This window comes from Pinus tabuliformis, chromosome J (genome assembly GCF_031772625.1).
Source record: "Pinus tabuliformis cultivar Carrire ecotype Pingquan chromosome J, CPIR1, whole genome shotgun sequence".
In the NCBI taxonomy this organism is placed as follows: Eukaryota; Viridiplantae; Streptophyta; class Pinopsida; order Pinales; family Pinaceae; genus Pinus; species Pinus tabuliformis.
In genome coordinates, this window is record NC_142295.1 from 1,578,212,752 (window position 1) to 1,578,284,840 (window position 72,089).

Here is a 72,089-nt window from a genome sequence, read left to right on the forward strand (position 1 = left end):
AATCATCAGAGGGACTTAATTGCTCCTTCCAGACCATACTGCCCGTGACTGTTTGCTCGGGAAAAACGGAAGGTTGATCAAGCCTTCTCCTTTTCCTAGAGCGCTTAATAACAGCTTTATGCTTCGGGCTATAGAAAATATCCAAAGGAGGAATTTCTTCCACCTGGAGAAAAACCTGATCGGAAGGTTCCTTATCAATAACTTCAACATCCTGTGAAATGGGTGGGCCGCTGGTTCCTTCTAGAACCTGAGAGGAAGTCGTATCAGGTGTAGTGCTCATTTTAGAGGTATCTGTATTTCAAGAGCCTTCCCTACCACTGATAATGGAATCGAACTGATTCCATTGTTTAATCAATTCTGGATTGGTAGGGGTTTGTTTGTTTTGCTCTGTTTGAGCCTTGCTTTGCTCTTTCTCTTGTTGTAACCTTTGTAGTCCTTCTTCTCTTCGCTGCTGTTCTTCTTGAGCTTTTCTTTTCTGTTCTTCTTCTTCCTTCTGTGTCTTTTGCTGCCTTTCCAACTGCTCCTTTTTCTGCCTTTCTGCCTGTAGCTTCTTCTGCCTTTCCTCCTGTTGTTGACTTTGTTCCTTAGTCGTCACAGGAGGTGGAGGTATCTGTTGCCGACCAGGCTCGCTTGAGGAAGACGCTGCCGTTGTGGATAATAAGTTTAGAGGCAGAGTTTGCAACCTCTGCTCTCTAAGCTTATTAAACTCAGCTAATGTCTCATCATTATACCTCATCCGAGCAATTTCTTTGACATGGCCGATTGTATTAGCCGCAACGAACAGGTCATCAAACATATCCTCTTGGTGCTCAATTCTTGTCAATTTTGCCTGTTCGAGGGCATTATAAGCCTTTTTTGATGGATCATAGAATCTACTAGGGATGGTGGCCAGGGATAAAGCTTGGTATTTGGCTGCTTCCTTCTCTGCATGCTTGAAATTAAGCAAAGTAAAAACCCCAATTCTTAGAGGAAAAGCGGGCCAAACTCGCTTCTTTTCTTCTTTGAGAATTTGAGTGACACCTTCAGACATGATTTGGTAGCAGATTTCCCGGGCTAACAGTTTGTCTGGGATATACAGAGGGAGAACATGTGGTGTGGCTTTGCTTCCGAAAACCCTAATATAAGTAAAATGCTCCTCCCCAAACCAGCTTGCAACGGCAGTTATGTCAAAGGAAGCTTCATAGGAAATTCTGGGAATAGGCCTATCATAGATAGAATAGTGAATAGGTACCATAAAACTATTGCAAATTTGGTACAAATGGTCTTTGTAAGCAGACTTCCACAATTGCCTATGATATAAATGAATGGGTGTTGGATCTTGGGTGGTCCATCTCCAACCGAGGACAGGAAACTCAGAATTATAACACAGGGTATCCATAATATAAGCAGTATAATAGAAGGGTGGGATTTTCCTTTCGGAAACCTTGGCATTGGTTCTAAACTCACGAATAGCTGTGACCAATTTATCAGAAAGAATAGTAGCCCAATCCATAATTATAGCATTGACAGCCGCTTCCATTAAGGGAATCATATCAGTTTCAATATTAGTGGAGTCATGTAATCCCCACAACCTACACATCATAATTCCCGCATAGCAATAGGGAGAAGCCAGAGAAGCGTTGGAGTACTTACCCGAACTCTCATGCTTGTGTTTGGCTGGATTCTGCCTCCAGTCTCGGAGGGGTTCGGATGGCAATTCATTTTCCTTGGCGAATTTCTCCACAAAGGCTTTGTTATAGGCTAGTTCTGGTTCAGGCAAATGGTACATTTGCCTCAAGTCGTCCAGCTTGAAAGATCCAAAAATCCTTCCATCCCTTGTATGAAACGTTCTGTCAATGATGGGGATCTCTTCGATTGCCCAGCGCACCACATCTGTATAAGGAAGGACTTGTTCTCTGGCCGCTATTCTGTGTAAGAAGGAGTCGGCCAATTCTTTCAAAGTACAATCGGACTTCTTCTGTACATCGACAGTAACCACTGTCACTGTCTTCGTTGGTTGCTCGGCCTCCAGGAGATTATATGTACCTTGCCATGTGGTCCGAGCAAGACCAGCGCACGTAGTATCTGAGATTAGGCCCTTCTTAGAAGCTGTAACAACTTGGCCTGCAACCGGTGCTGCAGTAGAACCAGTATTCTTCTTATGTCTCTTCCCCATCATGTTCAAGCCTTTACCAGCAAACGAACTCTACACAAATGCCAGAGAATTCGTAACACAAAAGATAATGAAGATGAAGCGTAAATGGAAAAGATATATATCAATTGAAGCATGGCGAGATTAATTTCCAAAGGTGGCTGCGGATTTGATCACAGGTAGGGAATCGTACATACATTAATGGTGTTTAAAAGCCGGCTACTCATTAAATGATCTAGACACTGTTTAAACAGTTGAATGGCCATCTAACGCATGCAACAGATTATAAAATATTTTGGTCGCAATTATTCGTTGATCGAAGGGGCAAAGATATTAATTGCGCATGCATTACCTTATCCCCGCATTTAACGACATTTCGAAATTTGTGCTTTTACCAATCCGATTTAAATATGACTTCGAAACTTACAGCAATCACCTTTTTAAAGTGCTTAATCATCGTAGAATGATGTCGCATCGCATCGGAACATGGATGATATTACCGTTTGAAAACGATCACAGCGAACGCCGATTGCGATATCGCATCGGGAAAAACCTGAGAGCCTTATGAGAGTGTATGTGGTTTCGCCGATGACCGATAGCGATATCGCATCGGGTCGGGGCTTTTACGTTGAAATGCTCTTTCAAAGGGGCAGCTCTGATAGCCGATCGCTGATATCGCGTCGCATCGGGGTGGAAGATATGCGTTCTTTTGAATGTACATTGGATACTGCCGATTGCCGATAGCGATATCGCGTCAGCAAAAACCAAGGTGTCCCTTAAATATGGTTCTCTTGCCATTGCGAAATGCGATCCTGCGATGAGCTTATCGCAATAACCGAAAATTGTTTAAGTATTGGGAAATTATTATTCTAAAAGGCTTCAACTCATACATTCGTTTGTTTATCATGCCTTTGTCTAACCAAAGCATTAATGCCAATAAAATTTTAAAAGGGACCCATTTCATATGTTAATAATTTGTGAATAAAAATGATATGGATATGGGGGGTTGTTGTAGGGCACAACACTAGGGTATATTACAACTACGATTATAATAAAATGATTATTATGTAAAACCTTTATTATATAATCATTAATGTGTAATAATTATAAGTCATGTTTTTTTTTCCAAAGGCATTACCTATCACGCAACATGTGTATTTATACATGTCTATTAAACTTAATGAATCATGAAATAGACATATATATATTCTTATAATAAACAATTTTTATTTAATATTATTTATTTTATGTATTCATGATGTTCTCATGTAGTATCAAGTTCTATTGGTATGAGAATGATTGTTCTACTAACCCATAGAAAATCTATTTTGCTAGTAGCAATACCATACCAGTGATCTGTCTTTTAAGGAATTATTGGGTAAGGAATCACTCTAAAAATAAATGACGCAAACCCCATTTATAAAAAAAGGAATAGACAAAGTAGCTACATATGCATTAGATGGCTCACACTCTGCACTTTTCGTGACGGTTATGGTTTTAGCCTAGTTAGCCCTATGTTGCATGGATCTTCCTGCACATGTCTGTTGAATGACAACTTCCTAGGAACCCATGGTGACATCAATCTCTCTTGATGGAATGGTGGTTGGATATCCAATTACTCCTGAAGAAATGGAAACTAGTTTAATAACTCTTCTTCTCAGGATGCTCAAGCCAAGGTTTTTTTTATAGTGTCATGTTGAAAGCCAAATATGTTCTCTCGATAGTTCAAGAAGCTCATGTTGTTTATGTTCCCATGGGGGATGAAGCCTTCAGCTATGCAAAATATTTTTCAAATCAAGGTTTGACCTATAGGTTTAATGGGTTTTGGTCATGGTTGGATGCTCTCCATAAGTGGATTTCTTATTCATGGGAACTTCTATTGTCCGATGATCTTAATATTTACCCTTTGGCTTAAGATTTTTTTGTTGTTGTCTTTGATAATCTTAAGGATAAGAATACTATTTGGGATTTTGGGCCCTATTTTTGGGGTAGTGTTGGTCTCTCCATGCAGATCCCTTCCCCTTCTTTTAATCTAGTTATGAAGTCAATCTCCTTAACTCTAGTTTGGTTAAGGGTCCCAAACCTTCCCTTGCATATTTGGAATCTCCCTTTGTTAAATTCTATTAGAAATGCAATAGGGAAGTGTTACTGAAGTAGATTAGAAATTGACCATTTCTTCAAGACATGTAAGCTCGAAAATGTGTGGAGATTGATTTAAATAAAGGCTTTCATGCTAGATAAACATGATGGCTCCAGATTATGTATGTGTTTATAATCTTAACTATGAAAATGTTTCATTATGATGTCGAGCGTGTTATAAAGTAGTAAATGTAATCAATAATTTCCCCAAGCAGTTTTAGAATAATAGATTCCAAAAAAATAGTCGGAGGCCCAAATGGTGGGAAGGTGCTAAAAAGAGCACTATACTATATACAAGGAAGAAGAGACCCAGAACAAGGAAGAAGCAAAAGAAAATAAGGAATAAGTGCATCTCAAAGAGGAATCACAAAAGGAAGCACAAGGTTATTAGGAAGAAACACGTGTCATAGAAGATCCACTGAATTTAGAAACAGAGGAGGACCAATGCCAACAAACCCTTGTAAATTATGGATCCTACACTCATCTCTTAGGAAACAAGACTGCAAATGAAATTTCTTAGGCTTATAAGGTATATCGAAAAAGTGATAAGTATATCAAAGACCACTCTCAGAACAGAAACTTGGATCCACCAAAATCCATGGGATGGATTCAAGTTGGGGAAAAGAGAAAAAATGTCTCACCAAATAAAACAAGTTAATGAAATTCAAATCGATAAGAATTAATAAATGGAAAGCAAATGTATTTGGATCTTCGGAGTATTTTGGAAAATATATAGTTGGAAAGGGAATGATTTTTTTGTATTATGGAGTTCTTTCTTAAGGGTTTGGATTGAGTCACCATACTCAATACCAAACCCACAAAGGATATTGACAACTCATAAGAAATGTAATAGTTCTAGGCGAGATCCCAACCTTGTTTTTTAATAAAAACTCTCATATTGGTCTCATTAAAAAAAAAAAAGAGGAGAAAAATAAGAAAAGGAATTTTTCTACAAATTTAAAAAGTACATGTGAAAAAGTATAAGTCAAAGTGAATATTCTGTAGTCGGAAAAAGTAAAGTTAATCACCACATGTAAGGAAGTTTCCAAGTGTCTTTTTAAGTACAGAAAAAAATAAAAATAAAATTGTGTTCTCAAACAAATATTCCATCATTGACAAGTAAAGTGAATTCCCACGTATAAAGTAAAAAGAGAAGGGACAATTAAAAAAAAAAAATCCAGGTACTTTAAATTGCATGTGAAGAAATATAAATCTCTCTTAATGTAAAGGATGAATTTTATCTCTTTATGTGAAGTAATTTTTGCATCGAGGGGTGAAAAAAGGAAATATAAATATTTATTTTGTGAAGGATAAGTTTTATAAGTATTCACCTAAAATTGAATAACATGAAAGGAAAAGTTAAAGGTATTAACGTAAATAAAGTGTGAAAATATTAAATTCTTACTAGTCATTCTTAAGTAGGTCAAATATTATTATCAAACATAACATGTTGTTTCTCAAATTTCAACTAAAGGGTGATAAATTAATCCCTTAGTTCCAATTAAAAAACAACAATCAAAGAAAGAAACCTAGTGTGTAGATAAAATTTAAGATATCGAGGAAATATATTTCACAATTGAAGATGACAAAGCTCTATGAAACAAATGGACTTATTTTATAAAGCTTGGGTCCATGTCCATCGTAAATAAATAAGGAAACCCAATACATCAACTGAAATAGTTAAATTCAAAATAGAGGAGTTGAAGAGAGCATATAAATCAGAAAAAGATCTTCTGATTTATCCTGGGGCTTTTCATTGTTTTATATCTTTAACAGAGATTGAATTAATAATTAGGAACTAAAAAATATTCCCACAATCTCCATGTTAGTGGAAAAGGTGATGGGGATAGGGACGTGCATTTATCCAATGAAGTGAAATAACTAGTTTGGTTCCATCTAGAAGCTTCAAAAAAAATGATGTCTAAATAAGTAAATTATCTGAACAAAACCAATCCCTCAATTGAGGTACATACCCTATGATTAAAATTAGAAGAGGAGGTTAGCGAGACAAATAAATAAAAATAAAAATATCAGGTAGCATTTAAACAAATTTGTGACCTGAAATAGAAGGTTTAAATGCCAAATTATTAAGGTGTTGCAGTCCATTGTGAGGGGTCATCATATCAAAGTTATGATGATTTAGAAGCAAAAATTAGACATTTGAACAAAATCCTAATCAACAAAGACAAAGAAATTATGCAAACCCAAAGGAAATTGGGGTGCTAAGATATATAATTTTTCAAATATTAATAATAGATAATATAACTACTACAACAAAATAAAAAAACACAAAAAATGCTCAAAAAGAGAGGTTGAAGATATTAATACAAAACTATCAACGCAAGATGATGAAATTATAATTTGAGAAATCATAATAAAACTCTATGAACTCAATTGAATAAGTTGAAAACTGAGAAGAAGGTGCAATAAATTCCAAAAACATGGATAATAGTACTAACACCAACGATAATCAATGTGGGAAAATATAATGATGTTATATATGAAGTTAAATAAATGGAAGAGCCTCTAAAAGTTGAAAATGAAGTGAAAGTGACTTCAATATAAGGTATCAAAACTAATGATCAAATTGACATTACTAATGAAGTCTTATTTTAAAAGAACTTCCAAAAACTAAGTTCAAGAAACAATTCAGAGATAAAGCAACATCCATAGATTTAGTGAATGTTGACATACCATATATTGCTATTGATGAATTCATATTTGAATGATGTTGTCACAAAAAGAAATATAAAATCACTTTATATCATCATGATGATTGAAGTCAATAAAGGCAAGATTAAAACATAGATTAAAAAGGATTAGTGTATTAGGGCAATATATTGACACTGAAATCATAACGTAGTACACAAGAATCAACATACTAATATTCTATGGTACCTAACCAGACTTAATGATATTCTAACATATTGAAGCATCCAAATATATATTTACCTTGAATTCAACAACAAAGAAGATCAAATTCTAAATTTATCATCAAAGAATACAAAAAAGATTCCATCTTGGATGGATTGATCATTTTCAATGCAACAAGATTTTTAAGGCTTCGAAGGTATCATCACCTCATGTCCTAAACCTTATCAAGTAGGTGAAATCTACAAGAATATGGCCCATTTTTTTTGGAAGTTTCTTTCATTTCCTGTGCTGTGAGAACAAATCATTGTTAAAGGGGGAAGACTTGTAAGATAACTAGCATTATAATATAGTGAATATTATATAATAAATAATGACCATGTATTAATAGTCATTATACTATTATTATGTAATATTTAATGTGTAGTATAATGATGTCATGGAATTTTAAAAGACTTGACCTAACATCCAACATGTGTATTTATACATATCCATTGTAATTAGTGAATCGTTACTTGGATTATATATATTATTATCCTAAATAATTGTTATTTGATATGGATTACTTTATGTATTCACGATGTTCTCATGAAGTGAACTACCAAGTTCACATTCATGTAATGAACCATCAATCCAAAACCTTGAAGCGTTAGCGAAATTCACACACCAATATCATAACATACCACCATGTTCCATAGTCTTACACTAGGCCAATAGACCACCTTGTCAATCACTCTAATAGTCATACCTCATTATTAAACCTAGGTTGACAATCCTCGATGGGGGTGAGGAACAAAGAGGAGGATGTTCCCGAGGGAACGCGTGGGCACCTATGGTAAGCACGTCGTTATAGGATGGTGGGCTCACCTCATGACCACTCCCCCCCCAATATTACTTGAGTATGATAAATAGTAAATACCAGCATGGGAAACCTCAAGTCACATTGCATCTTGTGGAGGGTGGTGAGTGCATTAAATTTATGGAGGGTGACAAGGTTGTTCAATGGTCATTCTCAAGTGGAGAAATTTTTGGAGCCTGTATGTGGAGTGCTTGGAGAAGAGGAGGGTGTTGCAGAGGTGCTTCGGGCCAGACAAAGGGTCGACATTGTCGTAGAAGGTTCTGCCCCTGCTGGTGGGTGTGGGTAGTTGTCAATTTCCGAATTGGGCTTAGCAAGAGAAAGTATGAAAGGAACGTGGTGTATGTGCATCTGACGAGGGTGGTTTGTTGTGGATTTTGGTTTGTTTGGTGTGGTTTCAGTCCATGCTAGTTGCAAATTTTCCTTTGGTGGAGCGGGATCCTGGGCTGCGAGGTGGTGCCATTAGAGAGCCTATCATGGTTTCTGGTTTTCTGGAATTGTGAGGGGTCGCTTCAAGGGGGTGTATGTTGCTCGTTCAAGGTGGGGAATATATTTGTAAGTTTTAGGTGCCTGACACTGGAGGGAGAGGAGGTTCAGCCAAAGTTGGTGGTCTTGAACCCTACGTGGATTGTTTTGGATCTCTTGGAAGGGTGGTCTTTGTATCACTTAGGTGGTTTCATGGTTTCAAGCATGCGGTTGGTTCCTCGCTCAATGCGGTCCTCAGCCTAGGTGCCACCTAATTCATGTAGGCCAGGTGTGGCTATGTCCTGGCCTCAGCTTGAGCTAATGTCTGGTAGTGGTGGAGGGAGTCTGGAAGGTCTAAGTGTAGAGGGTCTGAGTCGCGCAGCTTCAGGAGGCAGAGGTGGTGGTTAGTTGTGGCGTTCTAAATAGGGAGGGTCAACAGCTCAAGGTGGTAGATGTGGGGGCTAAGCTGGGAGTCAGGGCGACCTCTCTCTTCCCATTCTACATCGAAGGGGTTTGATTCATCATGGTGGTTTTTGGCGTCATGTGTTGATGCGTTAGGGTGGTCATAGTAAGTGACAAGGCTGTTGCATGGAGCATTGTTGAGATGTGGTTCATTCAATGCTGGATCGTCTGGATAATTCAGAGCGAGTTAGACAGGAGGAGCACATCAAATTGACAGTAACTCTAAACAAAATGCATTATTTCCAATGTCATACCTGGGAGCGTGTTGTGGTGATCTGGTGTGACCAGAATTTTCTATCAAAGAAGGTCGAGAAACTGGAGACCTGGATGGCCCATTTCAAGGAGCATGTCCAATGCTCCTTTCATCCTCCTCCACCTCCTGGTATAGCTTCAAACAACCTAGCCTCCATTACCTCTGAAGACTAACATGGATACAATTGTTTTATACGTTATGTCTGTTTATTAGGGCCTATGGCCTTTGAAATTATGGAATGTGTCTTTCTTTAGATTTTTGTTTCATTGTCATATGCTTTCGATGGTAGTCTACAAAGCTAGTGGAGGTGAGACTACATGTGTTTTTCCTCTTATATATCTCCATTTGAAACTATGCATAGAAATTTGACTTACAAAAATAAAAAACCTAGGTTGACAAGCCTTCTTGACACTCATTTTTGAGTTAGAAAAACTCCCTATCACCTATATCGTGACTTGAACCTAAGTGGTTACTCTGATACAATATGTAATGAACAATTACTAAAACACCTCAAGGTATTGGTGAAATCAACACATCAAGATCATAACAAAACATGAAAGTGCCAACTACTTCAATTAATGCAAGGGTAGTAACTAGTGATCAAAGCTATAGACCTTGGTTGTACTTCTTTCCAAATTACACAAATTATCCATTTTTTGTATGACAATATATTTTTAAGACTCCTTTCCATTCATATCTTAGATAACCCATTTGACATATAATGCATGGGCTTAAATAGTACATATTTTGATGATTCGTAGTCCACCTATATTCTTGGAATCCAACACAATATTAGCTTTGTGAAATCCATTGTTCCCAAAATCATTGGCCCATAAAAATTTATTACGAACCTTCTCCAACATTTATTCGTGGGGCTTCACTCAATGAACCTCTGACATATAACGTGTGTTTGTGGAATACTAAACAATATCCCTAATTTGACCATATATTGGAAAATGCATCTAAAAATCACATTATTTAACCCCCTATCAATATGAACCCAATACACCTTCCCAATTTAAAATACCCCTACTTTCACTAGATATTGTAGGTATCCATTTTTTCATTAACATTTTTATCCTCCTTTATATTTTTTCATTAACTTACAGCTCCATTTTTCATAACTTCCATTATAAAAATTATTTACCCCCTAGTATATGTTCAATATATTATGTCATGTTTTCCTCAATATATATCCCCCAATATGAACGTACCTGGTATGGTATTTCTCCCCAAGTGAAGCTCTCGTGCCTTCACTAAGCCCTTCATGGAAGGAACCTAACAATATGTATGGTAGATGTGGTTAGCAACCAACACCTTAATGCAAAAATAAAACTTGGTTGTTAATGAAAGAGGCTTTGTTATCCATTTATTTATATTTTCTCAACCTTATTCACCACCAATTCCTAAATATCCATAGGAGGAGCATCGAAAGCAAAGAATTCCTAGGAATTTGATAACATCATCAAGATAAACCATAACTAGTGTTGGTCTACTAGCTAGCTAAGGATTGGGGGTCAGCGTTATTGATAGTATTGTGTTTTTATCCATTGGATGTTAGAACCATAGGTTGTATAAAAGGTATCAAAAGAGTACATTTTATTTTTCCATGAGGATTGGACTTCTAGAATTTCAAAGAAAAAATCATTTGCAAAATGTTATTCATTAGTTTCCCTACATCATGGTCCGAAAGGAATTATAAATAAACATTTAACTACTTTTATTTTAACAGGAATTCAAATATATTTGTATTAACTTTTAACGCATTAACTAATTCAATGAAAGAAAAAATGAAACACATAAAAAGCCTTGAATGGGATTTTGACGATGTAACAATAAACTAAGACAATTAGGGGTATACTAGGAAAGTGTAAGTAAGCATTGAAAAGTGGAAATAGATAGAAGTATAGATATATTATATTCAATTTCCCATGAGACTTAATTCTAATTTGAGAAAACATAGTTTATTTTTTATGCAGTGTTTTCTAGCATAGTAAATCAAGAGACTATGGTAACTAGAGATGGAAATGTAATGGTAGGACCCAAATCACGGGCTTAGTGTACTCTATCGAATGTGATCTTTTTTCTCCCCATAAAGTGTTAGTTTCCTCATTGATTCTACTGTCAACTATTTGCTTCTTGTCCACATCGTTTCCTTAACCAACCTTGGTATACCTCTCATCAAATCTCCTTGAAAATTTGATCTCCAATATGGTAGGAAAATTTGAACTCTCTCATATTTGTGAATATGTTGCACAACTAGGAGAAAGTGTTTCATAGTTACTACCTTCCCATTTCTAGATATTTGACATAAGCTTTCTACCCACACCTCCTTGGTTTGCTCCAATCTCAAATTATGTGAAAAGGTTCTTAATTGTGCTATTATTTGCTTGGCATGCCATGGGATGTTAAGCTTCAATTAGTATTATGTTTTTCTCTCCTTGTATGTTGAAGTTATTTTTATAGCATGTTCTAAAGTGTTCTTTATCCATTTTCCCTTCATCTAGCACTAAGATGAACATGATATTTTAGATATTTTTTATCCAATGGGTATCTTTTATTCTATATTCTCTTTTCAAACCATTTTTTCATCGTTGGTTCCATGTTTTGTTACTCCTTTTCAACTCATCTTGACTAATTTTAACTAGAGCCATGTCTATGTCCATGGTTTTCATTCTCTATATGTATGAAATCAATAACTATAATCATATTTGAAATAAGAGAATTTCATAAGGTGTGTTATTTTTAATTCCTAGGAACCTTGTTATTAGGAAAAATTTCTTTCACTCACATCAATTCCATTTGTTTTCTAGAACATAATTTAGTCCTCATATTTCACATCCATAAAGGAGTACTGGGTTACAAGCTTTTGAAAGAAAAAGGATGACATTTGCCAATCGTAAACCTATATTATTATGAACATATTATTATGAATATATTTTATATTATGGAGATTGATTTCCACTCTCCTTAAAGTATTTTCCTCCTCCTATCTTAGTTGCTTATTTAATCTAGTACCAAATGTTTATATTGTTTGGTTAATATCTCTAGTGATTTCCCTAAAAAGCTTATTTAACTATTGAAATTCATTTTGTTAATGAAAATAATACTATGATAGTTTTGTATATATTGATGCTTATTGATGTTAAACACAAAAGGAACAAGGTTGCATAGCTAGTGTTCCCTATCGCTTAGTCTAGTTATTGAAATTTGAAAAATATGAATTCATTGTCACATTTGAACAAGGGCTACATTGTAGATATTCTTGCTTAATTTAAACATAGTTCAATTACAATAAAAATAATAATAAATACATACATGAATAAACAAACAATGTGTTTTTCAGTAGCCATATAGTATTGTTAATAGAAATGGACTTATAGTATGTGGGCTTTGGAATCAAAATGCTAGAATCATACTTCCAAACCAAAAAATGTTTCTACTTTATTACAGCAAGAGAATATTGAAAAAATGGTAAACAAATATTGTCTCGTCAACATATGCCTTATAAAAAATATGCAATTTGTTTATGCTATGGTTTCTCTACAAAGTAATACCTAAGCTATCATTTGTTTATCATTTTCATATTATATGTGGCATGGCATAATTGACTAATAATTTTTTGTTTTATATCGGGTGGATGTGTTGTAAAAGTTAATAAAGGGTTGTAAAACTTGTGTTAATTGTTGATTGTGGTGGCGTAGACTTGACTTTGAACTTCTTGTATGATGGACTTGAATTTTTGTTCAAGAAATAAAATATTTTTGTTTGATTTTGTGGCAATTTGTGGTAATGGTCAAATGCAGTCTTTATTGGATTTTTCAAAGGGGTTGAAGTCAAGTCTTTAGGGAATTGGGCCAAACTATGACTGAAGGGTGACACTATAAAAGGGTTTTAAAAGGAAAAATAATGGTTTATTATCACAAAAATGACTCAAAGTAGAGGTTCAATAGTATGTAGCTATTAGAAGTAGACATTATCAATGGCCCCTATACTTGCAATATTTGTCACAGTGGTAAGCACCAAATAGCTAGTCAATTTGATATGTTTTTAATCTAGTAATCTATGCTAGAAAATGGTCTATATTAGAATCATCTATTCTCCCATTTATGGGTTCCAACCATTGGTCGATTACGCTGAAGACAAATCTAAAGAAATCCCCAAGGAATAAGCCTTTTAGATTCAAAAGATTTTGGTTTACTTATGCTACCTTTCTGGGGAAAATAAAATAGTAGTGGTAGGAAATGGACACTCTAAGTCCCTCCCCTATGCTAAATTTCCAGTAGAAACTAAAACAACTTAAAGGTCTCATAAAAAATTGGAATTGGGAGGAGTTCAAAAACATTTTAGAAGGTAACCAACAATTGGAGGCTGAAATGAAGTCTATTCATTAAAAAATAATCATTGAAACATGCACGAAGGGTCTAACTAATAAAGAAGGTGAAGTACTTATAAATTTGGAAGACATAAGAGAGTAGGAGGAGAATTTGCAGTGACATAAATCTAGAACCTCCTGGTTGAAGGATGGTGAAAAGAATTATTGCTTCTTCCACAAATCGTTGTTGCAAGATAGGAACCACAACCACATATTCTCAATCACCAAATCTGTTGCAAAACTCCTCTTGGATCATAAGGATATTGAAAAGGATTTGACCTCATGCTATGGAAATCTTCTTAAGGAACCATCCCCTAATATATTGCAAGAAGTAGGTAAAATAATGGTGCACACCCCCAATTTGGTCACTGAAGATTAGAACATTGCTTTGATGCAAGAAATAACCCTTCAAGACGTCGGAGAATCAGCGATGAGTCTCCCCAGCAGTCCATCCTTCCTGCGTTGAACACCATGTTCTTCAATCTGTCTCTTAAATCATCTCAGGCCACATATCCAAATGACTTCATACCAATAACACTCTATAGCGTGGTTTATAAGATCCTCTTGAAGATTATCGCTAATAGATTAAAACCCCTGCTACCTTCTGTCATCTCTAAAAAATAATTTAGTTATGTGGAGGGATGAAAAAAATTGCATGGCATTATGGTGGGACATGAACTCATTCACACCTTGAAAAAGTATCAAAATGTAGGTATTTTTATTAAAATGGATCTGTAGGGTCTTATAATTATATTTCAATCAGACAAGAAAATTTTATGTGCAATTTATCAAATTAAATGTCTGTGCATACTTGATTTTTCCATTTAATGTCAATCCCTAGCTGACCTCACTTCAACTCCTCTACTTTCGATACCAAATTGACTAATTCCTCCTTGCGTATTTGGGATCAACCTCTTTGGTTCCTAGACTTATCAAATTCTTCTAGCTCGTATGCCCAAAACTCCAAGAACAGTGCTCAAGTTTCCAAATTTTCTGATGAATCTCAAGCCCCAGGCTCATTCCTTATATTTTCTCTAGTGGTCAGTGCTCTTCTACGTCACTTCTCTATATTTTCTTCACCTCCCATTTGATCAGGTGCTCAAAATTATGCTCAAAAATCAAAGTCATCGAAATGGTGTGGAACCTGAACAACCACATAGTGCTTATCATCATGAATCTAGCACAACTCATTTCGTGCAAAACAGACTCTGTATGACTCCATAAATGAGTTTTGTCCACTTTGTCAAATAACGAATTTTTAAAAAAATGGACAGCCCAGTCAGCAGTCTGTATTGCTGACATGGCACTAGCCGGGAAGGGTATGTGGCAATTTGACTTGGTCAAAGTCCCCTTAGTGAATGGGGTGCTGACAAGTGGCATTGTAATATTGGTTGAAATTTTCACATTTTTTATTGGTTGGTGAAGTGACCAACCATAGGATGACATGTGGCCCAGCGAGAGGCTACCACATGGCAGTCCAGGAGGCCACCAAAAGTTTTTTATAGATTGGGCGAAGGCAGTGGAGCTCGAACCTGCGACCTCCCAACACACAACGAAGTCCAATGCCAATAAACCATACGAACGGAACTTAACCTTATTATTCGTGCCCACTACTTAAATGTTTATGCCGCAATGGTTGGGGGTTGGGCAGACTTAACCACCCCCCATGTGAATGCCCGTGGGACCGCCAGGCTTAACCGCCACCACTGATCATCATCGTCTGACCTCTAATGCCTAACTGTCGAGGTCTCCGCCATGTAAACGCCTTCGCCAATAGTTTATGTAACCGTCGGAGGGAGGGGGCTAGCGCCTAAGTGCATGGCCCCCCATATGACCATTATTTTTCTTTTTAGGCCTCGATGGCTAAATTAACTGTCTGACAAATCCGCCAAGATTTCAGTGGATTTGGTGGCCGTTAACGAAAATGGGGTGAAATTGTAGGATGATGCCGAATTTTGGGCAATTTGTGGAGCGAATAGTGGAGAAACTAGGATAGGTCATAGCTTCTCTAGTTTTCGACCAAATCGGGGCATAAAGAGGCTAGGTAGTCATTTTTGGACATTTTGGAATCACTGGAGTAGGTTTTAGAAGAATTTGAGCATTGTAATCACATATTTTTACACATTTGAGCATAATAAAGAGGTTCAAGCCATTGGAAGTTGGACAAAGGAAACATAGCCAAGGAGGGGTGAACTCCTTCATCATGTTCCTGTTTTGATGTGTTTTTGATGATGTTTTCTACATTTTTATGTTGCAGTTCAGTCTCTTATTTATGTTAAAATTGCTCATAAATTAACATAAAAACTCATTTTTCACTTGCAAAACTCATGAATCCTTAAGCACATGAATAGAATTTTGTTTCTAATTGGAGGAGGATATTAGCACAACAAAATAATATTCTTAATCATATCATTTTGGTATCATAGAACTAGCTTTGATTTGTGCAAGAAGGATTTAACTCTTTGCAAGTTTATGTCGTGCTTACAAGGTTAAAACTCAAAAGAGGAGAAGGCAAGATGGTTGGAAGCCCTAAAGTTAGGTCAAGGGGAAGGAGGGAAACGTTTTCATAATCTCTAACACCATTTCATCCTCAAGATGTAGTTGAGAATCCAAAGAACATGTCTCATGAAGGATAACCTACAAACATGACAGAAGATAAGAAGGTCTTCAGGAAGGCTTTCTTTGATATGAGAGAGATGGTGAAGGTCCTCTATGAACAGAGGAATACTAGGATGCAAGGTCAAAGCTCCAAACCTCACAAAGGAGAAGGTTTTTCAAGAGGAGGTAATGGAAATGGAGATAAACCTCCACCCTGTCCACCATCTTCTTCATCTTCTTCTTCATAGGCATCTTCACCCTCTTCCACTAACACAACCCTTACTAAAACTTGATGTTAAATTTGAGCTGCCCATGTATAATGGTGAAGTGAATGCAAAGAATCTTGATAATTGGATTTTTAAGTTGGAGGTCTATTGTAAGATTCAAAATATTCAAGAGGATGATATAAAGATTCAATTAGCTTCCTTGAGAATGGAGGGTGAAACACTAGTATGGTGGGAATAAAAGACACGAGAGGAGATAAAAAACACGATAAGATTGCAATTTCTTGGTTTGATTTCATTGTTGAAATTAAAATAAAATTCTACCCTCTAGCTTATATGCATAAAACCATCATGAATTCACAGAATTTTAGACAACTTAAAGGTCAAAATGTGCAATATTACACCCAAGAATTCATAAAAAGGTCTCTAATGTTAGGTGTAGATTTGCAATCACAAGACACGTCGTTGAAGTACATAGGGGGTTTGCATAGTTACCTTAGGCATACTATATTAATTTTTAATCCCCATAATATAGATGATGTGTGTGCACAAACCACTCACCTTGAGGAAAGATAGAAAAATGATCCAAAAGAAGGTAGTAAAAATCCATTTAAGAGTAAAGGAAAAGAAAAGGGTTTTAAAGGGAAGGGAAAGAAAATGCATCAATCAAGAAGGAAGCAGAGAAATTAACATGCAAACATTGTTCCAAATAGGGTCGTAATGAAGCTCATTGTTGGAAGCTTCATCCTGAAATGAAACCAAAAAAATTCAAAAACAAGGGAAAACAAAAGACTTCTGCAACCACTCAACAAGATTTGGGATCCGATTCGAGCGATGAAACTAAAATTACAGCCATGGATATAAAAGGAAAATAATCCATTGATAGCACTAGTACTTCAAATTCACAAAAAGAAACTCCAAATGAAAAGAAGAGGATAGAACATTTTCACATAAGGGTGATCTCAAAACATAGTAAGATTGATAGACTTTTAGATAGTAGATATCAAGCCACTCTTATCTTTGAAAATAATGTCAAAAGTTTAAACTTGGAAACCATTCCAAATCATAAACCATATCCACTTGGATGGGTGTGTGACAATGCACAATTGTAGGTTACTAGAAAGAGTAAACTGAAATTCACCATTACTGCAAATTTCATAGATGAAGTGGAGCTGGATGTTGTGTCATTAGACATATGTGGCATAGTTTTGGGCAGCTCGGATCTCTATTACAGAAACACTATCTTCCATAGACATGAAATAAAATACCATTTGTTCAAAGACGGAGTACAATATATTGTGAGAGATCATAGCAATAAGCTAAATCTTTCACTTGTTAATGTAGGGCAGATAAAAAGACTAGTGAATTCAAGCAAGAATTTTGTGCTTCTAATCATCAAACCAAAGAACGATGTTGATAATGAAGCTTTTAAAGGTTGTGATTCAAAAATGAAATCTGAACTGCTTGATGTAGTTAACCAATATGATGATATGTTTCAGGAACCAAAAGGATTACCTCCCAAGAGAGGAATCCAACATGAGATACAGTTGCAGCAATATTTTCCTCTTCCTAACATTGGCATGTACAAGATGTCAGTGATGGAAAGTGCAGAAATTAAGAAGAAAATTCAAGATTTGTTGGATAAAGGGATCATCAGGCCATCTTCTTCGCCATGTGGTTCACCTATTGTCTTGGTGCCAAAGAAGGATGGAACATGGCGCATGTGTGTGGAATTCTGTGCATTGAAAAAAATTATGGTAAAGAACCGTTACCCACTTCCTAGAATAGATGATTTACTTGATCAATTGAAATATGCAAAGTATTTTACTAAGTTGGACTTAAGGAGTGGCTACCATCAAATTAGAATAGTTGAAGGAGACATTTGGAAGAAAACATTCAAAACAAAACAAGGTTTGTTTGAATGGCTAGTTTTTCCTTTTGGTTTACGTAATGCTCCTCCTACATTCATGTGTGTGATGAATGATGTGTTGAGGCCATTTCTTGATGAGTTTGTTATAGTATACTTAGATGACATCTTAATTTTCAGTAAATATTGTGATGAACATGTCATGCATGTAAGAAAAGTACTTGATGTATTGAAGAAATAACAGGTGTATCTTAAGATGTCAAAGTGTGAGTTTGGAAAAACTTCTTTAGTTTACTTGGTTCATATTGTTGGATGAGGTGAGTTGAAAATATATCCCTCCAAGGTTGATGTCATTTTTAATTGGCCAAGGCCCAAGACATTCACTGAGGTAAGAATTTTTTTGGGAGCAGCCCAATATTGGAGGAATTTCATTGCTAACTTTTCTTCTATAGCAGCTCCTTTGCATGCATTTACAAGTGTGAAAAAGGTTTTTCAGTGGAGATGCAAACAACAAAATGCCTTTGATGCATTGAAGGGAAAGATCAGTTCAGGTCTAGTACTTTCACTTCCAGACTTGATACAGTCATTTGAGATTCAGACTGATGCTAGTGACTATGCCATGGGTGTAGTCCTCATGCAACATGGTAAGCCTATATGTTTTCATTCAGAAACTTTTAATGGTGAAGTGATTAACTTTCCTACATATGACACAAAATTGTATGCATTGGTGAAAAGTGTGAAAAACTAGAAACAATACTTGATGATTAAGGAAACAATCATTCACATTGATCATAAACCATTGCAATACTTGCAATCTCGATCAAAGTTGCAGCAGTCAAGGCACTTCTGATGGATGGGTTTTCTTCAACAATTGCACTTGGTAATCAGGTATAAGAATGGTATCTACAATAAATTTGTTGATATAATTTCTAGGCCTATTGTTAGTGCAGTTACTTTACTCAAGCATAATTCCATTTTTCATGAAAGTTATATGAATCAATATGCATTAGACAATGAATTTCAAGATGTTTATGCAAGCTTTAGTGAAGGTAACTAAGTAGAGGAATTGGATTATCATTTGCATGATAACTTGTTGTACCATCTTGGCAAGCTTTGTATTCCACAGGGAGAAAGATTTAACATCATAAGAGAGGAAAATACTTCTCTTATTGTTGGTCATTTCAATGTAAGTAAGACGGTGTCACATATACAGAGGTATTTTTATTGGCCTCGTATGCTTGAAAGTGTGTCATATTTTATTAAAGGATGTTCATCATGTGCAGTCAGTAAGCCTAGCAATAGGAAGTTAGGATTGTACACACCGATTTCGGTTCCTTCATTGTCATGGGAGAGTGTTTCTATGGATTTTGTAGGAGATCTTCCATTGTTAAAAATATGTCATGATTATTTGTATGTAGTTGTGGATATGTTCAACAAAATGTGTATTTTGATGCCATGTAAAAAGAAAGTTACAGTTGAACAGACTGCTCAGTTATTCTTTCAGAATGTATGGGTTCATATTGGATTTCCCACATCCATTGGTAGTGATCGAGATTCTTGCTTTGTTGGGAATGTTTGGTAGAGCTTGTGGGGATTCATGGACACCAAATTGAAAAAGAGTACAACTTTTCATCCATAAACAAATGGTAAAACATAGGTGGTGAACAGAATAGTGATACATCTTCTTTGTGGGTATTACAACAAGCATCCTAAGTGGTGGGATGAAAATTTACACTATATTCAGCATGCTTACAACCGGGCCAAGCACTCTTCAACTCAAACATCGCCATTTGAGGCACGTTTACGATACTTCCCTAAATCTCCTTTGGATTTAATTTTTGGCAAAGATGTTTCTATTGATGGTCATAGTGACATAGAAAAAGAAAGAAAGTTCATTGAACAAATCCAAACGGTACACCAAAGAATTCAAGAACAGCTTGAAAAGAGCCAATGCAAGTACAAAGCAAGGCACGACAAGAATCGTGTAGATCACAAGTTCCAAGTTGGTGATGAAGTTTGGCTTCACATTAGCAAAGAGAGGCTCCAAGGAAAAGGTAAAAAGCTAAAACTAATTAGATATGGTCCATTTAGAATTTTGGAAAAGATTGGTAACAATGTCTTCAAGTTGGATTTTCCTTCATATATGCAAATTTATGTTGTTGTTAATGTTGATAACTTAAGGTTGTTTGAGCCTCCTTTGATTGAAGATCAATGAGAGAATAACCAAATTCCATCTATTGAAGACTTTTCTCCTGAATTCCTTGATGAGCTTCAGCAAGACACTATACTTGACAAAAGAACAAGGACATCGAAAAGAGGAAGTGTCGACTATCTTCGAGTGGGACTCAAGGGAACAAATCCTTCAAAATCCAAATGGATAGAGATTGGAAAAGTGAGGGAACTGTACTCTCACCTGCTAGACAATTGAAAGTTATCTTTTGGGGTCCAAAAGGATTCTAGTGTGGAGGAATGATGAGGTCCGCAGAATTATGCTAAAAAATCAAAGTCGCCAGAATGGCATGGAACCTGAATGACCACATAATACTCATCATCCTAAATCCAGTGCAACTTGTTTTGTGCGAAACAGACTTCATATGACTACAGAAATGAGTTTTGTCCACTTTGTCAAATAGGGGAATTTTAAGTCCGTACTACTGACATGGCACTGACGGGGCAGAGTATGTGGTAGTTTGACTTGGTCAAAGTCCCCTTGGTGAATGGGGTGCTAACAAGTAACATTGTAATATTGGTTGACATTTTCGCATTTTTTATTGGTTGGTGAAGTGGCCAGCCACGAGCTAACACATGGCCCAGCCGGAGGCCACCACGTGGTAGCCCAGGAGGCCACCAAAAGTTTATTATAGACCGGGTGGAGGCAGCAGGGGTCAAACTCACGACCTCCCAACACACAACGGAGTCCAATACCAATACACAATATGAGCGGAACTTAACCTTATTGTCTGTTCCCACTACTTAAACGTTTATGCCGCAATGGTTGGGGGTTGGGCGGACTTAACCACCCCCCATGTGAATGTCTACATGACCACCAACCACTGTCACCTGATTACCAATGCCTAACCGTCAAGGTCTCCACCATGTGAATGCCTCTGTCAACAGTTAATGTGACCACCGGAGGGAGAGGGCCTATGTCGGGGGCTAGCCCCTGGGCGCATGGCCCCCCATATGACCATTCTTTTGGTTTTTAGGCCTCGATGGGTAAATTAACTATCTAGAAAATCGCCTGGATTTCCGCGGATTTGGTGACCTGCTAGCAGAAAATGGGGCGAAATTGTAGGATGATGCTAGATTTTGGGAAATTTGTGGAGCGAATAGTGGAGAAACTAGGAGAGGTCATAACTTCTCCAATTTTCGACCAAATTGGGTGCAAAAAGAGGCTAGGTAGCCATTTTTGGACATTCTAGACTCATTGGAGTAGGTTTCAGAAGCATTTGAGCATTGTAAACACATATTTTTACACATTTGAGCATAATAGAGAGGCCCAAGCCATTGGAAGCTGGACCAAGGAGACGTAGCCCAGGAGGGGTGAACTCCTTCATCATGTTCCTATTGTGATGTTTTTTTGGTGATGTTCTATACATTTTTATGTTGTTGTTCAGTCTCTTATTTATGTTAAAATTGCTCATAAAATTAACATAAAAAATCATTTTTCACTTGCAAAACTCATGAATCCTTAAGCACATGAATAACATTTTGTTTCTAATCTGAGGAGGATCTTAGCACAAAAAAATAATATTCTTAATCAGATAACCATTCCTCAGAAAAGAACCTCCAACACACCCCGAAAAGCCTCCCCCGATTTCTGTTACGCACGAGATAAAACCATTCTCCCCCACCACCTTTGCGTAAAAAAAAATCTTGTAATTCCCTTGTTGGATGATTGTCACCTAACATTGGCCTTTATGTCCTTAGGTGGTCGTCGTCTTTTCTATTTTCTTTAAATATAAATATTAATTGACTTGTATGTCTTCAAGGCGGTCATCGACTCTAATTATTATATAAAAATAATTATAACCGAATCATATTTGAGTTTGTTCCCTAGTTTGAAACGGTTTTCTTAATTAGAGTATGTTTTTTTTTGTTTTTTAAAGGGTTTACTTAATGGGCTTATTTCATTAATGATTTAAATGAATTTATTAATTAATGGTTTTAGTCAATTTATTTATACTGTTATTTTAGGATATTCATTAAATTTATTAATTAATTTTAGACTTAATACATTCCTTGATAGTTGGGTATCTAATTAGTATTTATAATTAATAATTCATTTATCTTATACTTAAGTATTCTTCATAATCAATTAGTGTGTGTACTAGTGAAGTGCAGGCAATGCATGCATATGTAGTTATCATGTGCATGCCTCGTATGGATGCTAATACTCTTATTATGTCCATAATTAGAGATGGGTCATTGCATACAACCCTCCTTCAGAAAACTTTGTCTTGAAGCTAGAGTTTATATAGTATATCAATAATTATTTTAGCAATTAATATAATCATGTAAGGATTTTGTTTCATGATTGAATTCTCATTTGTAATGTGAGGGAACTTCAAAAAAAAATATTTGAAAATTTATTGGTTTACAACTTTAGTATTCATGCCCTATCCCAGCAGGGTTCCCAAGTTATTCTAGAATTGCCCTATCCTTCCTAATCTCTTATGCTCCCATCTTATCCATCCTCTAATAGAATATTCCATGGCACTAATTATATTGACATAAACATCCATACAACCCCAAGGGTGGTAGTGTCAACTATATCTACCCAACTTCTATAATAGGCATCTAGAAGTCATCATCATTAGTGGTTGTCACTTATGTCAACCCAAGAAGCACAAGGGGCTACCCCAATCTTGAATGGGAATTTTGACTTGACAACTTACTCTATTCTGAGTCAAGGATATTCTATATGGATTCCACTCGTCGGGATGTTTCTGTTGATATATGGCACGCCACGTAATTCTTCACGATTTTAGAGATATTCATGTTTAAAGTTAGTAACCCCAGCTAGTGGGCTAAAACCCTATGGGGTTGTGGCATGGCACTCATAATTGGTTGTGGTAATTGAAAATTCAATAATTAATAATGTTGTTTTCTCCTAAAATCCCTCCAATGTTCACTTTTGAGGACCCTCCCAACTCAAGACATTCATATAAATAATGACCCTCATATCCTCCTCTAGAAGGTTATTTGTGGCTTCAAACAAGTCATTGTGGAATTTTTGCTATAACACATTTTCAGAGAAGTTTCGGAAGCTGAAATTAACACCTATTTGAGCCAACATTTGGGTGAACCTCATGACTGAATTTTAGATCTTGGTTCACTACATTTTCAGATATACGATCTGAGGAAGTTAGGGTTTTTGCAAGATCTTGAATTCCATGAAAAACAGGTGATGTTGGGAAAATAATCATAACTTTCTCTTTGAGAATTGGATTCAAATTTCATAAATAGGGACAGAAAAAAGGATGAAATTTAGTTTTTTTGGTATCATTTTGAGGGCCGAAGTTTGCAACAGTGACAAGTGGAACTTCATACAAGTTCGCTCTATTGAACTAGACTATAATCAGGTCATTGTGGACGATTGGGCATAACTCTTTATTGAAGAATACAATCTTTATCACACCTGTGGGTTTGTAAAGAGAACTCAAAAGGCTACCACAGGACAAAATTTTAGACCCTAGAGATCTAAAATTACATAGATACAATAGATTCAATATGGATCACCTAAAAGGAAAGAAAAAGCATGCATTCAAGGATCACTGCAGTAAGGACCACACATCAAAAGTCAAGGGTAAGTCTCCTACAGCAAGGTATGTATGATTAGTGTTTATATTTTAATTTTGAGTATCATATCTGAAATATGTTTTTGCAGGACAACGTAAGTATATACAGTGTCTCGGTTATATCTCTATGTCTCTATATGTCACAGTTAGTTTTTCGGATGTCCTATTCTTGATAATACACATTTGATGCTACATATTCTTGATGCTACACCAAGTCTATTAAATCTATATGATGTTGTATGTCCATGTTAGTTGTCTTGTCATAGTTGATAAAATGGTCTCTGTTGTTGTACTTAGAACTTGGTCCATCATAAGTCTAGGGTCTGTTATAAGTTTTTATTGTATATATCTTTAGGTCAGTTTTGTATATAGTCTTGCATAGATTCCAGGCCTATATCAAGATTTGGAGTCTTTGTGTACTGTAGCAACAAGGCAACAACAAAATTGACAAGCACACTTCAGGTACGCATTGTAATTTTAATTTGTATTTATTCGTTATTATGCACTTATATGTGTTTTGTAGGAAGAGGTAAGCTGAAGGGTATTTGTTTTGTTTTGGGATTGGTTTCGCAGGGCAAATTTTGCATGAAGGTATAAGAAGATTCAAGTACAACATCAAGCAAGAATTCAAGAGTAGAAGTATCAAATCAAAGGAAGCATTGCAATGGGACATCCTTAAGGACATGACAACCATCTAGATATCATGAAATATTGTTAAGCCCAAGAATCATCATTGTAAAGCTGTAAAAGAGTCATCTTTGTAAAAGAGTCATTTGTAAAAGAGTCATCATTGTAAAGTTGTAAAAGAGTCATTTGTAAAAGAGTCATCATTGTAAAGTTGTAAAAGAGTCATTTGTGAAAGTGTCATTCTACATAGAGTCCAAGAGGATGTGTTGGGAGGTATAGGAGTCATTGTTGGGATGATGTCATGGTTGGGTTGCAGGTCATAAAGTGATTGGGTATTTGGTCAAGTACAAAAATATTGTACATCTTATTGTATCTTGGATTGTTTTCCCTAGTTTGGGAATCCACAGCCTTGTCTTATTTCAGTCATTATAAGGTGGCAGGGAGGTGCTAGGAAGGTGTATGAAATCGCCTATAGGTTGGGGCTTGCGAACACTTCAGGGTGGTAGGGTGGTGCTAGGGCAAGTTATGGCTCACTAGGGTGTTGGGGCATCCATTCAGTTGATTACTGAAGAAACCAGGGCATTGGGGTGTCCTTCCAGTGGGAGCTGGAGAAGAATGCTTTTCTAGAATTCTAGGAAGTTTTTGCTTTCATTTTAGTTGTGGATGAAGATTAAAGAATTTATTAGAAAATCGTTTGATGGTTTTTGACCTGGAGGGGGTTTTCCACCTAAAATTCTTGTGCCTACTGTGTTCTTTTATTTGCTGTTATTACTTCATAAACGTTAATAATAATTGAAGATTAACTAATTCTCTAAAAATATTTAAAAGAGCTAATTGCTAAGGAATATTGATTCACCCCCCTTTCAGTATTTCCAACAATCATCACATTCTAAAGGAGTGGAACTTGCACAATCCTCCCATGACTCTATTTTTTGGAGGATAAATGGTGGGAAGCACCTCCAACCCTCCTAGTTGGACTAGGGTCAACACCCTATCTTGGAATCACAATGAGCCTAAATTTTTCTTGGATTTTTTTCATCATGTGGTCAGTTTGATAACAATAATATCTACGATATAAACACTTGTTTATGCATTATAACATATGCATTAATACATTCAAAACCAAAATAAGGATATCATCTGCAATATAAATATTTGTTTATAAAATATAACATATGCATCAATATATTCAAAACCAAAATAATGATATCATTTGGAATATAAATACATGTATATACATTATAACATATAAATCAATAAATTCAAAACCCAAACGAATTCAAATAATGTATTTGCAACATTCATATTTTTTTACCTTTGTGTTATTGATCTTTGAGTTCATATAACATATTTGGCTATGTCTAGCCAATATACCTGTAGTTAGATTTTACATCAAGTAGTCAAGTGTGGTCACTATAATTATATCCATCTCATCAATAATAAGAAATATGTGGTCTTTAACATACTCACACATGCTTGATAAGTAAAACATAATATGTACATTTCATTCATAACATAATTCACATTCGTATCCATGTACCAACAACATGCATATTTAATTAAGCATAAATGAAAAAACATAATTATTTGAAATAACATATTCACCTGTAACTCCTCATAGTTGTAGATAAGTTCAAAATGATAGTCTTATGTATCTGGCTAAACAAAGTAAGGATATACAAAATAAAGCTTTAATTTCTTCAAAATCAAAGCAAGTTGGGATACTTCTGGCATATGGTTTCTATATCTTCCCAGGTAGTGGGCCTAGGACTATACTTGTCCCATTGGACCTTAACTTGGTCCACCAGGAGGTTCCTGAGTTGTTGAACCCTACATTACAGGATACATTATGGTTCAACTAAAATGGTTCCCTCATCTGATATCTGCATTTCATTCCTTTGAAGGTTGTGATATTTGTCATCTATGTAGTTTCCTAGTACATCTACATGAAAAAAATTATGAATTTTATGCAAATGGGGTGGCAGCGCAAGACGGTAGGCGATAAGTATAATTATTTCTATAATTTTAAATGGTCCAATAAACTGGGGTGACAACTTTCTTCCCTTTCTAAACCAAATTGTGCTTTTGTTTGGCCTGATACAGATAAAAAACCTAATCCCCTACTTTATAATTTTTATCCATACTGTGAGCATCAGCGTAGCTTTTCTGTATATCTTGTGCTTCTTTTAACCATTACCTAATTTTTTTACCTGTTCTTCCATCTCTTGAATTAGTTTTGGTCCCACTATCACCTGGTCCTCTAATCTGTCCCAACTTAACGGTGTCTTGCATGGTCTTCCATATAATGCTTCAAATGGAGGCATTCTGATTGAACTATGGTAATTGTTATTTTATGCAAATTCAACTAAGGGAAATTACCTTTCGCAATGTGTTTTTTGGTCCATAGCATACATCCTCAACATATCTTCCATTATTTGGTTCCCCCCCTTTATCTATCCATTAGTCTCAGGGTGATAACTCGTACTTAAATTAACTTGGGTTCTGAAAGAAAACTGCATATAAGTCCAGAACCTTGAAGTGACTCATGAATCCCTATCTTATTAGATCTTATTAGGAACTCCATGGAACCTAATAAATTCATTTATAAATACCCAAGTTATGTCAACAACTTCATAAGTATCTTTTACAGGAAAAAAGTGAGTACTTTTCGTTAGTTTATCTACTATGACCAAATGACATTGTGCTTTTATGGGGTAAGAGGTATCCCTACAACCAAATCCATAGAAATCACCTGCCACTTAGTCATTGGAATGTCATGTGGTTGTAGGAGACCCACTAGGTAACGATGGTTGACCTTCACCTACTGACATTCAAGACATTTTGCAAAGAATTGGACAATATCACACTTCATGCCTCCCCAAAAGAATAGTTTCCTCTTGTCGACATAGATTTTATTTACACCAGGAATCACACAATAAAGTGCTTTGTGGGCTTCCTTTCATATGGTGTTGTAGATATCTCCAATATCAGGGATATACATCCTTCATTAGAATCATAATAGTCCATCATTCTCTAGCTCATATCCTTCAAACATAGGTTCTCTTGGATTTTAACTTTGAATCCCATATTTTATTTTTAAATACCAATTATCCTCTAAGATATGTTCTAACACTCGCTCCCTCAATTTACCCTAATGGGTATAAAGGAAAAGATCCTTGGCCTTCTACTTAGGGCATTTGCCACTAAATTTTCCTTCCCTTTGATGTATGAAATTCCAAAGTCATATTCACTTAAGAACTCACTCCATAATCTTTGCCTAGGATTTAATTCCCTTTGGTTAAACAAGTATTTTAGGCTTTTATGATTTCTTTTGAGCACAAAAATTCTCCCTATAAGGTAGTGTCTCTATATTTTTAAAGCTAGCGCTACAACAACCAAATCTAAATCATGTGTGGGGTAGAGTTCCTCATGAGGATTTAACTTCCTAGAGGCATATGCTATTACTTATTTTTCTTGCATTAATACTACACCTAATCCCTACTTGGATGCATTGGTACATACAATAAAGTCCTTGTCCATGTCAGGTGCTCACAATATTGGTGCATTGATCAACAATATTTTAATCTCAATGAATGCAATGTCACATTCCTTAGTCCATTCATATATTTGTGTTGGAGGGTTGTGAAAGGATTTGCAATTTTTGAGAACTCGTCTACAAACTGTCGATAGTATCCTGATAAACCAATAAAACTACGAACTTCATGCACATTTTTTGGTATTGGGAAATCCATGATTTCTTTTACCTTCTTAGGACCTATGGAGATCACTTCACTAGATATGATGTGACTAGGCTAGATAATGAATCTCCTTCTGAAAGAAAGAACACTTTGACAACTTTCCATATAACTAGTGCTCCCTTAGGCATGATAGTACTATTCGTAAGTGTTCTTCAAGCTCCTTATCATGGAATAGATGAGAATATCATCCAGGAAGACTTTTACAAAGCAATCAAGATACTTATGGAAAACATAATTCATAAGGTTCATGAATACTGTGGGTGCACTGGTCGACCCGAATGGCACCACTATGAACTCATAATTCCTAAAGCGTGTTTGAACTGTAGTCTTAGGAACATCGTTATCCTTAATTATTGATTGATGATAAACAGACTATAAATAATTTTTTGAAAATATAGAATCCATTTTCATTTAGTCGAAGAGATCATCAATTTGAGTCATTTGATACCTATTCTTTTATATAGCTTGATTTAAGTCTCAATAGTATATATAGAGCTGCAAGGAACCATCTGTATTCATGACAAAAATTACATGTGAACCCAATGGTGAGATACTAGGCCAAATGAGTCCTAATTCTAATAACTCCTTCAGTTTTATTTTCCATTCTTAAATATTTGGAGCCGTCATTCTATAGGGAGTCTTCGAGATTGGTTATGTTCTAGGCTTTAAACCTATTTTAATATCAAGCTCCCTTTTAGGAGGTAGTCCTGGTATTTCCTTTGGAAAAACATCCAGAAATTTGGGCAACACATGATATTACTCTAGTGATGGTCCCTTTTCCTTGCTTATTTCCTTTATTGCATATACTTGACAATTTTTTATTAGGAAACGATTCATTTGCATTATTGAGATGAAGCGTAAATATACCTTCTTTTTAATACCTTGGATTTGGATTAACTCTCCCTCATCATTTATCCAGATAATTCTCTTCCCATAATAGCCCACCCAAGCTTCTTGATTTTCCAACCAATCCATCCCTATGATGAGGTCATAAGTTCCTAAGGTAGTGACATATACTTTTGACTTAGTTGAACAAACTCCTAAATCAACCACACATTCCTCAACACTTTACTCTACTAACTGTAGTTCCCCTGAAGCCATATTTACCTATCTAAAATATTTTTTCTTGTGTTCTTCCAACCTACATTTATCTAATGCATATGAAGAAATTAAAATAACAATAATGCCATAATAATATAAGATTTTGAGTTTTATATTTTTAATTGTACCTGATGACTCCACTACATTGGATTGATATTCTACCTGGTTATTGTTGGTTGTTGAATGGATTCTATGATTGGTTTGGAAAATGAGGACTCTTTTCCTTCCTATACACAAAACTTGATAAATCCATTAGGAAATCATGCCAGAAATGAGGTTCTCCACATCCCCAATAATCAACCTATGGTGATCCCCTTGTGTTGTTCTATGAGTTTCTTGAAAAAGAGTTCCTTCCCCACATGCTTCTTCCTCTATTGAAATTTCCTCGATAGTTCCATTGTCTCATGTTAGAATGTTATGAAACTGTAGATACCACATTAGCTTCCATTGGAGTCCTTTCTCCTACTCCCCTTAGAGTAAACTTATTACCATAAGGAGGTGACCTCGAATTACCTCCCCTAAAGAAGTTTTGGGGGGGTTTCCCTAGAAATCCTAGCTGTGGGGATCTCGTTGGCTTGATGTACCTTTTAATCAATATATTCTCCTCTACATAACAGACACATTCAACTACCTCCACTACTAAAGATGGCCTCAACATTCTGACCATGACCCTATTTCAAGGGTTTAATCCACACACAAAACACTGAGCTTATCTTTCATCGACATTTAGATAGGGGACATATTTTACAAGTTCCATAAACCTCATCTCATATTCATCCATTATTTTGTTACCTTGGACTAATGCATGAAAGGCTTTGCCCTGTTACTCTTGAAAGTAGGGTGGAAAGTATTTTGAGCGAAATTTTTCCTCAAATAATTCCCATGGAAAGTTTTCTAATGTGAGATGCAACTATTTTTCTAGATTCACCCACCAAATTAAAGCACTTCCTCTTAGTTGACATATAGTGATCTTTGTCTTGGAGGTAGAGGCATATTCCTTTAGTGCAAAACATCTTGTCATTCCTTCCAACCATGCTTTAGCACATTCTCTGGGTCGCCTCCTTGAAAATTATGGGAGCTTAATCCTTTGGAGCTCCCTATAAATGTACTCATGAGGTTGTCTATGATATGATCCCTTATATCCCTATGGGTTTCCTTCCTCAAATAAGGTCACTCCTCCTTGGTAGTGGTTGTCGGCATCCATTTTAGTGTTTCCATGATTGCTTCCAATGAGCACATTATAATGAATAGCTCAGGTGTCGAAGAAATTAATGATTATGGTGTTTTTGGTTGTAGCGACAGTGGTGGCACCAGTGGTGATTTTGTTGCTAGTCTGCCTTGTCGTCAACATGTCTCTACCATCGCAGCTTGCTCTGGTCACATAAAAATTATTATGAGTACTTGAGGTGCAAACTTATTTCAGGAAATATAACATCATAAACTCAAGCTCGTATAAGGGCATACGTTTTCTACTATTATTACCTGCAGGTAGGTGTTACTTGTTAGCACTCTGTAAACTCCTTAATTTTGAGGGAAGGTATCCCACAGGTAACCACTAACCACTCTGGGTTGGAAACTAGTCCTTTCCAATTGGAGGGGACTCTCTCACTTAAGAAGAACAAATATTTTTAGACTATGAAGCACACAGAGACCAGATTTGAAGGGGTTTATAATATCTGTTGGAAATTGATGAAGGTTTCTAGGATATGGGTACTTGTGATCAGAAAATTACTAGCTTGTGATGCCTATGCATATACCAACCAATCTCATGCACAGAGGCCTGTTTCGGCACATACTTCGAAATAGACAATAAATTGTAGTATAGTGGGAGATAAATAAAGAGATACTCATTCACTTGCGACAGAAACAGGTAAACATCTGTTATTGTATATTCATGATCAAGTATTAAGAGGAACACACAAAGAATAAAGGTGTAACATATTTCATTTGCAACTGAAACATTTAAACACAACCAAATTAGAGCAATGTAAGTTGAATTCTAATACGACTTATTTATTACACCCATAAAAGATTGCAAAAGAAAATGAAAAGGATGACAAATACACTAGAGAAGAACAATTTCGAAGCATCATACCACAAGTATCTCTACAATGCTAATTGGAATAACTTCAGCATTAAGCATTATCATTAATAAAAGATCACAACACAAATATGTCTGAAACAGTTCACAATAATATCCAACCCTTTCTAACTTTTATCACTAGGCATTATATAGCCTTACATCTTCAAAAATCTCATGTCTAGATACAACACATCTTTGATCCATGAGGTGGATCGAATTGATCACAAAAGCAGTAATATTAACATATGGACAGTCTTTTTCTTCTAATGTAAAAAAAAAAAAAACAAAAAAAATCACTAAACCTTATCACACTATCCTATTCAAAAAACTATCCAAATCCATAAAATCATCTTGATCATTGAACCATGTTTTTTGACACAAAAAACAAGAAACAATACTGATTTTCCAAATCTATGCACAACAACTGAGTAGTATGCCCTGTTGGCATGAATTTCCATGCAAAGGAATACACCTAGATGATTACTCGGTGATTACACAGATCCTGACTCAACAACACACTCATCCACCCCCCTTCTGACAAATGGCTGCCTCAAAATATTTATGAATTTCCACAATCTCAAACCAAATTCCAAAATTTTTATAATTTTTCTAACAAAAACTACAAAAATAGGCCTCGAAGAAACACCTCTAGCTCCCAAATGGTAGAGCTTGTGTAAAACCTGAAGGCGTTTATTGTAGATGAACTTGTCCTGGAGATAAACCTCTCTCATTTTCTTCAAATTCTTCCCCATCTCCTTAGAAATAGCTCTACAAAACCATGACTAAAACAGGGGAATAGACAGTCCGAAAAATATGCCTTAAAGATGCATTCAAAACTCCTAGTCTATGATACCTGTACATAAACTGGAAGAGGCTATTGTTCTTTGACCCGTTCTTGAGAAAAAACTCTCTCTATTTTTCTAAATTTGGCTCCACTTGGTTATAAAGCTATTTTGAAAAGGATGACCAAAACAGTCATATTTAGAGGAAATTATGTAGCAAAGTGTAGTAGACCTCCATGCTTGGCATGGTTTCTGATGGTTTTTAACAAAACTAAGCAGATGGGTGTACTTTACATGATGGTTTGTTGGTGTAGAATCCTTTAATTGTTCATTTCCCCACTTATAGACTTCCAAACTGACTAATCCTAGTTTGTGCAGCGACTATGTGACTTGGAATTTTGTGCAGCAAGTGTGTAGCAACCTTCTCCCACTTGAAAAACCAGCCTTCAAACCTATGCCAAGATACTTTTGGCCCTGAGATATATGACTATCATCCTCCCTTAGTGAAGAGTGCTAATTGCAAATTGGAGAGAGAAATGAGGGTGCTATGAGATATTTTGGAAGTGCACCTTTTTGCTTTGTTTTGATCATGAGTATGAACTGAAGAGGGTAATTATGGTCATGTAAGGAAAATCGTAGTCATGAGTTGTGAGGGTGTCATACAAATAATGATAATGATGAGAGGTGAGTTTATGAATGTAGGTGGTAATGATGAGAAGTGGAATTAGGAGGGAGTGTGTATATGGATATGATATTAAATATAAATGTATATGTAGGGGAGTGGTGTATGGAAGGAATTTTAGGTAATAATATATGGAAAGGATATATGAATGAAAAATGTATAATAGGGTTATATGAAGGGGGAAACATGAGTTATAAATGGTGGAATGGGCTAATGAACCATACTCAATAGCAAACTCAACAAAACCTTAAAAATGATCCAAGATTTAATTGTTTGTTCAAGATTCTGACTAGTGATCAATGATACATAACCTTTTGAACCCTATAAGAATTTATATGAGCATATGACTCCGTGACCTTCTCCTTGAGTCAGACTCTCTTCAAGTTTTTCTTTATCTTTATGGATCCATTGTGAAATACTTGCAAGGATGTAAACAATGACTTTTAGACTATGGCAACAATAGTAGCTCATAGGCTAAATTGTTGTTCAGAAACTAAAAATGAATGAATAAAGACAAATACATTTGATCTCTAAAACCTTGGACCCTAACATTACTGATATTGAGGTCAAGGAGGGTGGTATTATTACCTTCTTGTCCTAAATTGAAGGGTAATTTATTTTAATATGTAACAATGTGTAACAATACTTATCATATTGTGTAGGTCTTTATATTTCATCAAGATTTGTTTATTAATAGTTTTAGCTCGATGTTTATAATATTTAACAAATGTTGTTCAATGATCTTTCTTTAATAATGCTACCATGTTGCACTCTATCCACATGATTCCTCTATGAATTCCTCCTTATGATGTTTAGTTATCTCAACATGTCTTATTATGTACAAAGACTATTGTGCATATATAATCATGTTGTAGAACTTAAATTCTCATATTATATATATATATATATATATAGAGAGAGAGAGAGAGAGAGAGAGAGAGAGAGAGAGAGAGAGAGAGAGATATGCTTGAAATGTAGCCTAATGAAAAATGTATGTGAATAAGGATATAATCTCGAGTCAACCTATAGACATATGCATGTATCAAATTTTGTATTTATATGTGGATAATACAAACGCAGGTATATGAAAATACATTATATAATATTGAGATTTATCCTTATGGTTTAGAATATATATATAATTCAAAATAAATAGTGTTTGTAACATTTTTTTTTTCTCAGTAAATACAAATTCTATTAAAAAAGGTGAAAAAATATGTACAATGAGGTCAAGACCTCAGAGGAGGCCAAGGCCATTCCTCAACCAAAAATTCAGGGACTTTACAGTTTAAACTGTCAACCAGATTTACAATACAGACCTCAGAGATTTGATTTCGATCCCCTACAGATTGACAAAAATTACCGAGACTACAATTGACATGACCTTCAGTGACCTCCAAAATGCTGTAGCAACTAGCATGGCTATCTTTAAAACAAAAATTGAAATCTTTGTTGTCTGAAGTTGCTACCTGAAGCATGAGAATGAAACAGACAAGAACATTTAACTGCAAAAACAGAGACACAGGACCAAAATTACATAGCATGTGAACCAGAGGGCGAACCGACAGAACGGAGCAGAGATTAATCCGCATGACTTGAGGTAGCTGGCAGGTCCTTCTTTGCCTGGCTTGGTGAAGCGACCCAGGTCACGAGCCCTTCTTCGTCCAGAACCGACACTCCATCAGAATCAGTAACCAAATGTAAAAGACCAGCTGCTCTTTGAGATGGCTCGCAAATTGTGTCATTTTCCTGAGCTAGGACAGGCTGCTGAGGCGCAGCCGAGACAGGGGCGTCCTCCTGCATGCGATCAGCATGAAACACCAACCCAGTCATATCCCCAAGAAGAATTCTGTCATCCTGAGAAGGTGTGGAAGCGGGTGGGGTTGAACTGAGCTGGTTGCTTTCCTCCTCTGAGACAAAAACTGTAAAATTCACCGTCACCACAGGCCTATTGAGCCGACTCTGGAATATGAATTTGGAGGTCTGGTAAGAGTTATTAGGGATAATCCTATCTTGGTCTGAAGGCGGAGATGACGGAGGGACTAATGCAATGGGGGAAACCTGCTGAGGAGCTGGTGGAGAGCAACCCCTGATTCCTGACCGACCTCCACGACGCGGAATGCCTCGACTGCGAGGCATTGTAACAGCAGCAAGAGACCTGAGCAAACGAGAGAGACAGAGTGAACCTGAGATGGTGGGAGAACTGATAAAATCCTGCCTATTCCAGAGCCGGGCAATTAAGCGGACAGGAAAGACCAGACAAGAGCATTGAGGCGGCATCGCTTCATAAAGAGCGGAGGCATTAACTGCAGCAGCGGTGTTGAGCCATTCCACGTTAATGAGCCGAATTGTGAGCAGAGTAGCCATGCTCGCATTGAAGTCGAGCTCGCTTCGAGACTGAACGGACATTAATTCACTTGCCCTGAACCTGAAATAACCTCCTACGCCTCGTACCTTGTAGACCTTCCGCCTGCCATCCGTCAGGCCAGGTGTCTGCTTGGTATGATCTGTCATTGAATGCGGTTGTGATCACCCGCATCCGGGTGCGTATCCTTCATCTGAGATTTGTCCTGAGTGACAATTTCCTGGACTTTGGCGATTTGGTCCCCGGGAACTAAGCTGGTGATAGTTCCTTCAAAGTAGCCATCCTTAGCATCCACTCCAATATTGGCCAGAAGATCAGCGAGCTTATTTCCTTCCCTTCTGGTGTGTTTGAAAGTGATTGCTTGGTGCTGAGAAAGCCAGTGATTGATTAGCTCAAGCCTCTGGGCCATTCTCCAGCTATTGCTTACTTTGTGAATGGGTGAGCCGTGCTGAAGCTTTATGATCATTCTGATTATGATTTGCGAATCACCTTCTATAATGAGAGGAAACAAATCCCTTTCATGAGCTAATTTGAGACCTCTCCATAATCCCTCCAATTCTGCTGAGTTGTTGGTGTCCCATCCTATCGAGCCCATGAAGACGCATTGAGGATTACCATTATGATCTCTGAATGCTCCCCCGTATCCTGCTTTCCCTGGATTTCCTTTAGAAGCTCCATCGAAGTTGAGCTGGAGCATGTCTTTGGGCGGCGGAGTCCAATTGCTTGATTCCTGACTCTGCATATTGGGGTTCTTTTTATTGATTGAGTTTTGGTTTATCTGAAGCCCCCAATTATCCCATACTGTTTTCTCCTGAGGTAAAGTGGGAAGATCCTCGGAGTACCATTCTCTGATTGATAGAGTCTCCAGGATATTCTGATGAAATTTATTCCAAATTTGTTCTAGAGACATAGTTTGATCTTTGAATATCCTTCTGTTACGCTCTTTCCATATGTTCCACATCAGTAATCCAGGTATAAGATGCCATAAGGTGTTCAGGAGATTACTTTGGAATGGATTTTGACTCCAATTGCGTATGGTGGCTTTGAGATCTCCTTGCACTCTGCCCTCTTTTTGACAGCGGAAAGCAACTTTCTCCCAAAGTTTCCTCCCAGTTTGACATGTTTGCATAAGATGAAGGGTTGTTTCCTCCTCTTGCCTGCAAATGTGACATATAGATGGGCCTGAGAAGCTTCTCTTCCTTAGATTATCCCACGTTAAGATTCTATTATGACCAAGGAGCCATAGAAATGTAGAGACCTTCGGCCAATTGGAAGTGTGCCAAATTCTTTCCCATAAAATATCTTTGTTTAGCTGCTCTTGGATTATTATGTTGTATGCTTCCTTTGTGGTGAAAATTCCTTTCTCTTCATATCCCCATCGTAAAATGTCCATTTCTTCTGAGACAATGATTTGCCTTTTTTGTAATTCTGTGTTGAGAAGTTGCTGAGTTTGTTCAGAGCTATTCGGTATAATTTGATTTGCATTTTTCCATTGTCTGTGTTCTTGAGCTGTAGCTGAGTTCCAAAATTGATTAACTTTGGCAGAATGATTTATCTCCTGCTCTGCAATTGGGTGGTTTTGGAGAATGTCTCTTATTTTTGGTAACTGCTGCCATGAGTCCTCCCAAAATCGAGCAGTTGTTCCACTTTTAATTTCCCAAAAGCTGTGTTCTTGTATGAGACTTCTGTGTTGTATAGCCGAATTCCAGATTGCCGAACCTGTGCTTATCTCTGTCATCCGTATTCTTTCTTCCATGGGGCAGTTGCTTGCATATTTGGCTGTCCAAAGGGAAGCCCATGGAGTGTTAGGCTGGGCAAGCCATCTCCACCAAATTTTTGCACCCATTGCTTTATTGTTGTTCTCAGGATCTCGTAGACCTATACCTCCTGCTTTCTTAGGAAGACAAACTTTATCCCATTTGATTAAAGCCCATTTACGATTTTGGCCTGAGCTTCCCCACAGGAAGTTGCGCTGGAGGTTCTTGATTTCCTTGAGAACCCATTTGGGGGCAGCCAGGATGGAGAAAAGATAGAGGGGCATGGAGTGAAGGACTGCTTTAATAAGGACGATTCTGCTTGCCATATTCAGAGCCCGATTGGTCCACAGGGATAGTCGAGTCTCAAGTTTTTCCAACAATTGCTTCCAGGAAGAATGTTTGAGAGCTGAGGCCATTAGAGGGGCACTGAGGTACTTGGAGGGAAGGGAGGCACTGGTGAAACCCAGAATTCGACCAATAGCTTTTTGGGTAGGAACAGGGGTATTAAAGAAAAAGATTTGGGATTTGACTTTATTGATAAGGGCCCCAGAAGCTTCAGAGAAAGTTGTCAGGATTGAATTGAGGAGGCGGGCTTCCTGCACCGAAGGATGACCAAAAAGCATATTATCATCTACAAATTGCTGGTGGGAGTAGGCAGGGGAATTGTTAAAAGAAAGGCCTCTTAAGTGCTGATCGGTCCTGGCCGCGGTGATGCTTCTGCCCAATCCCTCAGCCATTATTACAAAGAGGAAGGGAGACAAGGGGTCTCCTTGCCTTATTCCTCTGGAGGGCCGGTAAGTAGCCGAAGGAATACCATTAATTAACACAGAGAAGAAAGCTGAAGATAATAGGTTAAAAATCCATCTGACCCAAGAGTGTGCAAAGCCAAAGGCAATAAGAATTTTGTGAATATAGACCCAACTGAGACTATCAAATGCTTTAGATAGGTCTAGCTTAAGCAGCATACCTGGCTTCTTGGTTTGCTTTAGGGAGTGGATAATCTCATGAGTTAAGATGATCCCGTCCATTATTTGTCGTCCTTCGACATAACCTGATTGCTCGGGAAAAATAATAAGAGGGAGCAGCGGCTTTAATCTAGTTGCTATTACTTTTGAAGTAATTTTGTAGATGATATTACACAGAGCGATAGGTCTGTACTTGTCAGGGGTGTTGGAATCTTCCCCCTTTGGAATTAAGGCTATGAAGGTAGCATTTAGGCCTGGATACATCCATCTGAGAGCCCTGGATTCCTCCACAACTTGCCAGACCTCATTCTTAATCAAGTCCCAGAATTTATGAAAGAAGTTCGTCGTGAAGCCATCCGGCCCTGGCGCTTTCCCTTCCTTCATTTGTTGAACTGCCTCTTCAACTTCCTGTAAGCTAATAGGCTTGATGAGAAGACTGTTATGTTCCTCTGTTATGATCCTGGGTATGTTCTTTAGAAGCTTATTGATAGCCGACATTCTGTTTATGTTGGGTTCCTGATGAGCTTTCTTAAAATAATTGAGGAATTCCCCTTCAATGCCTTCATGAGTTTCAATTTTCTCCCCCTGTTCATTTTTAATGTGAGTGATGTAATTTATCATTCTGCGCTGCACAGTAGTTTTATGAAAAAATTTCGTGTTCTTTTCTCCACTTTTTAGCCATCTGATTCTTGATTTTTGTCGCCATAATGTCTCCTCCTGTTTGTCCCTTTCAAGAATTTTAGATTCTATAGCTTGCTCCTGTTTGGTAAGTTCCTCCGTGCGCCCCGCGGTGATAATGGTTTGCTGGATTTTCTTCATCTCTGAATTGAGAATGGCTTGAGCTTTGAAGATGTTACCAAAAGTGTTGTGATTCCATTGTTTGATTGCCCCTTTTAGATACTTGAGTTTTTGCTGGAACCTGGACATTCTAGTGCCCTAAGTCGGATTGAAGTTGAGCCAGGTTGATCTGACTAGCTCTTCAAAGTCCGAGTGAGATAACCAAAATTCCTCAAATCGAAAAGGATGTTTGAGATTATTGCCTTGCCTATTCCATTGAAGTTCGATAGGCCAGTGATCCGATCCAGAGATAGGGAGAATAGATGTTGTGAATTCCCCTCCTAAGTGAGTCGCATTATCTGAGATTAGGAATCTGTCCAGACGCGATGCGATCTGTTGCAAACCTTCCCTTTTATTGGACCAAGTGAAGAGGTCGTTGCTTGTGGGAATATCTATCAGCCAGTTGTTAATAATGAAATTTTTTAGTAGATTTCCATCACTATTTGCTCTGCTTCTACCTCCTTGTTTCTCTTCCATGTTGGCTGTCATGTTGTAATCGCCTCCAGAGATCCACAGAGGGTATGGCCTATCTTTGTTGAGTTCTGACAAAGTATTCAGGATTTGAGCTTTTTGAGCAGTATCCTGAGGAAAGTAAACATTAGTTATCAGTCCATGGGTATTAGTACCTGAGAGGTGGAAAGTTGCCTGGATGAAACTTTTATTAGCTTGTATATTGTTGAGTTGGATGGCCCGGGCATCCCAAAGGATTGCCAGTCCCCCCGAAGCTCCCTGAGCATCAACAGCTGTAACTAGCCCTCCTGGCCAAGCTTTCGCTGCTATTTTTTCCAAAATTGTTGAGCTGCATTTCGTCTCCTGCAAAAAGAGTATACTTGGTTTTTCTTGCATCAGCATGTTTTTTAATAATCTACCTTTCCTCGGGCTGTTGAGCCCTCTGATATTCCAAGATATCAACTTCATTGAGAAGGGTGGGGGTTTGCATTGAAATATTTGGTCAGTTTGGCATACCTCCCTGACTCCACTAATATCTCTCCAATCTTGATAGTTCTCTCAAGTGTTGTTTTTCTACCTCTCTTCTTATTGTCCTTGGTGATAAATTTACCATCCCATGGACTACCTATTTGGACTCCTAGAGAGTATTTCTTCTGTGCTCTGTTCAAGACTTCTACTAGGTTATCCACTTGCCGTTCTGGTATTTTTTCAAAATTCCCTGTCTTGCATGCTTGTTCCAAACCTAGAATGTCCAGCTCCCCTATGTCTAGGGGCTCCGGATCTTCTTCCATGTTTTGAGGTTCCTGAGAGGTATCCACTCGTTCATTTGAGGATTTTTCATTTGGCTGCGTGTATTCAACGTCCATTCCTTGTGATTGCCAAGGCATGGATTTAGTTTGAGATGCCAAGTTTACTTGCTTTTGAATTTTCTTTCCTGTTTGCCCTGATGTTTCTCCTGGGTGTTCTTGATGGGCTTCTTTGTCCTCCGCTCTTTCTTTCCCCAGATCTTGCTCATCGTCCGTGGCCAGTGTTTCGAAACTATTGCTCGTTGTGGGCATTGCTTTATTGACTGGATTTACCTTGGGTTTGCCTGTTGCTTTCTTGTTTCCTCTTCTTCGATTTGTTACCTTAGTGAAGCCATCTGTTGTTTGAATGTCAGAACTGTCTTGGGAAGAGGGTTTCTTATTTTGAGGACAATCTCTATAGAGATGCCCAATATCATGGCATTTCCTGCATCTAAAAGGCACATGTTCATAGTCTATAACTTGAATCCATTCAGAGTCTTCATGAAAGAAACTTACCGTGTCTGGCAACGGTTGCTTGAGATCCATGTATACACAGATCCGAGCATAGGATGTATATCTGCATAGTTTTGTTTCTTCTGCAATCTTTACAAACTCGCCAATTGCGTTCCCAATCTCTTGTAGAGATTTCTCTTCCCAGTATTCCCACGGCAGTGAATAAAGCCTTATCCACACTGGCGCAGAGCTCAGATCCTCCTTATCTGGGTTGAATCTTTCGACCCAACCTTTGAGATATAATCCTGCGGAGTTGAAAAAATAAGGACCCCCATCCAATATCCTATTGCGATCTTCCAGGCAATTAAAAACTGCAGTAAAGAAGCCCTTGGCTCCTAAGTGCAGAGTGATGTCTCCCTTGGGATGCCATTTGGTGTTGATCCAGCTTCTCAGCGCTCTCTCCGTCGGCCATATTCCTATGAACTTACCGATCAGCGCGTGATCCCTCATATACTGTATCCTAGCATTGATACGATCACTCAGGAACTCCACCCTTGGTCTGTGTGCCGCTACAGGCTTGCAAGTTGAAGAGCTTGCCATGTTCCTTTATTCTGCATCAATGTCCTTTCTTCTCTACGCTCTGTGGTCCATGGTATCGTTGTTCAGTCCATTTTCAGTCTCCTTGTCGTCCGTATGCTGGGATCGGTTGTCCGAATTGGGGGGAGGCCCCTGGCCTTCCCCCGGAGGGGGTTGCATATTGCCTGGTACCTTATGGGCGCTTTTCCCTGATCGCTGGTTCACCAGACTCTGTCGGTTGTGCCAAGATTGACAGGCCTGCCGTTTGCAGGTTTCGCAGAAACCCTAGGGTTCAATAGTGTTTGTAACATTACCTACCACCTCCTTACGCTATTACAATTTGTGGAATGTGTTACTAATGATTTCACTTTAATTTCCTTAATGTCTATCAATATGCAGGTGTTATAAAGGTGTCATCTTATGTAGGTAAGAATCTGTGATACATGACTATTATGTATATATTTTTAAATATTTATATTCTCTACACATTAGACATTCTAACATTCAATAAGAATTCAATATTGAATTCAATATATATATATATATATATATATATATATAGATATATATATATATATATCACTTTAGTGACATATATATAACCAATGTTTATATATATAAACCCTTGTCATCTAATTCTAATCCACACCATGTTTCTATGTATGTATTATTTGTTAGAAAATTGAAAGGAAGAAAATATTTTCTTACTTTGATAATAGCTTGTGATATATTTGAATTATATTATCTTCTTATGTCTTCTTTTCATCAAGCAACTATCAAACCATAAAGAGCATGAAGATCACAAAAACAATAGAAAGTATGTAGGCTTTCAGTCAAGGAAAAAGCCCTCTCCTAGGGGGAAACCCAGTCAAAATTATCTTCTTCTTATAGAACCAAGTCAAAATGAGACATCCAAGACCTCTAGACCAAGACAAAGATTCCCTCCAATCACCAATTCAGCCCTCCAAAGAATTCTCTCCAAACAAAACAAGGCTTCCAAAAGTCAACGAAGGTCAAAGCTTCAAAATTCTATCTCAATCAAGGTTTTGGCCTCCACTTCAGGTCTATAATTTTGGCCTACAACTTTGGACCTGCAATTTTCCCAAAAACCCTAGAAAACTCGCACGTGGGAGTTGCAATAAGAAAAATTTCAAATCTTTGACTTCGTTAGGGCTACTCCTTCTGTTTCTTCTATCTTTGCACTTTATTATATTGCAGATTGAAATTGTTTGATGATGTGTGTCCAAAAAGGTTAAAGTATTCTCCAATATATACCTTTTCCAATAGGTCGAATAGCCACATCAAGGTTGACTTGTCACTAGTAGGACCGACTTGGTCTTGGAGGAAAATCTAACTTTCTTGACTGGAAATATTTTTTCTTTCTCAATACAAATAGACAAGAAGGGTATAATTGTAGAAAATATGTTATAGGTTAACCCGATAATGCAATATAAATCAAAGCAGAATACTATAACCTACTTCTACTATCAATTTGTGGAATCTTAAAGATCGAGCTGAATAATATAACTACAAGAAGAAGAATCAATGGCACAATACACATGAAAATACTTTTGGGGAAAGTCTCAGACAAAACCCCACACTAGTGTATTATCATACATGGTGGAAATACATAGGAATTATACAAAGCCTTATCTCTCATAGTTAGCCCGCTCTCAGTACAATACTCACAGATGCTCACAGGCAATCTTGTCTTCTCTCCAGCCTTCCGCTCTGCCCTCCAAGCTCCTATTTCCTTGCGCTTTTCTTTGTGGATGATTAGCCTTTTAATTCCACTCATTTAATTCCTTCCGCTGCACAGAATTCCTTAAACTCTTGAGAGAAATATTCTCCACCATTGTCACTTCTCAAGGCCTTGATCTTCTTCCCTAACTCTTTCTTGACCAAATCTTTGAACTCACAAAACTTTGTGAAGGTTTGTTCTTTCTTCTGCATGAAATAAATCCAGCATTTACGAGAATAGTCATCAATGAAAACCACATATTACCTTTGCTTCGTTGTGGATTTCGTCGAGAATGGTCCACACAAATCAGTATGAACTTGCTCTAAGATAGCCTTTGCTCAACTATCTCGATCATGAAAGGAAGACTTGGTGTACTTTCCCAAGGTACAACCTTAGCATGTGTCAACTTGCTCAAGTTTACCTTTGGGAAGTCCTGTAGATATCTGTTGCATTATCTTCAAAGCCCCATGATGCAAATGGCCCAACCGCCTGTGCCACAACTCGCCAATGTCTTGGCTTTGCACCAATTCTACTTTCATACTTAGTCCTGCACAATCATCTACCTCTAGTTTAAAGAGATTCTTCACCCACATCCCTATCCTCTTAGTCTGACTCGTGGCTATGTGTCTTAGGAACGCCTTTCCTTTACCAAAGACAACATCGTGACCGATACCAAGTTCTTCTTCAGTCCAGGAACATACATCACATTTGTCAAGGTGAAAGGAGATCCATGCTCCCTCTAAAAAGTAACCGTGCCCACTCTTGAAACACTATACCTTCCATCGTCACCCATCTCTATGTGCATCTTGAGGTCTTTCTCCTCCAAGGCACTGAATAATTTTTTATCACCGGCCATGTGGAATGAGGCTCCACTTCAAGATACCAGACACAACCCATCATCTATGACACCATGCATGCGATGAGGGTAAAGTCCATTTCGAACTTAGAGGCTAATGCCTTACCTTCCGATCCTTCTGAGGATCCCTTGGACTTCTTCAATGGGAAATTAGTCGCACAATGTCCCATCTTCTGACAATTAAAGCATCTTACTTTAGACATGTCACCCTTCTTCCCTCCATGAGAAGAATTCGATTTGAAATGGGAAGCCTTCCCCTTCCCTTTCCTTGCCTTACTTGCTAACGCCAGATTTTCTTCATCATCATTCTTGGATGAAGAACCATCTCGTGTGCTCCTCCTGATCTCCTCCTACATAAGATTTGACCACAGTCGTTCCCAACCCAGTAGTTTCTCCCTTCCATTCACAGAGTCCTGTTAGCTATTCCAACTCTTTGGAAGGCCAAGGAGAGCGAGGCTCACCATATCATCATCAGCAGTAGTTATTCCCACACTGCCAAGCTCATCTCTGCAGGTGGTGAGCTTGTTCAAATATGTGGAAATAGTATCACGCTTCTCCATCTTGATTCTTCGAAGCTTATCCTTAAGCGCCAATTTCCTTTGGTTGCTACTATTTTGGTAGAGATCCTTGAATTTCTTCCACATTGAAAATAGAGTATCCTTCCCATGGAGACTCGAGACAATATGGTATCGAACTCCCTCAAGGATGATCCGTCTCACCTTCGCCACACACTTCTTCCACTCAGCCAACTCTTGTGCATTAGTTGAAGTTGGCTTTGGGATTTCTTGATCAATGAATTCCTTCAATCCATTGTCTTCTAATAGAGCCTCCATTCTATCTTTCCATGCTATGTAATTTGAGCTACCTTCCAAGGCATTCTCGAGTCTCAAGCCATAGAACGCCATTGGCCAACCTTGAAGTATGATATGAATTCGATTTGCATCTAAAACCCCAAACTTCAAAATTCGAATTCTCTTCTCAGTATACTATTCACAACTTCGATACCATGTAGAAAATCTGTTATAGGTTAACCCGATAATGCAATATAAATCAAAGCAGAATACTATAACCTACTTCTACTATCAATTTGCGGAAGCTTAAAGATCGAGCTGAACAATATAACCAGAAGAAGAAGAATCAATGGCACAATACACATGAAAATACTTTTGGAGAAAGTCTCAGACAAAACCCCACACTATTGTATTATCTTACATGGTGGAAATACATAGGAATTATACAAAGCCTTAGCTCTCACAGCTAGCCAGCTCTCAGTACAATCCTCACAGATTCTCATAGGCAATCTTGGCTTCTCTCTAGCCTTCCTCTCTACCCTCCAAGCTCCTATTTCCTTGCGCTATTCCTTGTGGATGATTAGCCTTTTACCAAGTGGAAAACCAAGCCTTCAAAACTGCGCAATCCTCAAGGATGAATCCTTGACTGCATGCATGAGTTTTCTCCATGAGAAAACACATGCAACTGATAGTACATTGTCCTTGAACATTAATCTCAACTAGGTCTTTCTCAGAATAGACATGCATGAGTTTTTGATGAGGGAATCTTCAGTTAACTGGAGTAGCACTAGTTGAGTGCATTAATGCATCAACTAACTGTTAACTCACTATTAGTTCCTCAAACAGTTTGGAACTAATTTAACTGGACTTAACTCAGTAAACTGAGTTAACTAATTACAACTCAAATATAACTCAATCTTATCTCCTTAATTTAAGGGATAACTCTTGCATGACTTCAGAAAGACTTCTAACTTGAATTTCTCCAACTAATTAATTTAAATTAAATTAATTAATTATTTCCAAGCAGCTGTTAAGACTAAATTCAATTTTAATTCACAATTTACTTCAAGGAAAAATTAAATTGGAATATTCTTGTTGCCATATTTCAACACTAATACATATGAAAACAACAAATCTTTTGACTCATGACAAACCCCTAGAAGCATGAAATGCATGCTTTGACCTACAAGACAAATAAAAAAGCATGAAACTCATGCTTAACAATAATTCCCTTTTTCTTCTTTTTCACCTTTTACAATAAATATACAATGATATAAATACATAGACAATTATGAAGACTGAACATAGATACATTTTTCAACATCATTAACTCATGTTTTAAACCAATATGTAATTATGCTTTCTAAATAAGTTTAGTATGGATATTCTTAACCTATAAATAGATTTTGTTACAATACCACATGTTAATACTATGACTTACTAAAACTACATGCCCAAAAACCATAACTCATATTTATATGATACATCTTTACTAAAAAAATTCTTACTAGTCATCTTATAATTATTGATAATTAATTTAAAATTCTAAAAGTCATATTCTAAAATAAACATACCTAATATGTATAATTGTCAAAACTTACATAATTTAAAATAATTTTAATTTTATATTATTTTATGAAAATATATAAATGTAAGTGATCATTGTTTAGAATATTAATATGATAATATGTATAATTATCAAAACTTACCTAATTTAAAATAATTTTAATTTTATATTATTTTATGAAAATATATGAAATAATTTTAATTTTGTATTATTTTATGAAAATATATGAATGTAAGTGATCATTGTTTAGAATATTAATATGATAAAGTCTACTTACTGTATTTTAATTTTAATTTTTATATGGTTTTATAAAAATGTATGGATGTAAGTGATCACTTTTTAGAATAATAATATGATAAAGTCTAGCTATTATTTATTTTTTTAATTTGATGGTACACATTATACAATTTTAGTTTTAATTTTTATATAGTTTTATAAAAATATATGGATGGAAGTGACCACTTTTTAGAATATTAATATGATAAAGTCTGGCTATTATTTATTATTTAATTTGATGATACACATTTTTGTTAATTTTTTTTAATGATTTTTTAGATTTAAAATTATAAAAATGCTGAGAAAAAAAAATGAAAAACAAAATTTGGACTACGACCATGCGTACAGTGAAAATTGAGTAGTGAAGGTGGAGTGTATTTTGCAATTTCAAGACCATCTGCGTGTCTCTACTTCTCTGGACTATTGCAGCATGGCGAGATTGGCCTCATAAATAGTTACGACACACATATCAATCAAAAGATTTTGCATCGAATAGCCCAACGAATGCAACAAAATAATATTGTTATCTTGTCCTCCCATCAACATATGAAATGTATTTGTGGTGTCAACGTTGCGTAGATAGCATAAAAGATTTGTTCACATCATACATAAATCGCTAAGCAATCAATTTTAGGCAGGCAAATTTCTTTACCCTGTTCTTGATGCACCTACGCTAATTAATATAGTCCCCACAATACAAAAGAGATTTCACCAAATTGAAATTCTTGTTCCATATTACCATCACGAGGAGTGTGGAAACACTAAATTACTACGAAATGTTATGTTTGAGGGAACACAAGGATGCTTCAGAAAGAGATTTATTTGTTCTTTTAACCTTGTTACAACACATGACTATGCCTAACTTTGTATTCTCAAATTGATTCTATGGATTTTAACACACCATTGAATGGTGTATAAGATATAAGTGGATGACTCACTTAAAAATGTATTCATGAACCACAACAGGATAGTTTTTCAAAATCCCTCATTAAAGTATACAAGGATATAATAGGTAAACTCTTAAATCGCTTATCTAATCAAAGCCCAAAGCTAGAACAAGATGAAAGCACACAAAGAAGTGGATATGTCAGTGGTAGAAATCCATGACAATGTTGTTGACAGATCGTAACCTTAACACTTCATTCTATGACCCAGCAAGTGGAGGAAGCTCATTTTCTTGATGTCAAGGTTGTAGATGCACCTATTTATGTTTTAGATTTATTTTTTTTAATCGTGAGTTATCATTTGGCTTGCGGTGGTCTAGACTAGGGAAAAGGTACGAAGTCAGGGTGATTGGGATGCCATCCAACTGTGGTTCTAGATTGAATTCAACTAGTCAAGTTCTAGATTACATATTTAAAGTGTATAAACCAATTACTTATCCCGTGTAAAGCCTTTAAGGTCAAAAAGAGTTTGAATCCTGCTCTGATACTATGTGTAGGGTCTATAATTATATTTCAATCAGAGAGGCAAATTTTTCGTGAAATTTATTAACTTAAATGCATGTACATACCTCCATATGATGTTGATCCTTGGCTAACATTGCTCCGAGTCCTCTACTTTTGTTACCAAACCAACCAATTCTTCCCTTCTTATTTGGGATTGACCTCTCCTATTCCTCGACTTAGAATACTTAGAGATAGAAGTCTTCTAGCCCCCATGCCCAAAACTCCAAGAACAATGCTCAAGTTTCCAGGTTTTCCATTGAATCGTCCCTCAAACTCACTCTAGTGATCAGTTCTCTTCTTTGTGGCTTCTTTGTATTTTCTTCGCTTCCCATTCCTAACAAAAGAACCTTTAACACCCCTAGAAAAGCCATCAATGGGCTCTGTTACCCACAAGTTAAAACCCTTCTCCCCACCGCCTTTGCGTAAAAAATATCTTGTAATTCCCTTGTCAGTTTCTTATCACCTACTAGGGTCTTTATGTCTTTAGGTGGTCGTCGTCTCTCTATTTTTCTTTAAATAAAAATATTAAATGACCTTTATATCTTCAACGAGGTCACCAATTCCAATAATTATAATCAAATCATATTTGAGTCGACTCCCTAGTTCGAAATGGTTTTCTTAATTAGAGTGTGTTTTTTTTGTTTTTTTAAAGGGTTTACTTAAAGGGCTTATTTAATTTGTTAAACACACAAGAATAGTGGACAACCTAATAGGGTAAACATAAATACATTTCTATGAACAAAGATGTACATTTATATTACATTCTTGTGACCCTTAGTCTTCATCTACGAAGTGGTATCTTAGACAATGGTGATTTTTCACATTCCACACCAACCCTTAGCAGATTAGGTGTCCACCATTCCCTCCTTTTAATCTGAAGGGGTATATACGATTCCAAGAAGAGAGCTGTAATACAAAAATACAATAATGCATGATAGAAATAAGTTGAATGTGCTCTCTGAGATGATGGCATAAGGTGGGAGAACTCAAGTTTTCAACTGGCGATGGTTTAAGGTTGACCACCAACACTCGAACGCTTAGTGTAGTTCCTAGAACTCTTCCAAATATGGCAAGAAGCTGAAATCTTAGGCTAGAGGAAGTGTCCCTAATGCTTTGAAGAGGGACACCTTCAACTTGGAAAAAGGGAGGTCTACAACCTACGGTGGTTTATGGCCACCAACCAAAGGAATGCTTAGTGTGATTCTCGGAACTCTTCCAAAGCTGCCAAGAAGTTGAAGTCTTCTGCTAGAGGAAGTGCTCCTTAATGTTTTAGAGAAGGAGACCATCAACCTAGAAAAGAGAGGTCTGCAACCTATGGTGGTTTAAGGAACACCACCAACCAAAGGCATGTTCAAGGGCTTTTGTGTCTCTAGCTACAACTCTGAATCTAGGTGTGCATGTCTCTAGTTGTAGGCTCAGGCAACAAGTTTAGGTTGTGGCTCAGGCTCGCTTGATGCAATTTTTAAACTTGTATATGACCATCAATTCCCCCCTTTTTAGATACAAGGTGAGAAGATGAGGGAAACACAACTACAATAGTTTTCAAAACCTGCGAACGAACTCTATTGTATGAGTGAAATATCTTCTTCGTTGTTGAATCCCATTTCCAATAAATAATCCATCCAAGGTGAATCTTTGTTCTTGCCGGAGGCATGTTTTTGAAGTAGTTGTTTGAAGAATGAGTGTGGTGACCACAAGGCTTACACAGATGAAGATAAAAACAATGATCTTTCACATGGCCAACTTGGTCACAATGTCAGCATCTCCAAATCTGTTGTTGTGAAGGAGGAGCAAGAACAGGTGAATATGAACTATCATGAAGAAATCTAGGACTCTGAAATTGGATTGGCTTGGAATAGTCCAGAATAGGAAAGGACACATTCTTGTCATATCCAAGACCGGTTATGTTTCTATTATTGACAATCTCTTCCCAAGGTTTGATAATTGGGTTGGGAAGTGCAGACTGAACCTTCGCATCTTTCTGCACATCTACTCCTGAAATGGGTACTACATCTGCCATTTCTTGTTGCTGATGGGAGTCTGTCTCAATGTTCTGAATAAAAATTGGTTCAAATGGATGTCTATGTTTTTGCAGTTCATCTTGTTGAAGTTATGGTTCAAGCTTCAAGAAATATATTTTGTTATGTGCATTTTCTAGACAAATTCTAATGTCAGAAAGAGTGTCCTTGTTGATGTTTATCATCTCATCTACAGTGGAATGTATTAGAGTATTCAACAGTTCTAATACATCATCAAGTTTGACCATTTTTCAATCTCAAGAATCAAACTTCAGCAAATAAAAGTGTCAGCTTCAAGTTCTCAAGTAAATTTGAAATAGATCTCTTCCTTTCAAGGTGAAGTAGAAAGTGACATAAAAGATCCTCAACGAAAAAGACTAAGGAACATAAAGGCCTCAACAAAGTTTTGCAACCTCTCTTCAAATGAATAAATATCCAACCTCAATGGTCTCCAATGTTCAAATTATTTTAAAATATTCAAAATGCCACAAGCTATAAAAACACTAACTTTAATCAAAATCCACTGTAGCAAGAGAATTATTTGGCAGATCGATAAAAATGAATAGCTCTATTGCAATGACACGCAAAGTTGTTGTGTAGAAATTCCCGCTGTAGATCACCTGGTAATGCAATGTACTAAAGCAAAACACTTGATCTACTTCTACAAACAATTTAGCAGAAGCTTAATTGAACATGAGAAACATCAAGCATGAATAGATATAACTGAGAATGAGAAGTAATCAACCATAACACAGAAGATATATCAATGGGGAGAGCACCAGCCTAAGACCCCAACTCTGTATTATCATACAAGTGGAAATCTTGTTCAAGTTACAAAAAGAATCAACTCTCAAGCTATCCTGCTCTCTCTGCACTCAAACAATAACGTTCACAGACTCAATAGACATAGAATATATCTTCCTCAAGCCCTCCAAGCCTCCTACTTCCTTGCGCAGTTTTGATTTGGGTCCAATGATATCACATGTGTGAATTGGCCTCATCACACTCACTATAACCTCAGGTCCAATTGCGCAATCCATAAGGAATAATATTCCTTCTACATGCAAGGAATATCCTAGCAACTGATAATACATTGTCCCTCCATCTGATCTCAACTGGGTCTCTGACTGAACTGACATGCATGAGTTATGCATGAGTGAATATTCAGTTATTTGAAATATAGTAGTTGCATGCATGCAAGCATTAACTAGCTGAACTCTCATTAATTTAACAAACTGTTAAATTAACCTAACTAGACTTGACTAAGTTAAACTAAGTCAACTATTTACAACTCAATATTACAACTCATCCTTATCTCTTTAACCGAAGGTTAAATTCCTCAATTAATGGAGAAATTGTTGCATGTCCTCACATAGACTTCAAGTTTGATTTTTCTTAACTAATTAACTAAAGATGAATTAATTAATTAATTTCCAAACTTTTGTTGATATCAAATTCAAATTTTACTTCCTATGTTTAGTCCAGGGACTGACTAAAATAAGAATCCATCCTGAACTGCTAAAATAGAACTTCTATTTTTAGCACTTCCATTTTTCATTCCGTGTTGCCCAATCCAGCACTAGTACCCAAACTACTATTTATAGTAGTGCTATTTTTAGCACTTCTATTTTTAACATTTCTTGTTGCCATTTTCAACACTCCCTCTCAACAAGAAAGGCTTCAACACGAACCCGATCCTGTACCTTTGGAATGTCCGACATGCAACACATCTACCAAGTGTGGTTGCTCCAGCAACTCTTGGAACAAAAAACTCCCCACTGACCTCTCTGTTGTGCAAGAAACATACTCTGATGCTGAAGCTCTACCTACTGCTAAAAATTGCTCCCTCTCTGACCTCTGAGCTGCTGCAACACTCCATGTATCTCGCACCATTGCAACCTCCTAGCTCTACACAGTCCTAGGACTCCTGCACCGTAGCTTTATTTTTTGCTTCATCCGCATCTGTCTCTACCCAATCAGTCAATCCTGCTACTCATCGGGGCTCCAGTAGCAAGGTAGAATCAAAGAGGGTGGGTACCTCAAGAATCCTGCCCCTATTCCAACCTTCTTGGGACTATCACTCCACATTACCCCACCTCCTACCTGGAGGTATGGATGCATGTGATCCCTCCGCCTGTGAGAAACCTCGAGCAACAAACCTTGCCTTATGTTTCACAACACTGCAATCAGTTGCCTGCTTTACCTTGTAAAGCCATCAGGAACTAACCACTGATTTGTCCGCAGGTCTAGGGACAACATCCCACACACTGTTCCACATGATAGAATTGTACTCTTCTACCATTGCATTAACCCAGACTAGTTGTTGCACTGCCTCCTGAAAAGAAGAAGGTTTGGTCACTACACACTCCCCAACTAGGGCCATGTAGCCAGTGTATCTCTTAGGAGATCTCCTCTGTCTGCGCTGAGAGGATGGCTGCCCCACATTCTCTCTTGCATCTTGCATCAATCTGTCAGCTTCCCGCGAGCGTTTCCGCCCATCTCTGGAAGACTCTCCAGGAGTGGTGGTCTCCACTACTGGATCCTCTGCATGTGGCTGATCCACATCATCAAGAGGCTCCTCCTCCTTTGGAACTAAAAGTTCCTCATCGCCATGCAACTTGAGCTCCCTCTCAAGTGACACTCGCATGTCTCTCTACTCATCGAACTTCAAATCCCTGTGCACTACGGTCCTCTGACTGGAAGGCAGAAACACACGATAGTTGTGGGGTGTATTTGTGTACCCCACAATTATCCCCAACTCATCTTTTGGGTATAGCTTCTTCTAAGCATATTTGGTCACATGACAGAAAGCTGGTGATCCAAAGATGCGGAAGTGACTCACATCTGGTCACTTCCTTGAAAAAGCCTCCATAGGTGTCTTCATCCCCAAAACACGATGAGGGCTTCTATTCTAAAGATACATTGTTGTATTGCATGCCTCATCCCACGGATGAAGTGGTATGCCTTGTTCATGCAACATCGCTCGAGCTTCTCCCACAATAGATATGTTCTTCCTTTCAGCCACCCCATTCTATTGTGGGTTATGAAGTGCCGTCAATTCCAATTTAATTCCTTCTGCAGCACAGAAGTCTTTAAACTATTGGGAAGCATACTCTCCACCATCGTCGCTACGCAAGGCTTTTACTTTCTTCTTAGATTCTTTCTCTACCGAGGCTTTAAACTCACAAAACCTCAAGAAGGTCTGATCCTTCTTTTGCATCAAGTAGATCCAACATCTACGAGAAAAATCATCAATGAAAATAACATAGTACCTTTGTTTAGCAGTGGAGGCTGTCGAGAATGGTCCACATACATCTTAGTGAACTCACTCCAAGATTGCTCCAGCTCTACTATCCTGATCCTGAAAGGAAGCTTTCGCATACTTACCCAGGGTGCATCCTTTGCATGTGTCTGTTTGCTCCAGTTTTCCCTTGGGTAAGCTAGTAGAAATTTGTTGCATAATCTTCAAGGCCCCGTGATGCAAGTGGCCCAGTCTTCTATGCCACAGCTCGCCAACTTCTTGGCTTTGCACCACCTCTTCTTTGGAACTCAGTATAGCACAGTCATCTACCTCCATCTTGTAGAGATTCTTTACTCGAATCCCTATTCGCTTGGTCTGTCCAGTGCCGATGTGCCTCAGGAACACTTTCCCTTTGCTAAAGACTACATCATAGCCTTTGTCTTCTAGCATAGCAACAGAGATAAGATTCTTTTTCAAACCTGGTACATATTTAATAGTAGATAGGGTGAGAGGAGCACCATGCTCCCTCTGAAACACAACTATACCTTCACCAGAGACACAGTACTTTCCATCATCACCCATCTCAATCTGCATCTGGAGATCCTTCTCCTCCAATGCACTGAAAAGATTCTTGTCACCCGACATATGGAAAGAAGCTCCATTGTCCAGGTACCAAACACATCCCACCATGGATGAAACCATGCATGTGATAAGCGAGAAATCCAGCTCAAATTGTGAAGCTAGTGCATCACCATCAGATCCCTTTGAGGAACCCTTCTTGGATTTCTTCTGTGGACAATTCATAGCATAATGGCCCACTTCATGATAGTGAAAGCATTGCACCTTCAACTTGTCAACCTTCTTTCCACCATGAGAAGATTTGGATTGGGATGCCTTCCCTTTCCCTTTCTTAGCTTTACTCGCTAAAGCTAGATTTTCTTCATCATCTTACTTTGATGAATATCCATCCCTAGTGCTCCGCGTTATCTCCTCCTACATTAGGTCCAACCAAATTCGTTCCCAATCTAGCAGTTTCTCTCTTCCATTAACCGAGTCCTAGTAGCTATGCCAACTCTTTGGAAGACCGAGAAGTGCTAGACTCACCATGTCATCATCAGTAGTCATGACCCCTACACTTGCAAGCTCATCCCTGCAGGTGGTGAGCTTGTTCAGGAACGTAGAGATTGCGTCGCCCTTTTTGCACTTGATCTTTCGAAGTTTGTCCTTCAGCACTAACTTCCTCTGATTGCTGCTATTTTGATAAAAATATTTCAATGTTTTCCACATCGAAAACGAAGTCTCCTTCCCATGGAGGCTCGATACAATGTGATCTCGAACTCCCTCCAGGAGGATTCTCCTTGCTCTAGCGTTGAGAAAGGTGGCCTTCACATCCATCTGGTGAATCTTCCACCCCATTTGTGCAACTAATGTAAGAATTGATTTGATGGAGGAATACCTTGCCACAGGGACAAATATTTCCTCATAGTCAAATCACTCTACCTAAGAAATTCCTTTGGCCACAATATGACCTTGTACTTCTCGATGCTCCCATCAGCTGCATGCTTCACTTTGTAGATCCATCTGGAACCAACTACTAATTTTCCTTTTGGTCTCGTCACTACTTCCCATGCATTTTTCTTCATGATGGATTCATATTCTTCCACCATGGCATCAACCCAAACAAGTTAAGAAATTTCTTCCTCAAATGAAGAAGAGTGTGACTTAATGAGCTTTGTCATGAGAGCCATGGAACCAGTGTACCTCTTAGGTAACCTCCTCTGCCTGCATTGTGATGTAGGAGCTCCCACATGCTCTTGTGCATCATGTATCAATCTATCAGCTTCTCCAATTCTCTTTCTCCCTTCTCTAGATGAATCTGGCTGAGTGGGTGTCTCCACTCTGCCTCCTCTATTTGTGTTTACTCCGCAACTTCCTGAAGCTCATTCTGAGGTTCCTCCTTTGGAGCTATAAGCTCTTGCTACGGTGGGATACTTGTTTCTCCTTCCATAGAGCATATCACAGCCTTCTTCTCATCAAAATTTACACCTCTCCTCACAATTTTCATCCTCAGTGAAGGTAAATACACCTGGTAAATGTGTGGAGTTTCTGTGTATCCTACAAAAACTCCCTACCTTGTTGTAGGCTCAAGCTTCATCCTCGAATCCTTGGAGACATGACAATAAACTGAAGATCCAAAAATTCTGAAATGAGACACATTAGGCTTTCTCCCAAAGAAAGCTTCCTCTAGTGTGATCATACCAAGTATTCTATGAGGACTCTATCTTGCAAGTAAATTGTTGTGTTACATGCTTCTTCCCATAGATGTAATGGAAACCCTTGATCATGTATCATAGCTCTTGCAGCTCCAACTATGCTCATTTTCTTCCTCTTATCTACCCCATTCTGTTGTGGGTTATGGGGTGTTATGATTTCTCTTTGAATACCTTCTTTGGCACATAAATCAATGAAGGCATTCGAAACAAATTCACTTTCATTTTCACTCCTTAAATCCTTCACGTTCTTGCCCGTATCCTTCTCAACTAATGCCTTAAATTCTACAAATTTGGAAAACACTTCATTTTTCTTCCCCATGAAGAAATCCCTTCATTTTCTAGATAAATCATCAATAAAAATTACATAGTACTTAGGTTTTGCAGTGGAGGTGGTAGAGAAGGGTCCACAAACATCATAGTCGACTCGCTCCAAGATTGCATCTACTCTATTATCTCAGCCATGGAAGGTTGATTTGACATATTTCCCTAATGTGAAACCCTTGCAGACATCCTACTAGTCAAGGGAGCCTTTAGGGAGACTGGTGGTAATTTGTTACATAATTTTTAAGGCACCATGGTGTAGATGACCCAATATCTCGTGCTAGATTTCTCCAACATCTTGACTTTGCACTTTTTCTACCTTTCTTCTAAATGCAGTGCAGTCTCCCACCTCAAGTTTGTATAGGTTTTCACTCGAACTCTAATCTGCTTCACTTGTCAGTAGCTATGTGTCTCGGAAAGGCTTTTCCTTTACTCAAAATAACATCATAGCCTCTATCCTCCAATATAGCTACAAAGATTAGGTTCTTCTTCAACCCAAGTACAAGCATAACATCTTTGAGGTGAAGAGGGAATGGTTTCTCCCTCTTAAAGGTGACAGTGCCAATTCTTGTAGCATTGCACCTCCTATCATCTCCCAATTCAATATGCATTTCAAGATCCTTCTCCTCCAGGCTACTGAAAAATTTCTTGCACCTTGTCATATGGAATGAGGTACTAGACACTCCCCATAATAGTATTGGACGTGCATGCTATTAGGATGAAGTCTAATTCAAATTGTGAAGCCAACACTTCACCTCCTAATCCTCCTGAAGGCTTCTTGTTAGACTTCTTATGTAGACATTTTGTTGCATAGTGCCCATATTCATGGTAGTAGAAACATTTTATCTTGCTCAAATATTTCTTCTTGTCATTATTTTCATTAGATTTAGGTTTGCTTTAGGTCTTCTTCCCCTTTCCAAACAAGGAAAAATTCTCTTCATCCTCTACTCTAGATGATGCTCCATCTCCGGTATTTCCCCTGATCTCTTCTTGAACCAAATCAGATCACAACCTTTCCCAGTTTGGTAATTTTTCCCTTCCATTCATAGAGTCATAGTAGTTGTGCCCGGATTTTGGAAGGACTAGAAGAGCTAGGCTCACCAGATAATCTTATGCGAAATTCACCCCAACTGCTCCAATCTCATCTCAAACTTGAGTGAATCTAGAGAGATATTGTGGAATGGTATCATTTTTTTTGCATCCTAATGTTTCGAAGCTTGTCTTTCACGGCTAATTTTCTATGGTCACTATTATTTTCGAATAACTCAGTCGGTGCCTTCCACATAGCATATAGTGTTTATTTTCCATGGATATTTGGGACCACATGGTCTCTCACACCTCCCAGAACAATTCTCCTAGCCTTTGCAACATCCTTCTTCAATTGGGCTAATTTTTATGCATCGGACGGCTGGAGTTTTAAAATTTCAATTTTAACATATTCTAACACATTATTATCATCAAGCACTTCTTCCATTTGATCCTTCCAGGCTATGAAATTTGAGCTACCCTCCAGGCCATACTCCAATCTCACTCTATTGAAGGACCTTCTCCTAAATCTGAAGAAAAACATACTCCACTCAAATTCAAAATTATTGAGGGAAAAATTCGAAATATTGGTTCTAATGCGATTTCAGAGCTCTAATACCATGTATAAATTTGATAGAAATTTCAATTTCTCAATAAATCGAACTAAAATTAGGAGACACAAATTCTACTCTACTAGTCTGTGGAATGAAATCACATATTATAGCAACATGCAAAGACATGCAACAAGAAAAACCATAAGAACACATGGATTTATAGGGGAACCCAACTAGGAAAAACCCCTCAAACCTCTTTGCATTAATTAGTTGAATAGAGAAATTATCACAATTGCATGCTCCAGCTCTGATCATAACCTGCAAAAGCAACACTATTCTCTTTACTGAATGAGAGCCTCTAGCCAACAATTAGCCAATTTTTGCCTCCTCTAGCCTCCTATTTCCTGCACAAATTTGAGCAAATTCAAGGAGGCTGTTTCCTGCACAAATTTGAGCAAATTCAAGCTCCTAAACAGTAGGTAAGTCCCTATTTCCTTGTGCAATTCCCAATGAATTGATGTCCTTATGGAATGCAACAATTGTACACTCAACTAGTATCCACTAATTGTTACAATAGCATTTTTCTCTTCCATTCCAGCTAGGCAATTCGAATTAGATTCATGTATGAGCTATTTTGGGTTGATTGATCAGTTAACTAATAGATATCTGAGTTAGACTATTGTCCAAGGATAATTTTAGGGGCGAATGTTCGCCCTATGGCGAAATTAAGGGGTTTTAAATTTTTAGTGGGCGAATATTTTGTATCATAGTACATTTTTACAAATCACCTCAAATAGCCCACCTTATTTTAAGGGAGAGGGTAAAAAAGGTAAATTTAGCCCTTGAAATTAGGACTTACAACCTTCCATTCGCCCATTTTCAAGAATAGGTTTTATTTAAGTGAATCCATTCGCCCATTTTCAAGAATAGGTTTTATTTAAGTGAATCCTATGGGCCAAATACCATATTTATAAAATAGGTATGGTAAATTAATAAAAATATAAATAAATGAGAGGTATGGTAAATAAATAAAACATTTTTTATATTTACTACCAAAAAATGATATCTAATTTTTTATATTTACTCCATAAGTCACCTTATATGCATATAAGGGTGTAAACAAATAAAAATATAAGTAAAGTGGAGGTATGGTAAATAAATAAAACGTTTACTCAAAAGGTATGGTAAATAAATAAAAATATAAATAAACCAGACGTATCATAAATAAATAAAACATCTTTTTATATTTAGTCCATAACCCTCGTTCTATTTATGAAGGCTCAAGAAAGAGGTTTTATTTAAGTGAATCTTATGGGCCAAATACCATATTTGTAAAAGAGGTATGGTAAATTAATAAAAATATAAAAAACGAGAGGTATGGTAAACAAATAAAACATTTTTTTATATTTACTCCATAAGTCACCTTATATTTACGAACACTCAAAAAATGGGTTATATTTAGGTGAAACCTATAGCCAAAATACTATGGGACAAATACCATGGACTAGATTGTTATTAATACCATGCAAAAAACCATTATTAACCCTAATATTAGAATTAATAAAAATAAAAATGGCACATGGTATTGACCCATGGTATTCACCAAAATGGCACATGGTATTGACCCATGGTATTCACCAAAATGGCACATGGTATTGACCCATGGTATTCACCTAGAATGTAGCCTATTTAAATGGGGGAATTAAACCAGCATGTAGCCTATGCTAAGATTCACTAGGACTTTACAAAGTTTTATTATTTAGTGAAAGACTCGCCAAGATCTTACAAGATTTTATAATTGAGTAAAATATTCGCCATGCCTAGTGAGAGATTCGCCAAAAAATTATATATACATATTATATTATTGATAAAACCGCCTTCCATTTTTCCTATATACCATGGAGATTCGCCCACTTATTATATTTATAAATTTAGGGGGGTTCTTAAAATTTTCCCTGCTATTGTCTTACTGTACAATTGACCTTCAATTGACTCTATCAATAGTTATAGGTTAGTTAACTCATTACAACTGAAAATAATTGAACTAGATTACTAAAATTTAACAATCGACACATGCATGACTGAACTCCAAACCCACTAACTCAAATTTACTGAGCTAACTGAGTGATAAGAGCCATGTCACACGAATTAACTACCTCCATGTTGTCCTACTAATGTGGAAATTCAATTTACTCAATTTGACAAAGCCTAAAGTCAAATTTATCCTTTCTTGCTACACTTTCTAACAAAAATTAAATGGGTAATTGTCAGATCTTCAACCATCGATACACCTTTCTGTTCACTCTTCTTTTTTCCTCAATGAGGAGACTACTTAGACCTTCTGCCACTAGAAGGAAAGTTAATGGAGACATGGGGAATCCTCGATGTAATCCTTATTTGGCATGAAAGAAAGGTTATTCCAACCCATTTATGAGAACAATAAAGGAGATTGAAGTTACACAATTCATAATCCAATTGATAAAAGGAACCTCAAAGCCCAGATGTGTGAGAACCAGATGAATAAAAATCCTACTAACGCTATCATATGCTTTAGACAGGTCAATTTCGATCACTGATCCTCTCATATTTTGGTATTGAGGCCTTGAATACCTTCGTATGAAACCCTAATAACTTGATGTATTTTTCACCCTTCCAAAAAAGGAAACTACTCCAAGCTCAAATTTTAAGAAAGAATCGACTTGATCTAATTAGCAATAATTTTTGCTATTAATTTGAAGATGAAATTATAGAGGAATATGGGGTGGAAGTCATCAAAATAATGAGGATCGTCAACCTTTGGGATGAGAGCAATGAAACTTGAGTTTAAAGAGGCTAATATCCTACCATTTTGATGAGAGTCCTCCACCACCCTTAACATATCAACATCGAATACATCATAAAAAACCAAGAATAATTCCACCATTCAACCATCTAGTCCAAGGCTCTCATATTTTTGAAGAAAATTAAGCACCCCTTGTAGCTCACCTTCCAAAACATGTTCCATCAACCTTCGGTTATATTCTTCCTCAACAAACCATGAAAAGCCTAAGCTAGTGAAATCACTTCAGTGATAGATGAATCCATGAGTGTTGTAAGCATATTGTTGAAGTGAATTTTTCCTAGGGTCGCCAACTCCTCAAACAATGTGGCTATTCTCCTGTCTAGAGAATTTAGTAACCAAATAGTATTACAAACTTTTTGACCATCAGAAAAGTTTTAGAAAAAAATTGTATTCTCATCTTCGCTTTTTAACCAAACCACTCTGCTTTTCTGTCTCCAAGATTCTTCCTTATCTTCTAGAATTTTCCCTTTGCCTCAAGCAAAATAATTCTTTGTTTATTGTCTTTAGACTCATAACCCCCCCCCCTTCTTCAAGAGTCTCTAATCTCCCCATTTCTTCCTCCACTAATTTGAGTGCTTCTTCTTCCCTCAATTTTTTTTGATGAGACCATTGGACAATAGATTTTTTTACCCTCTGTTATGCAATCATCTCACAGAAAAGATAGATCAATGACTTAAAATTTATCCTCTTCGAGGGGGAAACCTCCTTTACATTACATAAATGAACAATTATTGAATGATACAAATGATAAGACCTCTTTGGTATATATAGAAGTCTAAGGGGTCACAATATAATCAGAGCCTACATAGCAATAGTAAAGTAAGGGCACAACAATAACAATAGTGAGCTTCTATGGGGCACAACAATAACAACATGGGGGATACATGGGCACAACAATAACAATAGAGGGCTACACTAACAATAAAAATAAGGGGAATACACTAGTATTATAGGGACCTAACATGCCCCTCTCCTTCAAAAAAGTGTTGTACTCAAACACTTGAGTAGTTTTGGATGCTTTTGTGTAAAATTCTCATCCTGCCATGTGGAATCTTCAGCAGGTAAGTTCTTCCACTTAATGAGTGATTCAAGTGGTTTTTGGTGGCCACCCACCTATCCCACTTGGACCACTGCAACTGTCTCTTTCATTTTTTCAGTTTCTGTAGTTGTAGCACAATTTACTATTTTTAGCAGTTTTTCGGGTACTGGACTTCCGGATCCGTTTTGAGGCCCTAAACAACATTTTTGGGAAATCTAGGAGCAACATGGGTCCATGGACCGATGTTGATCTTCCCAAAGTTGTATTTCTCGGATAGATCTTTCTAACGAGATATTGTGCACGTCAAACGAAGATCGTATGCCAAAGTTACGACCCCGGGAAGTTGATGTATCAATTTACCCAAATGGGGCCCACAGTTTGGCGTTTCATCTTCTAGGGTTAGGTTTTTGGATGTTTAGGATTTTCCATTGTTTCTCAACAATAAATAGGCCTTCGAGCCTCATTGTAACAGAGTTCAGAGGCATGTAGCTGCAACATCTCTTCTCAGAGATAAGTTACCATCGCCCTAGCTGGTTTATTTCCATTTCTGTTTGTAAGCATATTTCAGTATTTTACATTAATGAAATGAAGTATTATTTCTACTGCATCTCTGTTTCTATGGTTATCTTTGTAATTTGTTGTGTTCCTGTTTAAATCTGGATCAGTGGTATCATTGTGGTCTGCTTTTTCTCTATTTTTCTTTGCATGTCCCCAACGAGGTCGGGATATAATGAGTTAGGGCTTGAACTGGTCAAACTTTTGCAAGACCAGCCTTGCAAATCCTAATGGCCTCCCATGGCGGATGAAAAGAAAGACAAGGGGGCAGGGGATCCTATCAAAATCTTACTCGAAGAAGCCCTTGAGCGGCAAAGGAACATGATGATGGACAACTTTGCCTAGATCCTTCAGTGGCTACCCAGAGGCGACGCATTGGCTTCCAACAGCTATTCTGGAAACGCCACACCCTTTAAGGTACAAGTTAATTTTGAAATCCCCATCTTTGAGGGTTAGATAGACGCAAATGTTGTAGATAAATGGTTAAATCTCCTAGATGGGTATTTTTCTGTTCATGATTTTTTCAGTCAGGAAAAGATTATTTTCGCTCTTCTCAAAGAAACCCCCCACGTCAAGGACTGGTGGGAAACCTACTACGAGCAGAAGTATAAAAGTACGAGCTCACTGTTCTCAGCCGCACCCACTTGGAATTCATTCCGGGATGTCATCAAGGAGTAGTACTACCCTGTCAAAAACTATGAGGACAAATACATATAGTGGACCACACTGCGGCAAGGAAGGGACCAAGATGTGCCAGAGTTCACAAACATTTTTCATACCCTCTATACACAGTTGGGTATCAAGGATTCTTAGTTGCATTTGGTACTCAAATACCGTGGCTACCTATAGAGGTACATCCAAGAAGAGATGGAGTTCCTGAACATCTCCTCGCTCGGCATGGCGTATCGATACGCTGTCAAAATCGAGCAAAAGTTTAAACAGAAGAAGCGAGACTTTGGATCTGAAAATCTGAAGACCAAAGGACAAAGCCAAGTCAGGGTGACCCAAGACAACCCGTCGAAGCCGCAAGAAAAGAACAACACCATGAAGTGGAAGAAGGACATAGGAAAGTGGTGTGAGTTCTATAAGAGCCCCACTCATAACACAAGTGAGTGTCAGACCAAGCAGTCACTAGTGGCCGAGTTGAAGGCTTCTGAATCAGATGCATGTTCCGACCCTGAGTCAGAACCCGAAAAGGGGAATGGCAAAGGGAAGTAGATCATTAACGCGGAGCCCAGCGCTATGGTTGCCACCGCCAAGATCCAAAAGAATGAGCCCGAAGATCTAGAGGAGGGGGAGCATCTTTTCCACTCACAGATGTGGGTGAAGGGTTCGCCGTTGCAATTCATTGTTGATAGTGGTAGCCAAAAGAACCTCATTTCAATGGAGGTCGTGAAGTAGTTGGGCCTGTGGACTACACCACACCTGTAGCCATACAGTATCAGGTGGCTTCACCAAGGACGAAATCTTCGAGTTCGCTAGCAGTGCCACCTTCCCTATAGCATCAAACCCTTCACAGACAAGGTATTATGTGATGTTACACCTCTGGATGTCTGTGATGTATTATTAGGCTAGCCATACTTGTGGAGGCGACATGTTGTGTATGAGTCAAGGCCTCGTGATGTTATTATTTCTTTGGGTAATTCATTATACAGGATACCGGAGGTAGCCCCACCTACTGCCACCTCTTTGATCGCTGCTAAGAAAGGCAGCAAGCTCATCTCCCAGACTAGGAAATTCATTTTTTGTCTAGTTCGCTCCCAAAGTAAGGGGAAGATCATCACCACATCGATGACCCCCACGAAGGGTTCCTCCACGCAGCAGCAGCAACAGAGGGGTACGGTCATGAAAGAACATAGGAACAACTTCTCCTCACCCACAGGGCCACCACACAAGTTTCAGGTGGGCGACAAAGTTTGGTTACATATGCAGAAAGAATGCCTTACAAGAGCCCATCAGAAGCTCAAACCACTCTGCCATGGTCCTTACAGTATTACCAAGGCTATGGGAAATAATGCTTTGAAGCACAACATTCCTCCATTCCTTCGCCTGCACCAAGCGTTCAATGTGTACCACCCTCGACCATGCTTCCCACCATTACTAGACCCATCAGAGATTGCAGAACAGCTCACCGAGGACCAAATTCAGCAGATGGAGGAACTCAACGCAATGGGGACCATTGCTTCCTAAGGGGGGAGGAATGATCTAGGTGGATGTTGGTGGCTACCCACCTATCCCACTTGGACCCCCACAACTGTCTCTTTCAGTTTTTCAATTTCCATAATTGTAGCACAAGTTACTATTTTTAGCAGTCTTTTGGGTCCTGAACTTCCGAAGCCATTTTGAGGCCCTAAACGAAATTTTTGGGAAATCTGGGAGCAACATGGGTCCATGGATCAATGTTTCTCTTCCCAAAGTTGTAGTTCTCAGATAGATCTTTCTAATGAGATATTGTGCACGTCAAACGAAGATCATATGCCAAAGTTACAACCCCAGGAAGTTGATGTACCAATTTACCCAAACGGGGCCCACAGTTTGACGTTTCATCTTCTAGGGTTAGGTTTTTGGATGTTTAGGGTTTTCCATTGTTTCTCAACAATAAATAGGCCTTTGAGCCTCATTGTATCAGAGTTCAGAGGCATGTCGCTGCCACATCTCTTCTCAAAGATAAGCTACCATCGCCCTAGCTGGTTTATTTCGATTTCTATTTGTAAGCATATTTCAGTATTTTACATTAATGAAATGAAGTATTATTTCCACTGCATCTCTGTATCTATGGTTATCTCTATAATTTGATGCGTTCCTGTTTAAATCTGGATCAATGAGATACTCTGAAATTAATCGAGTAGTTGTCAAATTCTTGTTTTTGTGGCTGCGTTAAGCTCAAACATGATTTTCCCTTCTTCGTCAAGTTCTGGAAACACTGTTTTAATTGGGAGCTTGTCACCAATAACCTTCTTTAAGCATGAAACATGGAAAACATGTACAAGATGTTGTACATGTTTCTCGTAGGCAGTCCTTGGCTACAAAAACTACACCAGGAAACCAACTCAACCAGCCTTTAGGCTCAAGCTGGCCCTTGAACCAGAGGGGGCTCCCTCAGTGTTACAAGGCTTTGTTTAACGTTGTTCACCTGTCACTGAACAATAGCCTTTGAAGCACAATGGCCAGATTTATGGTTTTAATTGGGGGTGGTAGACGATCAATGACAATTCCTATTTATGATTTAAAGGTTCTCTCACAGGGTTCCCTTTGAAAGTGTCAGCTTCCAGCCTGACAGAACGACTTGATTTGTATAAGAATTTGACCGAAGAATGTAAGGAGATTCCTAATAATTGAGTAGCCAAACTGATTACTTAACGACTAGGAAGATTTGGATGCACGTAGAAGATTTCTACAGCCCAACAAAATAGATTTAAAAGGAAACAGAAGGCCAAACTGAAACCAATTCTAAGAGGAGTTATTTTAGACAAATAGCCTAATGAGCTAATCTCTTTTAATGGCTGTCAGAAAGCAAAAAACAAAAACCAGATAAAGAAGAGTTATGATGAACAAACAATCCAATAAACAAATCTCTTTCTAAAGATAATGATTTTGTAGACCTTCCTATAAAAACTTTTATCATGTGTAGACATAAGATATGAAAAACTGGAAAAACATACTCGAAGCACAAAATTATGTCAAAATTAGAGTCGTAAGGCTTTCATTAGAAAAACTACAACATAAGCTTTATTACAGAGTTAAGAGTTTTGGCATCAAAAGCCCACACCTATTACTTCAATTGATGAAGTATTTATAATGTTTACATAAAAATATCTTGCAACAAAATGCAAGATTTATTAGAAATAGAACGGAAGAGCTTAAAATAACAATTACTAAAGTTGTTTTAAAATCAATTACAGATAACCGAATGAAATGTTGGTGCTTATTCTGTTGTATTCATTTAATGATTGGATCCTCTTGTGGAGTTGTGCCGCTATTAAATTGGCCTCGTTGTCACCTTATGAGCTACTTTGTTGTGTTTTGTTGATCTTCGATGCCAAAATATGCTCAATTGATTGCTAGGTGTTCTTCGAATACAAAGATGTTGCCTTCAAATCTTGAAACAATTTTAATTGTTGACCTTGAGACAGGTATATGACGTGGAGGGAGGAGATGATGTGAATGCGGAAATGTTGTGAGGAGAGCGAAGGTGGAAGATGACGTAGGAGCGGCGGTAATAGAATAGATGAAAACCGCGTTCGAGGGTAAGTCAAGGCAGTAAATGGTTTGGGATTTTAAGTCCCAAATAACTAGCAGCGGGGAATGCAGTTTCGGAGGGCGGTTTCCAAAACTGCCGACTTCGAACCCCCTACTAATAATGTTCAGACGGCAAGGGAGGCCGAAATTGTATGCGGGTCGTCGGATCTTGGGAGATGGGCGGAGATGGAGTGATGGGTGGCGGAGGGTTAAGTTATGATGTGGCGGGATACCCGGTGGGGCCGATGGAGATTAATATATCGCATAAAGGGATATTTTTAATATATAAGGGGGTGTTAAAACTTAGGGATAAGTAGGAGGAGGAAAATACGAGTAGAGGGGTGATGGGTTGCTCAACAGAAGGTGCTGGTGGTCCCCATTAGATCTTTAGCAGAGCATTTTTCCAAAACTTTAGGATAAACTATATTTCCAAGGTTTATTAAATCCCTAATTTATTCAAATAAACTAGGTAGGGTGCATTTTAAAGGCCCTCGTTAATTTATTTATCAATTAATCCCAATTTAATGCATAAATTTGAAATTGTTTGATCATACAGTTGATTAAAACTAATCATGTTACAACATCGGCTCCAATGGGGACTGCTTCCCCCTGTGGGATGCAGAGAACTAGTAGACTAGTTTCCTTTAGTGTTGGGCATGGAGTCATACCATAAAACCATCGACCATTGATCTACCATCTTATGTAGAAATATAGCTAATCCCCGTGGATTAGTGTTGTCATTTGAATACTTTGTTACTATACACTACATCCTACAACTATAAAATGCAACCGTATGCCTGCACTAATTCAAATACTCTTTCATACTGAAATCTGAAAACTGAAAATTTCTAGAGACTGAAAATATAAGCTGGTCTATCATACACTCTTCAAATCACAACAATCATAAACAATGAACACGTTGATCTATTGCATATTGAAACTCATAATATCTATTCAATCCCCACACTTCTATCTAACTGAACTGAAAAACTTTACACTGTTAGGTGTAATCTGCTTTCCAATGTAACCAAGTGCGGAGTGGATTTATTGACAAACCATGTTTCCAGCAGCTGAAAATTTGAAGAATATATACAATATGAACATAAAATCCCATGGAAAATCTATACTCACGGGTGTACTTTAAAAGCTGCATCCTCTGTTGACATTTTAGGTTTTTGATCAAGGCTGAGAGGAGAAAACATATACTACTGATTGCAAGTATTAATGAACCTTGTGTAGCAGTAAAGGAAGTTGAAACTTCAAAACAAGAGTGGGATCGGTAATCCAGTGGAATCGCCATTTGACAAAGTGAACTCGCCAGGTGAAAAACTTTATCATTCCCCGGAGAAAGATCTTTACTTTGTTCCCCGGCAATGGCACCAGATGTTGTACATGTTTCCCATAGGCAGTCCTTGGCTGCAAAAACTACGCCAGGAAACCAACTCAACCAGCCTTTAGGCAAAAGCTTACCCTTGAACTAGAGGGGGCTCCCTCAGTGTTACGAGGCTTTGTTTAATGTTGTTCACCTATCACTGAACAACAACCTTTGAAGCACAATGGCCAGATTTATGGTTTTAATTAGGGGTGGTAGATGATCAATGACAATTCCTATTTATGATTTAAAGGTTCTCTCACAGGGTTCCCTTTGAAAGTGTCAACTTCCAGCCTGACAGAACTACTTGATTTGTATAAGAATTTAACCGAAGAATGTAAGGAGATTCCTAATAATTGAGTAGCCAGACTGATTACTTAACGACTAGGAAGATTTGGATGCATGTAGAATATTTCTACAACCCAACAAAACATATTTAAAAGGAAACAGAAGGACAAACTGAAACCAATTTTAAGAGGATCTATTTCAAACAAATAGCCTAATAAGCTAATCTCTTTTAATGGCTGTCAGAAAGCACAAAACAAAAACTAGTTAAAGAGGAGTTATGATGAACAAACAGTCCAATAAACAAATCTCTTTCTAAAGATAATGATTTTGCAGACCTTCCTATAAACACTTTTATCATGTGTAGAAATAAGATATGAAAAACTGGAAAAACATACTCGAAGCACAAAATTATATCAAAACTAGAGCCGTAAAGCTTATATTAGAAAAACTACAACATAAGCTTTATTACAGAGTAAGAAGTTTGGCATCAAAATCCCACCTCAATTACTTCAATTGATGAATTATTTATAATGTTTACATAAAACTATCTGGCAACAGAATGCAAGATTTATTAGAAATAGAACGGAAGAGCTTAAAATAACAATTACTAAATTTGTTTTAAAATCAATTACAGATAATCGAATGAAATGCTAGTGCTTATTCTGTTGTATTTGTTTTAATGATTGGATCCTCTTGTGGAGCTATGCTGCTATTAAATTGGCCTCGCTATCACCTTATGAGCTACTTTGTTGTGTTCTATTGATCTTCGATGCCAAAATATGCTCAACTGATTGCTAGGTGTTCTTCGAATACAAAGATGATGCCTTCAAATCTTGAAACAAATTTAATTGTTGACCTTGAGATAGGTATATGACATGGAGGGAGGAGATGATGTGGACGCGGAAATGCTGTGAGGAGAGCGGAGGTGGACGATGACGTAGGAGTGGCGGTAATGGAATAGTTGAAAACTGCATTCGGAGGTAAGTCAAGGTGATAATGGTTTGGGATTTTAAGTTGCGAATAACTAGCAGGGGGGAATGGAAGTTTTAGAGGGCAGTTTCCAAAACTATCGACTTTGGAACCCCCCCCCCGGGGATGATAACGTTCGGACGGCAAGGGAGGGCCGAAATCGTATGCAAGCCGTTGAATCTTGGGAGATGGGTGAAGATGGAGTGAGAGGTGGTGGAGGGTTAACTTATGACGTGACAAGATACCCGGTGGAGCCAACAGAGATTAATATACCGCATAAAGGGATAGTTGCAATGTATAAGGGGGTGTTAAAACTTAGGGATAAGTAGGAAGAGTAAAATACAAGTGGAGGGGTGATGGGTTGCTCGACAAAAGGTGCTGGTGGTCCCCATCAGATCTTTTGCGAAGCATTTTGCCAAAACTTTAGGATAAACTCTATTTCCAAGGTTTATTAAATCCCTACTTTTTTCAAATAAACTAGGTAGGGTGCATTTTAAAGGCCCTTGTTAATTTATTTATCAATTAATCCCAATTTAATGCATAAATTTGAAATTGTTTGATCATACAGTTGATAAAAAATAATCATGTTACAACACTCGAAAAGAGGCAAGCAACTCCAATTTGTATGCCATAGTACCAATATTTTGCAACACCTTGTAACGACCATAGTACTTGGGTGATTATTTATTATCCTTCTTAGCTTACTTGAGGGACATTTATTTGTATGGTTGTAGCCATAAAACTACCCAGTCGCCTACATCAAAGCTTCTTTCACTATGTTGTTGATCTTCTTGTTGTTTCATTCGATTCTACACCAAAGTGAGGTTATCCTTTAAGAGTTGGAGAACTTTTTGTTGATGCTCGATGTGATATTCCACTGCTTGAAGCTTACAATTTTATATTAAATATGATGCAACAGATGGTGGATGATATCCATAAAGTTCCATAAATGGGGTAATTCTTGTTGTACTATGGAAGGAAGTGTTATACCACCATTCAACTAGAGGTAACCACTTGACCCATTATGTGTGTTTATCATATACAAATCAACAATGATATTCTTCCAAACATCTGTTCACTAGCTCAGTTTGTCCATTAGATTGATGATGATAAAATGAGCTATGAGCTAAATGAGTACCAAGACAAGAAATAATTCCATCCAAAAAATTCTAGTGAAAATTGGATCTCTATCACTTACAATAATCTTTGGGTTTCCATATAGCCTTTGAATTGTTTCCATAAATGCAATGTAAAATTTTTTGGCTTTAAAAGGATGAAATAATACACAAAAGTGTGCATACTTGGTGAGTTTATCAACTACCACCATGATGACACCCTTTCCTTCAGACTTTGGTAAAGTTCTGATAAAATCCATTGAGACCTCCTCCCAACACTGACTTGGAATGGCTAAATTTTGTAACAGACTCGGGGTCTTAATTATCTCGACTTGATTTTGTTGGCAAACCAAACAGTCTGCCACAAACTTCTGAATATCATCTTTAAGGCTATCCCAAAAAAATTCCTTCTCGACCCTATGGTAAGTTTTTAAAAATATTGAGTGGCCTCCTAAGGGGGAGGTGTGAAATTCCAAAAGAATCTTTTGCTTGAGCTGGGAATTCTTACAAAGATATAAGCGATCTGTGTACCATAATCAATCATTTTTCTAGTTAAATGTATCAGATGTACTCAGATCTTGCTGCACCTTTTGAATGAGTGTCCACACCTTTTCATCATTCTTCCACATCCTCATCCTTTCTTGAGAGTGCATCTACAACAACATTTTTTTCCCCTTTTTGGTAGATGATTTCAAATTCACAACCCAACATCTTTGTGACCCATTTTGCTTCTCTTATGAAGATAATATTTGTTCCAAAAAGTATTTAAGACTATCATGATTTGTTTTTACCTTGAAGTGTCTTCCCATTAGCTAAGGTCTATATTGCTTTAGTGCATTTAGTATTGCCAACATTTCCTTCTCATAAATAGGTTTGTGTAAATACTTTCCTTTGATTAGACGACTTTCAAAAGCAACAGGTCTTCCTTTTTACATGAAAACAACACCAATTCCATTTTCTGAGGCATCACATTCCATGATAGAGATTTTTGGGAAGTCTGGCGTAGCTAAGATCGGTGCTTGGTACATTGCCTCCTAAATATGTTCAAAGGCCTTAGTTTCTTCTAGAGTCAAAGAAAATGCATCTTTCTTCAGTAATGTTGTTAGAGGTGCTACTATTCTCCCATAATTCTTAACAAACTTGTGATAATACCTTGTCAACCCAAGAAATCCTCGAAGATGTTGTATAGTTGTGGGGATTTTCAATTTCTTAATGGATTTAACTTTGTTAGGGTCGACCTTAACACCATTATGAGATACAATACGACCCAAATATACCACCTCCTGTACTCCAAAGAAAAATTTGGAGGTTTTTAAATATAATTATTTCTCCTCCAATATTTTGAGCACCCTATCAATATGTTGAACATGATCCTTCCCAAACTTGTTGTAGATTAGTATGTCATCAAAAAATACTAACACAAAATTTCTAAGGAAGGGTTTGAAAACGGAATTCATCAAACCTTGAAATGTGGAAGGTGCATTAGTAAGGACAGAAGGCATGACCAGCAATTCATAATTCTAAATATAAAGATGCAATGTGTACCTTTAGTGTGTGTTGCACATCATGGAGATCAAAATATTGCTCCATTTGTAGTATCCATGTTACTGGATCCTTGCCATCAAACTTCCTCATATCTACCTTTGGAATGTGGTGGGTCTTAAAACCAATATTGGAGTCTCTAAAATCATAACCCATATTCATTTTGTCCTCATGATGATTTTCATGGATTATCTTGTCACCATTGGGAAGCCTTTCTTGCAGCAACTTTGTTAATCCTTCAATCTTGACATTCATCATTGCTTCTATGTCTGCTTTTAAACCATTCATGTATCCTTTTATTTCTATTTTTAAACCATCCATGTCTATTTTTAAGCCATCCATGTCCCCTTTTAATCCATTCGTGTCCCCTTTTAGTCCATCTTTGGTTTCTCTTTGTGAGAGTGAAATTTGTTGCACTTGGTTCCATAATGTTGATATATCATGTTGTAATTATTTCTCTTCATGAGTCATAGTGAAGATTTTTGAGGGCTTAATGGGTGTACAATTATTTTTTTTGGGAAGAATTTTATAACCAAACACTGATATATATGCTTCAATATGCCCTTTGAATCACTTCAAACTGATTTTACAAATAAAAGTTATGCAAAATTTAAAAAAATACACACCTTTTTCTTGCTTTTTAGGAGTTTGATATTGAAGTTGTTGTATCTCTGTAATTTCAGGTCTCCAAGGTCTAAAATTTTGTATTGTGGTAGCCCTCTGAGTCTTATTTCCAACCCAAAAGTGAGACCG

At 37.4% G+C, this 72,089-nt stretch overlaps 2 protein-coding genes across 2 annotated transcripts; both read right to left on the minus strand.

Moving 5' to 3' along the window:
* Positions 1–35,585: 35,585 nt before the first annotated feature.
* On the minus strand, positions 35,586–39,089 carry LOC149233511 (uncharacterized). Its single transcript, XM_089382219.1, has one exon. It carries the CDS (start codon positions 39,087–39,089, stop codon positions 35,586–35,588), a length of 3,504 nt encoding a protein of 1,167 aa, XP_089238345.1.
* Positions 39,090–39,098: 9 nt separating this feature from the next.
* On the minus strand, positions 39,099–39,851 carry LOC149233512 (uncharacterized). Its single transcript, XM_089382220.1, has one exon. It carries the CDS (start codon positions 39,849–39,851, stop codon positions 39,099–39,101), a length of 753 nt encoding a protein of 250 aa, XP_089238346.1.
* Positions 39,852–72,089: the final 32,238 nt, after the last annotated feature.

What these genes read in the sequence shown, in the direction of transcription:
- LOC149233511 (XM_089382219.1), bottom strand. Translation starts at nt 39,089, where the DNA reads ATGTCCAGGTTCCAGCAAAAACTCAAGTATCTAAAAGGGGCAATCAAA.
- LOC149233512 (XM_089382220.1), bottom strand. Translation starts at nt 39,851, where the DNA reads ATGCTGATGCAAGAAAAACCAAGTATACTCTTTTTGCAGGAGACGAAA.